Source organism: Homarus americanus, unplaced genomic scaffold (genome assembly GCF_018991925.1).
Source record: "Homarus americanus isolate GMGI-L3 unplaced genomic scaffold, GMGI_Hamer_2.0 scaffold367, whole genome shotgun sequence".
Taxonomy (NCBI): Eukaryota; Metazoa; Arthropoda; class Malacostraca; order Decapoda; family Nephropidae; genus Homarus; species Homarus americanus.
Window position 1 is genome coordinate 6,333,609 of NW_024743709.1, and position 71,985 is coordinate 6,405,593.

The 71,985-nt window shown below is 41.2% G+C and overlaps 3 protein-coding genes across 7 annotated transcripts in view; 1 reads left to right on the forward strand and 2 right to left on the reverse strand.

Moving 5' to 3' along the window:
• Positions 1 to 2,159, reverse strand: part of LOC121877454 — a 15,248-nt gene extending 13,089 nt beyond the window's left edge. Inside the window, exons 1-2 of the mRNA XM_042383220.1 lie at positions 2,035 to 2,159; positions 172 to 388 (exon numbers count right to left, since the gene is read on the reverse strand). Of these exons, the coding sequence (XP_042239154.1) occupies positions 172 to 388; positions 2,035 to 2,158 (341 nt within the window). The 5' untranslated portion in view covers position 2,159. The remainder of the gene's footprint in view (positions 1 to 171; positions 389 to 2,034) is intronic.
• A 3,189-nt stretch (positions 2,160 to 5,348) lies between these two features.
• LOC121877308 (DNA topoisomerase 3-beta-1-like) lies at positions 5,349 to 17,084 on the forward strand. Its single transcript, XM_042382989.1, has 16 exons — positions 5,349 to 5,531; positions 6,037 to 6,179; positions 6,636 to 6,833; positions 7,489 to 7,656; positions 8,049 to 8,177; positions 8,882 to 9,000; positions 10,859 to 11,059; positions 11,433 to 11,637; positions 12,291 to 12,395; positions 13,560 to 13,637; positions 13,939 to 14,148; positions 14,468 to 14,685; positions 15,433 to 15,657; positions 16,210 to 16,365; positions 16,512 to 16,617; positions 16,747 to 17,084. The coding sequence occupies exons 1-16, from the start codon at positions 5,441 to 5,443 to the stop codon at positions 16,957 to 16,959; spliced, it is 2,565 nt and encodes an 854-aa protein (XP_042238923.1). The 5' UTR covers positions 5,349 to 5,440; the 3' UTR covers positions 16,960 to 17,084.
• An 8,363-nt stretch (positions 17,085 to 25,447) lies between these two features.
• Positions 25,448 to 42,511, reverse strand: LOC121877321 (gigaxonin-like). Of its 5 annotated transcripts, none has more exons than XM_042383012.1 (9): positions 42,423 to 42,511; positions 40,585 to 40,817; positions 30,931 to 31,117; positions 29,590 to 29,726; positions 29,292 to 29,447; positions 28,316 to 28,632; positions 27,843 to 28,024; positions 27,157 to 27,372; positions 25,448 to 26,456 (listed from the first exon to the last, which is right to left on the reverse strand). In XM_042383012.1, exons 2-9 carry the CDS (start codon positions 40,749 to 40,751, stop codon positions 26,016 to 26,018), a joined length of 1,803 nt encoding a protein of 600 aa, XP_042238946.1. In that variant the 5' UTR covers positions 40,752 to 40,817; positions 42,423 to 42,511; the 3' UTR covers positions 25,448 to 26,015. The 5 variants fall into 5 exon arrangements, with proteins under 5 accessions (XP_042238946.1, XP_042238948.1, XP_042238947.1 ...); XM_042383014.1 differs by lacking the exon at positions 42,423 to 42,511 and adding an exon at positions 42,053 to 42,235; XM_042383013.1 differs by lacking the exon at positions 42,423 to 42,511 and adding an exon at positions 41,988 to 42,235.
• Between the last annotated feature and the right edge of the window lie 29,474 nt (positions 42,512 to 71,985).

Consider the following 71,985-nt stretch of genomic DNA (forward strand, 5'->3'; position numbering starts at 1 on the left):
AAAAGACTTTGGTTAAGATCGACAATTTTCTTTTTTCCTCCTCATAAAAGAAATAATTCCAGATAATAATTTTAACAAGAAACACTCACCTTGCTTGAATTTAGAAGAGAGAGATGTAGTGACCCCCATTATTAGTATTAGTAGTAGTAAGGACAGGCGGCGGAGACTTGCTATTTGTACGTTTTCCAGAGGATGACCCAAGAGTTTTTGTATCTAGAGCTTGGGAATTTTAGCCTGGGGACCACCAGAAGCCTTACTGCTAAGAGGGTGCTTCCGTGGAGTAAGTCGAGGAGCACTTGGGCTGAAGAACACAAGACCGATGATAGGGGAAGGCATGATGGCTGCTGCGTTTCTTGAACAGCTTCTGTTGCAGGATCTGTAATAGTCTCTGATAAGAAAGAAAAAGATGTTGTGCTATTGTTAACATTATCTTTACTTGAAGATTTGGGATGGAAGAGATGATGCAGAAAGTTAAACAGTAAAATTAAGGTGAGTTTAAATAAAACCTTGGCACTCCAATTATAAAGTTCACATCGAATACCATCATTGTCTATGCTATCATAAACCTAAATTTCAATGTGGATGCACATGTTAATGCTAAATGTACCATAAAAGCTACAACCTACGTCAAGAACGGTTCAATGTCTCCCTAATCGAGCACCTCTGAGTTGAAGCTCTCACTCTAAGCAACTTCTGAAAAAAAAATCAAACTGTACTCACACATATGATAAGTACCAAGGTGATGGAGGTGGCAAATGAGATTTGGACCCCACTAACACTCTTGTTCAGGAAATCCTTGGATAAAGGTAATGTGCCAACCCTCACCCTCACCAGAGGCCACAGCCTCAAGTTAAAGAAGCCACAAGTACAGGAAATTGTCAGACCTAACTCTTTTTGGTGCAAGAGGTGTGAACTTTGGGAATAACCTGCCAGAGAGAGTTGTGACAGCACCGAGTGTGAGCTCATTTAAGACCAGAATTAACTAACACTGGTACTGTTCTGGTGCATCTTAAGAGCCCGTGCATGCCTAGTACTTTCCAACATGTGCAAAACAGAGGAATGACCAACCGTCCGAATGGCTAGCAAACCATAAGGTGGTGAAGAGTTTAAGGTAAGATAGTTGTTTGTTTTCCCTCAGGATTTTTGCTAAAACATTTTTCTTCATTTATAGAACACAAATTTAGTTCCAGTGAAAGGAAAAATGCAACCCTGAAATTACTTAAGAAACAGCATGAAGAATATGGAGTGCAACTACTGTATATCGTGCAGTTTACAAGATATTTAAGTAAGGTTAGGTAAGGTTAGACTAAAGATATCTTTGTAGACCACACGCTGTAGTAGCAATGGATATGGTTTCTGCCACTCGAATTTAAAAAATAAATCAGAGAGCTACTGTATGATCATAGCAATGGACCACTAAGCGATGGACTCAAGTTGGGTCATACACTGCAGTTAATCCCTGCCAAAGTTGTTTTCTTACTTCACTGGAGAGGACATGTCCTACTTGCTTGCTTGCTGCTCCTCAGGAAACAAATATATTTCCTTGCCCTGGCACCATATTAGCATTCTAAAAATTCTAACTGAAAACCGAGGTAAACAAGCTATTACTAACGATATCAATACAACAGATATAATGTATCAAATTATGTTATTCAATACAAAGCTGAATCAAAACAATAACATCACTTTATTTTTCGACCTAATCTGTCATCCTTGACCGATCAGATGACTAAAATACATATATCAGCATTCTCTTGACGTTAAAATGACGATAAAAGTAACTATTGAAGCTTTCCATTTCACATCAGCTTTACAATTAATAAGTGGATCAAGTGGTGACACAATTACCACATTAACAGCAAGTCGCAGTATAAGCAGTGCGCACTAACAGGGGCGTAACCCAGTCTCTGAGTCACATATGTAAACAACTCCTGAGGTGGGATGGGGCTGGGAGGGGCCATGAAAACATTTACTGTCAACCACCTACTACCAACACTCAGTAATAAATTATCTGTAAACCACGGTACACTATACCTATATGTGTCTCCTCGATGTGTTGAATAAGCTCTAATAGGTTGGGAAATGACAATTCACAGCCATTAAACTTGCAGTGGTTCAGTAAGAAGACTGCCATAATCAGCTGTTGCCAAGTATCCATAGTTTTGTTTCACCTCCTATTATAAAAGATATTGAAAGTTTATTTCTGATTTTTATAATTAATATATTTGATATCAAAATCCTTTGTTTATCAGTACTATAAATATATTTTAATATTTTGGAAGATATCAAATAGCTAAAACAATCGACTCTAAGTTGACTCTTATAGTAGCGGCTCGGTCGACGACCGCGAAATGCAGACGACAGAGAAGTGCGACGCGGAGGAGGGAGCGATGTACTCCTGCTGCCAGTAAGATCTAGATGCTTTATTATGACACTGTGTACGTAAGAATATTAGAAGAAATCTCTTAATTATTTCCATGTCTATCGTGCTTGTAAATGACAATAAAAGACATACCTGTATGTTGGCTGATGACATAAATCAGACGCATCCATGAAGTTTCAGTACGTAACTTTTAATTCTTAACATATTCATCGAGATTATTTATTTAAAAGGAATATGATTTGTTTCTCAAATATAATTTTATTCGAGTAATTTACTCAGTTGTAGAATGTTCTCGGTTTGATCTTCCTGAGTATTATGTAACTCAGGTAAATGAGAATATCTCCATATCTTTGTCATAATACATAACTGTCCGGGCACTTAATAGCAAGATAAAATACAGTGATCGAGAAAAACTTAAAATGAAAACTTGCAGATGCAATTACAATGATATAGAAGACATGTGAATATAAAATGGTAATTGTATTATATTAATTTTGTAAATAATGTTAAAAGGAGAGAAAAAAAAGCAAGTGTGAGCCTCGAGCAGTGGTCATACAGCCACCACCGCGGAAGTGAACATTATTACCTGACTCAGGTGATAGTGTTGACTTTTCTCGGTAATACAACGATTCAAGTTCATAAACTGAGCCCCAAACTATACAGTATATGTACTTTGAATATAATATGACACAAATGAAGTTTTAGATACCTAACGGTTTCTACTCGAGATAAAATTAAACTGAAGTACTGTACTGTACTGTACTGGGTGGGTTAAACTTGGTTAAGACTGGATTGGGCAATAAATCAGATTATTACAAGGCAGCTTATACTGCATTAACACTATATGCGAGGGCAGCCACCCAATGTGGTTGTAACATTCTGCCACCCAAACTGACTTATAGGACACAGTTATTCACCCCAACATGTTAATTGTTTCACTAATTAGGTTAGCTAGGTACGTTCTGGACGAGAGTTCCTAGGATTGTATACCCAATTTTTCATCTAACAATTACAGCTACCAAACAGGGAGGTACTACCGCCTGGGAAGATATTGGAAGCATAATGTAGTGTCTAATGGTAGACCCTGCTGCCATATGGCATCACGAAAATTGTGACCAAGTCCCAGATTTCTTATCTGACTTTCTTCCTCATTTATACTCAATTGCAGAGTCTCAATTGTTTTTCTTACTTTGACAATACAACATACATATATTGTTTCTCTTTTGATCTTTTTTCATTTTTGTATTTCTTTTGTTTTTATTAATAATAATAATAATATTATTATTATTATTATTATAGTAGTAGTAGTAGTAGTACAGTGTTATTATTATTATTATCATTATTTTTATTTTTATCCTTTTTATCAAATTTATTTACTGTGAATTATTATTATTATTAGAATTACATTTCGCCCTCAGGCCCCGATGTGGGTCAGTGACCTGTGCCTGGTGGACTAATCCCCATAAAAATAATAATAATAAATAAATAAATTAACAGGGGCCATCCCCATGAGGTACAGTATAGTGCACTGATCTGTCTAGTGATAATACAGAAGGAAACTGTACCCAGTGGTCTGTAATCTGTAGGCTCATACTGAACAAAGCTCTTCTCACACCATCACATCCAACTTAACCAGGAAATGAATCCGGTTTGCAGTGGAAACCGGAGAGGAAAACGCGTTATCTATTATCACGCTGACCTTGCATGTACTTTCTGACAAAACTGCAACTACAGTAAATTAATTTTTGTAACAGGTTATAAACAGCAACATGAAATACAACACAACTTAAACAAACGATGCTATGAGTATTCTTCTATACTGACGAAATTCTTCAATAGAACTTTCATTTTCTTTCGAAATTAAAATCATTCAGATACAAAACATACGTAGTGGATTTCACCCCTACAAACGCTGTTTGTCGCTGAGTAGCCGATCCGCAAATTCCCCAGTGTATGCCTCGTGGTCTAGGTCAACCAGCGCCGCCTTACATGACGGAGGTCAACTACTAAGCCACGCCTACCTCCGCTATTTAAGACCTGACCTCGTGGTGACCTGCCTCTTTTCTACCTACACCAACCAGCAAGCAACACCTCCTCCTCTGCTCTTGCCTGGCGGCTCTCGCTCCAGCCGGCGAGCATGGCGACCCACAAGCTGTCCTCCTCTGAGCACCCTCCAGAACCTCTCTCTACATCACGCTTGTAACCAAGCTGCATTGTACATCCAATACAACATGTATACAGAGAGCACATCGTGATTTTTGAGTCTCGAACCAAACATCCCATACCCCACACATAAAAGGAGAGGCAATTCTTCTGCAATTTTCTTCTCAAATATATGGACGACCATATAATTAGGGTTGGGGTAGTAGTAACAAGAATATTAATGGGCAAAGTTGAACGTAGGAGGGCCAGGGGGAGGCAGAGACTGGGATGGATGAATGAAATTAAAAACTGGGTCCCCACAGCGTTTCGAGTGGAAGACTGTGGTCGCCAACCTTCAGATATGAGGACGGTACTCTGATTGATTGGCGTGGTGATAACGCAGCTCATTCTTATTGCCAATTAAAATCTGTCTCCCTGTCTGAGATCCGGGTGTGGGCGGGCTGCCCCAACCCTTCTCGGCCCAAATTGGTGGGCAGGGAACCCTGACCTACAAGAGAGTAGCTAAGACAGATTACAATGATGAATATGAATAATTTATGTAAATTGGATGTAAAAAATAAATCATAGATAAAATTAATGAGTTAAACAATACAGGGTTCTCAATTAACGAGCAGTAGGCCTTTTTATAAATATATTATTACCATGCCATTGCTTTTTTTTATTACTTTTATAGAAAAATAGAATATTCTCGTGCGTTTTCTTTATAAGTTATATTACCGGTAATATCAAGTAGGTATACAATTGTGGGAGATATAGCACATTGGCTGGTAGTGTTTGAGTGATGGATGCTGTGGAGATGTGCGCTGGCCCTGGTGGCTGGTGAGGTAGCTGAAGCTTCACTGTGCTGTTGTTTTGTTTTGACTAGTGTAGTCGTGTTGTGGACCGAGGTACAACATGAAGTCTGTGTTTATGGTGGCGGAAAAGCCGTCACTGGCACAGTCTTTAGCAGAAATACTCAGCAATAAAAAGTGTAGCTCGAGAAAAGGTAATAAGAATCGAAGTCATATCTGTAGGTATATCTAAAGTGACCATATTATGACGAGAATTGAGTGTTGGGTGGTTGTACCGCGCCCTCAGGGAACGTGGGTGGATTCCTACCTTTTCTTTGGACAATATTATTATGAAAGTACTGTATTTGAAGAAAGGTAATATTTGGGTTATTTGACTAAAGGTTTTGGAGAATGTGAAGGAAATGAGGGCCAATCCCGAGCACCTTAAATGAAAGGTTCTAGGACAGGAGGTTCCACTCAACAGACTCCAAATACTGTATTAACCCCCACATCTTCCTTTATCTTCAAATCTGTGCCCACATTACACTTCATGTACTGTTGTCATATGTGTCCAGTGATCTTTCCATAACGCTTCCAGATAATATGAACCCTTGATGATTTTTACAATAATTTTTTATATAAATTTCATGAAGTTGAAAATAGATGAATTACTGTAGAGTACAGTACTGGACTCTAGAAATAATTTTCTTTTATGAACAGGTTTTAATGGAGCTTGCAGTGTTCATGAATGGACTGGGTCCTTCAGCAATCAGTCCGTTCGTTTTAAAATGACATCTGTGTGTGGACATGTAATGTCATTAGACTTCCCAGGGAAGTTTAATAATTGGGACAGAGTTGATCCTGTAAGTATAAGTTTGGACCTTGTTATGATTGTCAGTGTATTATTGTTAGCCAGTGTCTTATGTTGAGCAGGTGTTGATGAGGGGAGCACTACTTGGTTTTAAATTGTATTTATAGTTCTCATGTTTTGGGATGTAATGCTAAAGGCAACAGTTGAAGATGCATGACTGTGATAAATAAAAGAAGAAAGAATGTTAGCCCAGTGAGCTTATGCGATTCAGACAGAAATTAAAAACCAGCACATACGATAGGAAGGAGAAAACAGGGATTGTAAAGTTACTGTACTGTATTGTACTTCCCAGTGAGCCAAATGCCTAATACACAATACTGTACAATACTTACATAATCATGCTTGCCCAAATCTTCTTTTCAGTTAAATAAAATTTCTTTCCTGTGCCACACTAGTCACTCTATTTACTGACTTAATGATTACAGTTGTTTTTATATTTTCCACTCAGGCTGAGTTGTTTAGGTGTCCAACTGAGAAGAAAGAAGCAACAGCCAAACTTCGTATGCCAGAGTTTTTAAGTAAAGAATCTCGAGGGTGTGACTACCTTGTATTGTGGCTCGATTGTGATAAAGAGGGAGAAAACATTTGCTTTGAAGTTATCACATGTGTGGAGAATTCAATGACCAGGCCATCTTTTAAGGAACAGGTGAGTTGCAAAGTAGTTTCATGAGAAATTGCAGAAGTTATTGGGCCATCCCTTGAGCATTATATCCCCAGATTAGGCTAGGATTATGGCAAGAGGATGAAAGAAAAAAAAAACATTGTACAGTATTATTTTTTCATCCCATGTTTGTTAAGTTTTTCCCATCTCTGATTCTTGAGTTCAGTCTTCACTTACCCAGTAATTTATTTTTGAATAGAGTGACTTTAAGTTGTTACTGGCATTGGGTAAATAGTACAATACATCTCCTTTAGAAGACTTGGCACTCAATATAATAACTAGGCCTGTAACTAATGTACTCTTGATATTTGATGAAAATTGTTTAGGAGGAATTGTTCAACAAAATCTTTAGTTGCTCCTGCCAACCAGTGCTATACATATCATCCTTTCATCATTGCCACCTTCATATCTATATATTAGGCAATTTTTGTACAGTACTGTACTTCATGATCCATTGTTAATATCACTGTCATGTGTTCCAAAATTTTCTCAGGTATGTTCATTGTGCCTGCCTTCTAATTTAAATAGAATTAATGACAAAAGGATAAAATTTCATCATCTTATATACTGTATTTCTCATAACTTTTTCATCCAATGCAAGATTGTAGTATGTCCTTCACTGTTTGACATTAAATTGCAGACAATCTTTCGTGCCAAGTTTTCTGCAATCACAGACCGAGACATAAAAGCTGCAATGAATACCCTGGTAGAACCTAATGAGAATGAATCAAGATCTGTGGATGCTAGACAGGAACTAGATCTTCGAATTGGATGTGCTTTCACTCGATTCCAGACGAAGTTCTTCCAGGTGGGAATATAAGTGAAATCAGTGCAAGCAAGGTTGTTTTGTGAGAAATTCTACTGTGTGGACATTGTAGAACATGTTTTTCTTTGCCTTGGTTATAAAATAAGATTATACTTATTTCTTTATTTATATCAAGACACAGTATTGTATTACACAGCATTTTTTCTGTGTATTATGGAAAATCAAAAAACAATTATCACTACCCTATACAGTATAGTCCTATAAAAATCCATAGGGATGTAACTTAAAATACAACTCGAGATATAATTTCATTTTAATTAACATTTATGGATTTCAGATACTATAGCATAAGTGTTAGTTATTGTACTCGTTTACTGTATTGTGTTGTACAGTGCTGATGCAGTACATAAAAAAAATAATAACTTAAATTTCAGGGAAAGTATGGTAACCTTGATTCATCTCTCATCTCCTTTGGACCATGTCAAACCCCAACTTTAGGATTCTGTGTGGAGCGGCATGATTTCATTCAGTCATTCAAACCCGAGACCTACTGGGTACTACAGGTAAGATAGAAAATGAAATATAGCAGTCATGGAAGTGATAGGAATAGAGAAGAGCAGTTTCTGTGGATATCTGTTTGTTATACTGTATTGGCCTCCTTTTTCTTCTGTAATTCTTCACATTTGCTTTACACCTATATCTTTATTATTGCTACCCCTCCTCCCTCTCTTCCACTTTGAGGATTTTGTATCCATTGATCTCTCCCACAAAAAAAAACAGGAGAGGAGTAAAGATAATATATAATAGCTGGATATTATGTAAGAATTTCCCCCTTGACATTTTCATCTTGTTTTTATCTCTAAATTTTTAGATACTAGGTATACATTTTACCTTAACACTTTAAATATTAGTTGAAGAGTGCTTGCTATATACTGGTTTAGACCTACTCTGTGTGTGTAGTGTAGTGTAGCACATGGCAGGATGGTGAGCTAGGACCTACCTCGTGTGTACAATTCCAAAAGGACGTTCAACTAGGACCTCAGCCTGAGACATTTACTTAATGTTTTTGTGTCATTTGGTATACAAGGGAGAAGTATCATGATAAAATGTTTTCTTAGTACAGTTCTTTTAAAGTAACATACCTGAATATTTTCTAACTTGTTCCTGCTTTCTCATATCCTCTGTATGAAATATATTGGACAGTATTTTGAATTACAGTATTCAGCTGTTGCAGTATCAAAATTTGATGTATTTTTTTTTACTTCAGGTAAAGGTGGCTGTAACTGAAGAAAGGCAGTTAACCTTAGAGTGGGAAAGAGTTCGAAGTTTTGACAAAGATGTAGCAAACATGTTCCTTAACATAGTGAAAGAACAGAAGCGTGCCAAGTAAGATACATATTTCCGCTTCTTAGTCTCTGCTTTCATGAATATTAATATATCCCCTTTCGCCACAATAATAGGTGCAGAGCTCTTCTGGGAATGAGAGATTTCTGGGTATTAAGACAAATTTCTCATCCCCCGGAAAAAATCGCACATCCTCAGAATTTTTCCAGGTACTGGGGAAAGTTTTCCAAGAGTTTAACCTATGCATTGCGCATGGACATTCACCTTCACACATCCCTTGAATGTTTCCAGGTGCTGGGGAAAGTTTTCAAAAATCTAAATTATGCATCTTGCATGGACAAACACTCTTCCATAATATTAGGCTGCGGTCACGCAAGTGAAAATATTTACGGCTAGCAAAAAAGTGTACAGGTATCCCTTACTATATAAATGTTTACGATACAAAAATTTGCTTATACGAATTTCCTAAATTACCACTACCGGGTATATTTTATGTTATGAAAGCTTCAACAGCTAATACGAATTTGGGTCGTGGCAAAAATTTGATTTGCATGCTCCTAGGCGTCAGTAGCATCTGTTGTATACGGTAATAGTGTTTGAGAGATGAACTTGGTACTTCAAAAAAAGATCCTTAAACAGAATGTTTTGACAATGTATAATGATGGGGACTCAATTCTTTTAAGAAAAAACGCCAGAAATTTTATACCGAGACTAAAATTTTTAAACTTAGAAACACTTTTTTTTTACCTAATTAACCCTAAACAGTTTATCTAGAAGTTTGGTAAAATAAATATATTAGAAAGAAATAAAAATAATAATGTACTCACCAGCACATACTGTCAGCTTGAGTCTACAGTCGACATACACTGTCCACTCTCCTGAATGTACAGTACAGTATATGTAACTGTAATAACTTTTTGTCTTAAACACTGTATTCTTGGCTGATTGTGTCCTGGTACAGTACTGCACAACACAAATTATACACAAAAATGGCAGCAAGTGAGTGAACAACCTTGTGCAATGGCAGCGGGATATCAACTAAGCATGCGAGCCTTTGGCCTAATTTACCCAACCAGCTAGCTCCACCCATGTGCCTGGAATGTGGGAAAATGTGCAGACGCATTGATGCATGATGCAATCTCTTGAAACTCCCATAAAATTTGTTCCCATGCTCAGAATGGAGAGAATTTTCCTGGAATTTCTATGGCTCAAAATCCATTCCAGCTGCTGGAGGGTTCTGGGGATTCTGGCAAACGGGGAGCTTACTGTATTTACTGTTATTAAACCCATCTTCGTAGCTTTGCTGGTCTTCAAGCCAGTTGTACTTAGGTAGATTTTTTATTAAACAGTTGACATGCTGCTGTGTTTTTGTGTCATCTCGATTCTTGCAGTATGCTTCAGCCATATCAGGGCTCTCTCTCAAGAAAGAATCAATATATTTCTCTCCATGGCATGCATAGCTTTAATTATGATGGAGGTGTTGTCTCATCATCATCTCTAATGCTGTTTTGTGTCAGTCCTTGAAAACTAGAGCTTTATATATTTTGAGAGATGGTGGAAGTGGATGGAATTCTATGGAAACATTTAGTAGTTCCCATTTTGTACCTTGTTTCCCTCCAGGTTTCTTCTTTTAGTGTGCAAGCAATAATATTGTTAAAGATAAGTCACACATAATGTGTTAAGATTTTGAAATAAGAAAAACTGTAACCTTGCCAAACTTATGTTCTCTGAAATAAAATTGACCCATTTTCTTAAGGCACAATAGCAGATAATTTTTTTTATCTTGGATTAGTTTTCATATTTTTACTTGTTTACATATTTGTATGTTACTAGCCTTCTAAAAATTTATTCCATAATATTAAATTAAATGTTTAATCACTTCTACTGGTATTGATGGCAGGGTTGTGAAGGTGGAAATGAAGGAGAAGTCAAAGCCACGCCCTCCTGCCCTGAACACTGTGGAACTGATGCGAGTGGCTAGTTCAGGTCTTGGAATGGGGCCCCATCATGCCATGACCCTTGCAGAGAGACTGTACACTCAAGGATTCATCTCCTATCCTCGCACTGAGACAACTCATTATCCTGAAAATTTTGATCTCAAGTAAGTATTACATTGAAGGATATTAATCCAAGACTTATGTGGCTTTGGGTGGAAGGAGTTTTGTGCGTGCCTGCTTCAAAGTGGTAACAATAGCACAGTACAGGAATTATCAGGCTCGACCAGAATGCAGTTTTAATAAAGGAAAATTGGGGTCTATAAGAACTTTTTCACTCTGGATTTTGAGAATTTCATCCAGGTTGGGCTCCCACAGAGCCTATTGACTAGATTTATGAGAACTATGATATGTAAACCTCTTTGATTAGTCTGTTTAGTGTAAACATGGTTGGTACCTGTATTACAAATGCCCCTTTATAATTGAATACTTTAGTATCACATCATATGTCATGAGTCTTAGACTGTATATTCTTTTCAGGGGAGCTTTGAAAATTCAAGAAGGTCACAGTGACTGGGGTAGTACTGTCAGAGAAATTTTGAAGGAAGGTATTCAAAGACCAAAGAAAGGTCATGATGCAGGTGACCATCCACCAATTACCCCAATGCGTTGTGCAGACAGAAATCAGTTGGACCATGACTCATGGCGCCTATATGAGTATATTACCAAGCATTTTATTGGTACAGTAAGTATATTATTTTATAGGCAATGTCTTTCACAAGCTATTTGTGAATTATATCCATTTTAACATGGGGATAGATTGTGAGAGATGACATTAGAATTAAGAGCCTGATGAAAGAAGCTGCAAGAGACCGTGCAGCATGGAAAGGTGCCATCGGGCAACTGCAGGTAGTTCATGCAAGCATTGAAAATAGCTGTAAAATGTTGATGGCGATATGGATTTTTGGTGGGTACAGTACTTCACTTTTGATCTTGTAATTCCTCACTCTGTCAATCCATCATCAGTGGACTGCGGTGGTAAAATCTGCACAGTAACTTTTGACATTTTCAAAACATTTGACAGATTGGCATCAATTGATTGCTATTGTAAAAATGCTCTCCTATGGCTGTTCCTTCTTATTCCCTTTAAATTATTTCTCTCTGATCACAGAAAACATGAAGTTTGGACAGTCTTTTTTTCTGATTCACCTCTTAGGCATGCATTAACACCTTGGTTTGCAGTGGTGAGGAGGAAGGGGCCACCCCATTCTGGTTTTCCCAACAGCCATCAAGTAATCTCCGCTAACCTAAGCAAGTGTGGAAAATGACCTTAAAACATTGGTGGTGATATTGAAGATGTTAATATTCATCTCTCAAATTTATTATTCTCTATTCCAGCTAATGCCTGACTGCATTTACCTTAGTACAACAATCAGTGTTACTATTGGATCTGAAAACTTCAGCATCTCTGGTAAACAGCTGGTAGACCCTGGTTTCACAAAGGTTTGTTTAAAGTCTTATTTAGTAGTTTAATGCCATATATATTTTTAAGTGGAATATTGCCTGTAACCCTTCCCACTGGTATAAAGAACCAGAACTATTGTGTTGTATACAAGTTACAACATGAAATACTGTAATTTACATATCTGAAATAAAAAAAATATAAAAATGAGTATTAAGTTATAGATGACTGGTAAAAATTATAAGATAATTTTTTTATAATCTGATAATGAACATGTGCATCTTATAGAAAAGATTGAAGTATCATGGCACTTGGAGTACTTTAGGACAATGTTCCTTGGTTGTTATTGGTAAATTTATAAGCTTTTGTGTGTGTCAACCCTCACTTTACGCAGTTAATTCAACCCACAGGGTACCGCGGAAAGTGAGAAACGCATAAAGTGAACAACATAACATATGGGATTAATTGAAATAGAGACCGGGCTGACCCCCAAACTCCACTTTTTGACAACACAACTATGTTGTAGTAAAAATATTATCTTAACTTTATGATGGTATGCACACACAATTAATAATTAAGAGAAATATCAATAATATTAGGTTTTTTAACACTTACATTAGTAGAAAAGATGGCTGGGCACACGGGGATGGGCGGTTGGTTCCGAGGCAGAGGGCAGATTATTGGCCCTCACCTGTATCACTTGTATCAATTGTATCACTATCCACCACAGAGGCTTGCAGGGCCTCTTTGTCAAACCCCTCAAAGTCCATACAAGTCCATATCCTCACTATAATTATCACTATCACTGACTTGGGCCGGCTGTGGTGGGTGAAGAACTCGGTAATGTTTTGATGTCTGGGCGACCTTGTGCGCACCATGCTCGCGCCGCTTACACCACATGGCGGATGGCGGGAGTTTTGGATCCAAAAATGGCGCGGCTCGCCAGCCACTCTCCGCGTAAAGGGGTACACACACACCGCGGAATGTGAGCATTCCTGTTTAGGCAGGGTACTGCGTAAACGTGGAATGTGGGACCGCATAAAGCGAGGGTTGATTGTATAGATAGATAGATAGATAGATAGATAGATAGATAGATAGATATATATATATATATATATATATATATATATATATATATATATATAGTAGTATTTTTTTGTATTCTGTCTGCTACCAATAATCTAAAAACCTTTATTTTACTCCAGATAATGGATTGGTTGGCCCTACAAGATGAAGAGAAACTACCTGACCTCAAATCTGGAGATGAATTGGCTATCATTGAGGTACGTAATCTTTGTCTCTTAATTAATGTTCAGGATTAAATGGTTTGTACCATATGGCAATAATATGTGGGCTACCACTTTCTGGATTTTTTTTTTTCTGAGAGCAGTGGGAGATTCAGATCACTTAGGTAGACTACAACAGTAAACAGAAAATTATTTTGTGTATTTTTGGAGGTGTCTGTCTGGTTATAAAATACAGTACTGTACTGTATTTTGATATTATTGTACTTTACTGGACAGCCAGTGTTTTTTACACTTTACTGCTGATAGATCAAAGATATTTCATATTCATACTTTCCAGGCAAAACTTGTTGAGCGGCAAACATCACCTCCAGACTACTTAACCGAGGCAGAGTTGATTACCCTCATGGAGAAACATGGCATTGGCACCGATGCTTCAATTCCTGTTCACATTAACAATATTTCTCAAAGAAATTATGTACAAGTGTCAACTGGGCGTAGACTTGTGCCCACCAATTTGGGCATTGTATTAGTGCATGGCTATCAAAAGGTAAGGCAACAAGTTTTTAGTGTTAAAAAAAAATTCTGGCCAAAGCCTTTTGTCAGGTGGCTGTCATAGTAAGGGGCTGCTTACTGCACTTCCTATGTTCTGGAAGTTTTGAGTGAGACATAATCAAAGCTGGCTGTGTTTACAGTATAGGGTAATTTGTATTGCGAATGAATATTTCAATACTATGTGCAAAAAGAATCTCAATACTGTGATCAAAAAGAGGAGAAAAGTAAAATAGATTGTTAGAGTACTAAATATTTTCCTGGGCTTTGTAATTGAGAATGCTGGTATCAAATATTTAGAAGTACCTCTGCTTCAGATTGACCCTGACTTGGTTTTGCCAACAATGAGAAGTGCAGTAGAAGAGCAGCTGAACCTAATTGCCCTTGGAAAGGCAGATTTTGATTCTGTCCTGACACACACGATAGAGATATTCCAGCTCAAGTTCCAGTACTTTGTCAAGAACATAGAAGGAATGGATGAGCTGTTTGAAGTGACTTTTTCACCTTTGTCTGCCAGTGGACGACCACTATCAAGGTATCTATCATAAACTTATTATTTTTTTTATGTGGTTTCTAACTTTGAAGGTTATTGGACTGGCTTAAAGTTTATATATTTTTAGCTTGACTTTTATTTTACATAAGTTACAGTAACTTACATGCATTGATTGAATCTAAGTTTGCCCCCCCCCCCCAAGATATAAAAGAGTAAAGCTGTGATACTGTCCATCTGTCTGACATTTATTTTTGTTTTTATCAAAAGCTTGCCATAGATTCAATACATAGATATTACTTTTGGTGTGAAATTGCATTACGACAGGTTCTTGCTTTGCTCTGGTGTGTGTGTGTTGCAAGTTCAAGGAATTTTAAGTTATAGCTGATGACAAATTTAGGTAGGCAATAAAAACTTGCAATCCACTTGGCATTTCCATAAACAACGAATATATTTTAATCTTGGTGTTTAAAGTTATAGCCCTTAACATAGATAAATTTAGATTTGTCATGACAAACATGATTGCCATAGATGCAGTGGATTAATTTAAAATTTAGTTTTAAACATCATATTGCTTAAAACTGCCTTGGGTATACAGTGTACACACAACTAATCTTACCCTCTAGTACAAGTATTTAATTAATTTACCTGGCAGGTTTTTCATCAGTCTTTATCACATGCCTTTTGTTTTAACTTATCACTTAGTTATTAACATATAGTAGCTTATATACTGTAGTTATGTACATGGTGTAGATATTCCAAAGTACAATTCATTGCTACTGCCAACTACAGATGTGGAAAATGTCGGCGCTACATCAAGTTGGTGGAGACTAAACCTGTACGACTCCACTGTGTGGCGTGTGATGAAACTTTTGCTGTGCCTCAGAATGGTGTTATACGAGAGTTTCAGGAGAACAGGTGTCCCCTAGATGACTTTCAACTATTGGTTTGGTCTGGTGGAGCTAAGGGGAAGAGCTTTACCTTCTGCCCTTACTGCTACAACAATCCCCCTTTCCCGTGAGTCATTCCCATCATTATATTCATTGTATCCCATTACAAAAGAACTTTTAGGCCATCTTGATGTGATAAGTAATACTTGTGTTTTGGATAAGCTTATAATTTTGATTATAAAAAACATTCCATTTCTCCTTACCGAAATTCTAAAACTCCAGTTTAACTTCTCGTTAAATGGCAGATGAAAATTGATTTATGATGCCACACTGTACGTACTACATCTTCAACATAGTATTATAACCCTATTCAGAATATGAATTTGTTTTCAGTCAAGTTTTATTGAGTTAGAAGTTCTAGGACATACAGTACATGTATGTGAGCCTAGCATTTATTTTATTTTTTTAATTATTTGAGATAATGGACACCAAACTGTAACTATAAGTTACTGTAAAGTGGACTGAGCGTGAAATATTTTTAATCTTCTTATAAGAATTATAAAGATTGCCTAAAATCTTCTGGTAATGATCACTTAATTTTTAGTAAAACTAACATATCCTGGAAAAAATACATTTTTCCAAATTCATATTTACAGGTAATGTGCTTTTGTGTTTACAGGGATATGTCCAAAGGAGGTGGATGTAACCTTTGTTCTCATCCAACCTGCCAATATGGCCGGGACAATGTAGGTGTATCGCAGTGTATGGAGTGTCCTACAGGGATTCTGGTTATGGACCCTTCGTCTGGACCTAAGTGGAAATTGGCATGTAACAGGTAAGCTTTATGCATAAATGTACATATAATCAAATGTTAGGCCTGTTAAGAGAGGAAAGACTATTGGAAGAAATATAATATTCTACTTGTACTTAGCTATTTTATTCTGGTAACTTATTGACTTCAAACCCCATCACCTTTTACAGATGTGATGTGATTATAAATCTCTTTGATAAAGCTAGCAAAGTTCAAGTTCTTGAAGACACCTGTGAAGATTGTGGTTCTCAGACAGTCACAGTTGAGTACAAGGAAGTAAGTATTATTGGGTACAGGTATTTAGTTTGGCTGATTATTGACATATTATTAAATTTGATATAATGAGGTACAAAACATGCTAAAATATTGAAATAATACTATATTTGATTAATAACTTAATTGCAGGGCAAAAGCAAGCTTAGAGATGGTCAGTTGACAGCCAGTGGATGCATATTTTGCAGTACTACATTGATTCCCTTGGTAGAGAAACATAGAGCTTCTCAAGATGCCGGCCGTGGTCGAGGACGGGGCAGAGGGAGGGGCAGGGCAGGAAGTAGGGGAGGGCGAGGGGGTGGTAGAGGTGGAAGGGGACGTGGTGGTGGGAGAGGACGTAGATAATGTTTTCTTACTAGTTTTTTATATACAGGTATATGTTTAAATATATTAAGAACTCTTTTATTAATAATTGTGTAAGAGATAGACATTGTGTGCATTTCAAAATTAAAGACTTCCTAGTTAACAAATAAGGTTATATTTTAAACCCCAAAATGTTGTCATTAATCCAATGATATAATTTGAACTATCATTATACCTTTTTACTTGGGAATTTAATGATGTTTTTTTTTTATTATCATGGCATTTTTTTCTGCAGTCAGTGTATGTATAAGAAACATCTAAAGGTTCACTGGAAAGAGATGAGAAGAGGCATTCACTTGGCAGTATTGAATTGCAGTACAGGGAATCCTCGCTTAACGTCGGGGTTACGTTCCTGAAAACTCAACGTTGTGCGAAACAACGTTAAGAGGATTAATTTTCCCCATAAGAAATATATAAAATATGGGAGTTACGTTCCTGAGCCTCCCTTTGTTCCATGAAAAAAGTTACATATACAGAAAATCATTGTCATTTCTATAGAAAATAGTATATAGAACTACAGTACTAAGTTTGTATGGGTGCTCACCGATGGGCGGAGGTGGTATAGCGAGTGTGTGGTGGGTAGTGGAGCGAAGGAGGGTGGTGAGTCACTGCGGCTGCCTCCTCCTCCTGCTCTGACTGGGGTTTCTCCGCCGTTGTTTGCTCCTTCTCCGTTGTTGGCGGGAATGTCTCGGCAGCAACCGTATCTGAACCCAGCCTCGGCTGGCCGTAAAGGTTCTCTTCCTTCGATCCTTCACACTCTGTTTCCTTCACGTCGTCAAACAAGGATCTGGCCTTATGCCGAATAACCATAAGGCTCACGGGTATTGCGTTGATTCTGGTCCTCCATCCACATTGCCAGCATCTATTCCACCTTCTCTATCACAAAGCTTCTCGTACTAGTCGTCTTAGTAGCACTCAGAGACGAACCACTTCCAGCACTAACCTTAATCTTGTCAGCGTTGGTCTGGATAGTACGCTCCGTTGTGGGGGTAGGACCAAGTACAGTGGCAATGTCCACAGCACGTTCCCCTTTTTCAAATCGGGTCAATACATCCATTTTCGTAGCAAGGGTAATGGTCTTACGTTGCCTCTTCACTACACTAGCATCAGTAGCACTTGATGGGCGCTTGGAAGCCATTTTGAATGGTTAGAGTACAGTTTTAGAGCAAAAGCACTTGAGAACACATTATGTGAAGTCGTAATAGACTGGCTTGGCGTCGTTTGGGGACGCTGTGACTTTCCGAAAGTGAGGGCAGCGCGCCGAGCCGAAAGAGCGTAGTGCGGCCAAACAAGAGCGGGTGATGCGCTATAGAAAGTAGTCTGTGACAACGCAAAATGACGTAGTATCGGATCACCGGGACGTTAAATGAATTTTTTGTCTCTCAAGTTCAGCGACGTAGTAATGAAACAGCGTTAAGCGGGGACTTACTGTATAAGCCTCTTTCTCTACATATGATTTTTGTTGTGGTAACAGAAATGTATAAATGTACAGTACTGTACTGTGTGCGCAAAAGGGTTAAGACTTGTTCAGAGCTTCTTGTAGAATATGAAAGGCACACTGGGGATGGGATTACCAATGGCAAGAAGACGAAATCAATTTGGCTAGTAGAATATATGATTGCATACATTTGTTTTTTGATGATGCATTGCATGTGGTAAAGAGAAAAAGCACGATGTGCACCCAAGTGAGTGTGTATCTACTTTAAAGAATTTTAGACAAAATGCAATCACAAGTCTTGGTCAGGTAAAGTGATATCACTATCTAAAAAGAAAGAGCAAAAATTTATAACAAAAGCCAATCAAATTCCTAATAAATAATGTATCTTTGGAGAGAGCGCTGATCTACTAAAAATTACAAAATATTATATTTCATCATCACCATTATTGTTTTATGGCCATTATCCATGCTTGCATGGGTTAGCCATTATCAACTGATGGCAAATTGTTCCAGTTGCTATAAGGCATATTAAAAAAAGGTTTTATGGCTGCATCACCTTCCCATTGCCAACCAAATTAAATTGATGCAATTATCAGTTACGTCACAAAAAATTAAAGAATAAATATTTTTACTTACAATTACTGTACTTGTGAAGAGCTGGTCTATTTTTCAAAAAGTCTGAACACACTGAAAGTTCCATCTGAAAAGTTTCAAAACCTGTGCGCACACAAAAATGGAATAAAATAATATCTTTGAGCTACAGTTCTTGTTATATTGTTATTACTGCATTTCAACAATGGAGGTTTTTAAGAACGTAACAAGGTTAGTAATTACTACACTACGTCTTCTAACAACATTAAAAAAATCATGATAAAACTCTATATAAGCTACAGTATTTTATGTAGATCATATTTATGTCCATTCATGTCTTCAAGCTTTTTCTACTATAATGTAGGATGGTTGTGAATAAAGAGCTAACTCACTCTTTCTTCACTCTCTCATTCAGTCAATCTTATTACTATAATGAGCATTAACTAACTCGTGGATGAAACAAAATTCAGAAATCAAAGACCTCAAGAGGCAGAATTTTTTACACTTGAAGACTGTACAATTTCTTAATCGGAACAAAGATAGGTTATTTCTCTGCATTGAGGACATAACACCATACAGCTACAGCATGTGAAAACCCCAAGAGGCAGATAAGTGAACCTTTATTTACACAATGCATCTTATATAGATCTCTTGAGTGAAAATACACAGGACTGTGTCCAAAATATGAATATGAATAAATGAGAAGCTCCAGCTGTATGAGTGACAGTTACAGGGATATTGATTGGGTTCAAGTTTAATTCTTTACATCGGGCATAGGCAACCTATCCTCAGTCGTGGGCCGTATTATGATTTAGGTATTTTTCTGCGGGCCAACCCACCAAAATTTATATCCTACCTAACCTAAAAGTAATGTTAATATTGTATTAGAACGGACAGTGAAGCAGTTTATCCTCACGTCGATCTTATGAAATTTTCAGTTTACATTGGTTTTTTTTCCCATTTATGAAAACAATCCACCATAGTAATTTTTGGGGTAATATGTTAAAGTTTCTTGTCATTTAACAGAAGATTGGCAAAACAGTCTGTGAATACGTGATTTTCCTACAATTACAGCATTTTTCTTATGAGAATAATGCCAATGTTAATCTTGGCAAATTAGGAACTACAATGAAACAACCTTCAGTATAGGTACATCTCTCTCTCTCTTTCTATATATATATATATATATATATATATATATATATATATATATATATATATATATATATATATATATATATATATATATATATATATATATATACACAGGTATATATACACACACACACAGTACTCGCCAACTATGGGTTTCTGTGGTGCGAAATTGGCATTTTTGTGTTATTGTGGAAGTAATTAATCAGTTAGACTCATTAAATTCAAATTCTGAGAGAAAAGTATATTTTGGTAAAAAAATTACCAAGACATGTACGGTAGCTAAATATTTTGGTAGTTTCGGCGAAAAATTAGATTTAGTTGAAAATCTCATTATAGGTACTCCTGACCATGCCGATTCTGAACCTATGGTCCACGATTCGATTGCGGGGTAATTAGTGGTCGTAATGACGCTCGGAATAATTTAATTACATTATTTCAATGCTAATTAAGCACCAACTATGGGTTTCCAAGGTGAGATTTTGGCGTTTTTGTGTTATTCCGGAAGTACTTTATTAACTAAGCCCTTTAAATTCCAATTCCACGAGAAAAGTATAGTTTGGCGGTTTTGGCCAAAAATTTGATTTAATTGAATATCGTCGTAACTGAGGTGTGATATAAGTTTTTTGTGTTATTCTGGAAGTAGTACTTAATTACGGTAGTTAAACCTTGTGTGACCACCGCCCGTGACCCCACTTGGACTTACCCAACCTTTGTTAATTTCCAAGTGACCCACTGCTATATAGCAGCTAATCCATCGTAGTTACTTACTCTTCGGCAATGAAATAGCAACGAATTGTGTGTGAAGATTACTCATTAAATAAATATTGCTTTACTCACCATAAATGGGATGCATCTACCTGAACTGCGGGCCACATTAAATAGAATTTCTCAATCACTCCACGGGCCACACAAACACATAGTCAGGGCCTGGGCTGCATGCCGTGGGTTGCCCATGCCAGCTTTAGATTATGAAGATCTCCACATGAAATGTAAAATCAATACATTGATTCTATTAACAACCATTACCCTGGGTGTGACCCCAAATACTTTGTTAAACCTGCAATGTTGCCATACAGTATTTTCCAAAGGAAAACAATGAGAAAAGGATTAATAGCCAAAGACAATAAGTCTATTATATATACCTGTACCGTATATAAAACTAAAACAGATTATGAATTTGTTAAACTTTAACCATACACAGAAAAGTCCTGTTATTCAACACACAGTTTTCCAAATACAGTACAGGTGCTCCTCTACCTACGAACAAGTTACGTCCCTGAGGTTTGTTCACAAGTCCAACTTTAATCCGGTAGATACCACAAATACATTATTGTAAAAAATAAAAAAAGTAAAGGATGTACGGTACTTTACAGCTATACCCTACAGTACAGCCTTTAAATTTAACATACTGTACTCTTCTCTTTGGCAATGTATACAGTATTCTATCAGGCATTTTCTTTCAATATAGAGTAATCCAGTTTCATCCGCATTAAACACCTGCTCTGGCAGGTAACCTTCCCCTTCAACCATGATGTTCGTAAGTCGAATGTCTCGGTCAGGTTACATTTCATGCACCTCACCTTGAAAGTCTGCGAGTAAGTACAAAAGACGCTTCAAACACACAGTACTGTGTAACCTATAATACAGTATAGTACAGTGGTCCCTCGGTTAACGAGCACAATCCGTTCCAGCAGGTTGCTCGTTAATCGAAAAACTCGTTAACCGAAACCATTGTTTCAATGGGTTTCTGGGTAATTGGTTCCAGCTCACCGAAAATTGCCTAAATTCAACAAAAAAGGTAGAAAAGTACACTTACTTTGAGGTGTGTATGTAGAAGGCTCCTGGATGATGATGATGATGATGATGAATTAGAATGGGGGTGGAGGAGAAGGAAGAAGAGAAGGCATTGGGGTGGAAGAGAAGTCACCCCATGGTGCCATTTCACTCATAAAAGTTTAGCTCTCTTGGTGTAATTCTAGATTATTTTCTTTAAATCAACACTGCACTGCATTATATATTGTCAATATGTAAAATATATTTCAAAATGACCAATAATTTGCTTGGAAACACAGAAAAAAGCGTTTAGTTGAAGAGAGTCTCAAGCACGATGTTACCTCCACTGAAAACAGAGAGAGACTAACGCCTGTCTGGTGTGTTAACAGGCTGGATGGCACGCCAGGAACTAGTTTCTTTACCTTCAATTATGTTCAATAATTGTTAAAATGACTAAAAAAGTTAATATTAAACTTTCAAAATTATTGAATAGTATAAACTTCTTGATATTTACTAAAATAGTAAGGAATTTAAGCCCTAAAACCGATTACTGTATTGGCGGACTAATACTACAGCTGGTGGACCACCAAATGCAAGCGAAAACATGTTGAAGTCGGCTCGTAAAAAACTCGTTAATCGAGGGATTGCTCGTTAACCGAAGTTAAGAATCTTATGGAAGGTAAATCGTTAACCGAAATCTCGTTAACCGAGGGACCACTGTATACTACCTACTCACCAACCAAAGACCCGCTGCTTATCTATGTATCCATAGAATAATTTACAATGAAATCTGGCCAAAAATGATCTTTTTTTTTTTACCTTATGTGTACTGATACACTTAAATTTGTTAGGAAAGTAATGACTGACAAATGATAAATCCCAATGAATGTGGCTAGTTTTGTAAATCCACTTCTTAAATCTCGCACAGTGATTAGTGAAATAAATGTCCATAAGGTATCAATCTTGTTTGTAATTTGATGTCATTAAATCTTTAATTCTGCTATTATGCTTGCACTTTGTGAAAAATATTTGCAATTTTATTCTGATTTATGAAAATGGCAACTGAGAAGTTGTATACAGTATACAGTATTAGATAATAACATTTCCCCAAATTTAGTACCTTACAAAAGGTTTATGGAGAAAGTCTCATATCTAATTTTTCAAGCTTACATGTCCCTAATAAAAACTGTGCTTGTTTTAATTTTTCACTGAAGGATGTGAAAACAAGGTCAATGCATTTCACAGTGTTTGTCTGTATCTGGCAAATTTACATTAAAGAGATTAATAAATAATTATTTATTGAATATTATAATATTCAATAAGTATATAATTTTGGTGTACAGGACTGTATGCACAGTGGTACCTCATTTTTTGTAGGGGTTAAGTTTCTGATATTTCCACTTAAGAGTAAAACTGCGAATACAGTACACTTTTCCGGATTTTTACTTTCCATGTAATATTCAATATTATAACCTTTAACCTATCACCGGTCATTTGTATGGCCCTAAAACTGTTTCTTATGATTTATAAACCTCTCTCTCCCTCTCACATATCATTAAATAACATGTAAAGACAACATAATAAAGACGCAAATAAAAATATAAATTATTTTATATACCTGTATTACATACTGTACCTAAAAAAATACAATGCACATGGAATACTGTACTGTACTCACCAGCCCAGTTATGTTGCTCTGTCCTTTTGATTTTCCCTCCCAACTCTCCCCCTGGTACATCACAGCAGATGTTGAAGAATAATGATGATGATTAATCTGTAGTGAACTGTTAATTCGTTCATCCTATATGACCAAGCTCATGTCGCTCTGAAGTTTCTTTATTATTTTAACTTTCTCAACTAAAGTCAACACTTTTCTATCTCTCTTAGGCTTCTTTTTTGTGTTACCGCCCTTGTCACAGCTTTTAGAAGGACATTTTTGAGCCATGGTGGGATTTTACGAGCACAAAACACACGAGTTCCAACGCTCTGCGGTAATGACGTCTGGCAGTTTCTTGCGGAAACTCATTCGTGCGTGCTATTCACCTGCATGTGAAAGCAGTAATACTCGTTACAATGAAAATATATTTCTGATAAAAATCCACAAGTAGTCGAAACCGCAAATAAAAAATCAGCAAAAAATTTGGGTGCACTGTACTGTATGTATACAGTATATACTGTAGGGTACTACAGGTTGTACCTCTCTAGTCCGGCATTCTGTGGTCCGGAAACTCCCTTGGTCCGGAACGATTTTAGTTTGTCCAATAGGTAGATAGGCAGCTTTTTTTTTGTTCTTTTTTTTTTATTTATCTGAATTATTATTATTATTATTATTATTATTATTATTAGAGGAGTATTAAATTTTTGCCCCTCAGGCCCCAATGTGGGTCAGCGACCTATGCCCGGGTGGGCTAATTCCCTTAAAAAAAAACAAAGCCGCGGGAAATTAAGGTTTGTTTACATCCGGCAGTTCGGCTGCTCTCTCTCTCTCTCTCTGCTTGTCTATACAGAGTACAACATTTAACCCTTCAATATATATATGAGCAGTAAATAAGTGTTGCTTTCATATACTTATGTAGAGTAATGACGATATGTTTTCACATGTGCGCACTTAAATACACGCAGTCTCACTTTTTTTTACCATTAATGGTTAGCTACTTATATTGTACCATTTATTAACATTAAATAACATTACAGGTACTTCAAACAACCATATTAATTTTTTTGCATTAATTTTACTACAGCTAAAATCAGGGTCTTATTTTCTTCAGTTTTATATGTAGAACCAATCAGTCACTGGTTTCGTAAGCTTTAACACACATACATTAATTCAATAAAACAAATTCAGAAACATTAATTAAAATATATAAGAACAATAAATAAGTGTTGCTTTCATATTCTTATGTAAAGTAATGACGATATGTTCTCATGTGTGCGTATGCGCACTTACATACACGATCTCTCTTTTTTCTTTACCATTATCGTTAGCTACTTCTATTGTTCCATTTATTAACATTAAATAACATTAGTTAAAACAACCATATTAATTTTACTACAGCTACAACCAAGGTCTTATTTTCTTCAGTTTTATATGTAGAACCAGTCAGTCACTGGTTTTGTAATCAACGAAAACAATGCTGTCTCATTTCTTCGTGTTTTAATATTCTACGTATTATTAATGAATTGTTTTGATCATTTTGCACACAAATATTAATTCAATAAAAAAGACATTCAGTCATAAACAATAATGAATCTTTTGTACATAAGAGAAATGACGCTGTTTACACGATTATGCACGTCGTCTGCACGTTGGCGGGCTGTTCAAACCTGTCGAAATTCAAGTTTCCGCCGTCAAAATTTTTATTTATTTTTTTTTGTGTTCCAATAAAATACGTTAAGAATTAAAAACTCGCGAAATTTGAGAAGCTACTATACGACATTTAACCCTTCAATATGTCTTCAAAGAGACCATGATGCAGAGAAAGTGGTGCTAGTGCTTCCAAGCATAAGCACAAGTCACTATCTATCCAGGAAAAGGGTGAATTTCCATGGTCCGGCAATTTCCATGGTCCGGCACCGGTCAGGTCCCGAGGTTGCCGGACTAGAGAGGTACAACCTGTACTGTAAATTATACATTACTGCTTCACTATGAATCTGAGTCCTGTTGCCCCCCCCTTTTTTGTATACACACACTTTGGCCAGCAGTGTACAGTACTTGACAAACTAGACTTCTCCATATGTAAAGTTAGGTACAACACTGCACTGAACTTATTAACAGCTGGGTTGATTGGGGGCATCCTAGACAAGAACCAGAGACTGTTCAGACAGGAGGTGAGCACTGTTCACTGAACCAAATATTATATAATAACACTCCTTCCAAGTAGCTTACTCTATCAATTAATCAATCTACCCCAGGTCCCATAAGGGTTGGATAAAAAGACCTTTACTGTGTATGATATGACATAATAAAAGAAGACATATTGCACCTTATTTACACAATTAATATTCAAACTGTTAATTCTTAACAAAAATAATGTTAAAAAAAGCTGATTACAGTATATTTCAATGTTGTCAACTGTGCATTTCATTCACTATCTGCTGAAAATAAATCCTGCATGGCAGCTATGGGTAAGACAAGAAGAGCATAGCTACTGAATGTGTGTGAACCTGAAGTCAATATACTCTCAGCTCCTGGAGCTAATGTCCAACCAGAGTTTTCCATTACAAAGCAATTGTTTCTCTTGTACACAGACCGATCACTTTTTCCTATAATTATTAAATGTCCATTTTTTGCCAATGCTGTTGTATTTATCTTGGCATCACCGGGGACACGAAGCTTAGACAATGGTGTCCAACCCATCTGAGAATCACAGAAGAAAGCTTCAGTCCCTGTCACCTTGACCGGACTCTGTACACTTGGACATTCAATTGGTCTGGCACCTCCAATGACAAAAATGTTTCCACCGTGAGTAACTGCTGTAGCATGGCTTCTACGTTCTTTGAGTGGGGGTCCAGCAACCCAAACCTGTTATATCCAAAAAATATAAGCATGTATTAATAAATATGGCATAAACATATGTGGGGACAAATGAGCAAACACAGACATATCGTACACAGTGCAGATAGTGTTCAAGGGAAGGAAACACAATATTTGTTACTGTAATAAAAAATACCAATAAACTGATGTACAGCTCCTCCCCCGACTTACGACCACCCGCACTTATGACCTGCCTCAGTCGTACCAAAATTTGGTCAAATTACGTATTTTCGAGTCCCAATGTCAGTACACAGACAAAATTTTCGTTTGTAATTCAATTTAAAGTGGTTGGCAAGCTTAAAAGTGAGTGTTCTGTGGTGCTGGGAAGAAAAAGAGACACCCATTTTAGATTTTCTATGTAATATTTTAGCATTTCCGACTGATGTCCATTTCGACTTACGACCTGGATGTCGGTCCCTAACCCATTATAATGAAGTACATATTAATTTATCTTTTGAGTTCTAAAGTACAGTCCAATAATATCTCCATTAGCTGGAATTCCTCTTAACCAGAGCTCTCATGAGAACCTTTGTTCCTCAAACAGTATTTCATCTTCTCTTCCCTTGCTTCTTTACTCTGTTTTTAATATCTTGGTGTACCTCTCCTCTTTCACTACTCCCAACATGCAACTGATGCTACCATATCCTTCTCTTCTCTTTGATTACAACCACCATACTACAGTACATACCTCTTCTTTAATACAGAAGGCTTCTACAGCATCTACTACCCTGTAAAATGGACTACCGTCTGGCAGCTCTTTCCATGGAGATCCTCCAATATAGTATATTTTCTCATCTGCCACAGCGACTGCTGCCCCTCGACGAACATTAGGTATGGGCGGCAGTGACCTCCATTTATTAGCATATATGTCAAATACATCTAAGTGTGGTATTTCAATTTCTTCCTGAAATTCAAAAGTGGTAGTAAAAGACAACAACAGTGATAGAAATTAATAAGTACATTGGCTATCTTATACATGAGGGTGTCACCAACTGTCTGTAATGATAAACAAAAATGTGTATAGAAAGGATAAAGTTGGCCTCAGCAAGATGGTAGAAAGTAAGAAGAAAGGCTAAAAGAACTTAAGACACATAGAAACCTGAAGAACAATCACTGAAAAAAAAGAAAGTTGCAGACTATATTATGGAGTACAGTACAGTGCTGTTTATGCATTCATCGAAAATAACCACAAATGGGGCACAGAACATCCCCAAAGATTTTCCTTCCACCAGTGATCCCTCAGACAAATGTGGCCATTCAGTCTTATATCCACATTTGCAACAAAAAATCACCCAACAAAATTGTAAATACAGAAAAAAAAGTAAAGGTATTTTAATACAATTTGCCATTCAAATAAAATAAAAAATAACTTACATCATTTTCATAACCCCCAATGAGGAAAATCTTTCCAGCATGAGCTACAACTCGTGGTGAGCAGTAAGGATCGGGCATCGGAGACATGAGAGTCCAGCTGTAAGACTCTGGATCATAGCGCTGAACATCACTCTGAAGCACTCTATCTCTGCTAATTCCACCCAGGGCAAAAAGATATCCACCTGAAGAGCAAATAAAATTTTCACTGTAAGCAATTATCCAGAACATTGAAGACTAATTTTCTAAATGATAGCTTAATGCAGGATATCAGTAAGTTAAATGTTATGAATGAAGCTTTGGACAATATTCAACATTTATGAATTATCCCATATATATTTGCAATACCTCCCAACATTACTTCTCCAATTATCCCCTGCATTACAATAATTCAGGTCACAGAAATTCGCCCTTATGAAATTTGTAAATTACAAACACAAAAGTTGGGAATGAAAAAGGTACCACAACCTTCTTACCTTCCACAACAAGTGATGGTTTCAGCCTAGGAAGACAAGGTGGTGGTAAACGCACATGGACACCTGCATGTTTTCCTGAACTGAGGATGTCTACCAGGAAAATATTGCCATCATCATCACTACAAGCCAACACTGTCTTCATGCCACGCTCTCTAATGGATCTAATTCTTCTCGTTTTCTTGAGTGCATCCAACACTCTCACTGCACCGGGTGAATCCCAAGGAGGATTAGCAGCCCGAAGATCTTGTAAAGCTCGCTGAAACTTTGGATCATAGTTCAGATCTGAAGACTCCCGCAAACAGCTGGTAACCAAAATTCTGTGAGATTAAAATAATTATGTGTAATAAATGTGTGTCATTGAAGAAACAACAGTAATTTAAGTTGTGATGGTATGTGTGTGTGTGTGAACGAGGTCTCAAAACCAGAAAAGGTTCAGCAAATACAGCTTTAATTTAAGTATGAGACAAGGAGTAAAGAAATTCAATGTGTGGTTGGGCCTAATAATATGGCTCAGCAAAATGGTCACTTTCAACAAAAACCAGACAAAATGAAGGCTAAAAAAGTACACACATACAATGAGAAGAAACTTGCTGTATCACCGCTGCCACACTACAGAACTTGCACTAAGAGCGAAGAGTGTCACCGAGCAAGTGTATATATTTGAAAACATATGTAAGTTAGCTTGGATTTATGATACCATTATAAAATGTACATATCAGTGGATGTGTACACAGTGGATGCTGACGATATATCGTAAACTTATCCATAATACCCTGAGCATTCTGTCGTCTTACAGGTCACTCACATAATTATTCTTGCATGATTAACAACTACACACGAGAAATTCAACGGCTGAAAAGTGTTGCCTTCAATCTTTGCTTCATTTAATCTAAAAATATGTATGTGTAACAAAACAGAAAAAAACCCTATTGGAGCACAATTTAGGATCAAGTACAAAGCTTATCTTATATCTTACTCAACATCTGGAGTTGACGTGAGGTTGGAATTGAGCCACACCACAAGTGCAGTAAGGATATCCACCTCTGACTTTACCATAAGGCCATCTTGACACAAAAGGTCCTTCAAACGCTTCTCACTCAGGTTACGGAACTCTTCAGTACGTACTATTTGTCTGCAATAAAAAGAACTACATGCAGAAATTGGAATAGGTAATTAGGTTTGATAAATAATATTCATAATTTACAGGTGAAAACACTTTATGTACAGTAATATATTCAGAGAGAGCAACTCACACATATAGTGTAGCAACAGACCTGTGCCTGAAATGTTCGTATATGAAGTCTTGAGCAAAGTGAACAAGTCGTGGGCAGGTGAATTGCTGAGCAAATTGAAGTATTCCCAAACAGTTGTCCACATCAATTCTGTTCATCAAGAACTCAATGCACAATTCCTTTAAACAAAAATAAATAAATACCGGTAAATAAAAGTGTATTTATACAAATACATCTTTGGGAAGACTTATTAGTAAATTATAGAATACAGTACTGCATATCCAGTATACCTGCAAATGAATCTTAGCTGTCACACGAAAGAGAGTCATTTCTCGACCAATCTCTGTCGCACACATAAATGAAAATATGCCGCCACGAGCATCATTCATTCATTCTCTCTCTTGCACCTCATATTTCACTCTCCAGCATCTTCACAGAGCATCTCTCTGCTCTCAACAGCCTGTGTGTAGGTCTCTCTTAACTATTCTGGTGCATCATTTCTGTCTCATATCTGCTACCTATGGAGAAGTCCTTTTAATGTCTTTTCTTTTATACTGTACTATATAAATGAAATCTTAATATTTCCCTTATACAGTAACCTCCCCATTAGCTGGAACAATTGGTGCAGAGCATTTCCAGGTTTTAAATCATATACCGACACACTTCTTCATAAGAATTTTTAATAGCAATTTCTAAAGCTCTCCATACAATCTATAAAAATTAAAGATTGATCCTGAAATCCCATTTTTTTACTGAGTCCAGACTAAAATACTTTAGTATTATTCCACCAAATCCAAAAGGTTTATTACCCAGGAAACCCTTAGCTAGTGTAGTGGTGATTGGGACTAATTCATTAATTATTCATGCCCTCCCCATGAAACTTAGGCACACAAAAAGAGGCCTTAGAAACTGTAGTCAGCACGTAAGGTCAATTGCAATGATTCGTGATGTCACATCTGCTTTGCAAATCTCACATATCACCTATCATCGGCCATAACTGATTGGGTAAAATATCTGGAGTGGCAACATGTGGCTACTTGATGCCAAAATTGAAAATCATAAGCTATGAGTATAAGATTGTTCCTGTTTCACATGGCTTCATAGCTACCCTTTGGGATGTAGGAGGAAGGGGGAGGAGAGTAATTAAGTCTAGTCTAGACTTAAGTCACCAATGCATATTGTACAGTAGTGTCACCATCATGACTCACCTCTTCATCCAGGTTCCTTTCACAAGTCCAGTCTTACATTTCTCTTTTTCACATGCTTTTATCCCTTATCATCTTATCTACTTTCAAAAATGATTGATTAACAGAGTTTAATAATAACTAAGTATTTATAACAATGTACCAAAGCACATTGCCAAGAACAAAAAGATGAACCCACCTTTAGATCTGACATCAGGAGGAGGTCACTTGCTTGTAAGATGTCTTGAATATTATCATTGTCTAGGACGACTTTACCCGTGTATATAAAATTCAGTATGAGCTCAAATGTTTTGCAACTAATCTCCAACTTTGGCTCAGTTGTGGAGGAGCCATGATGCACTTCCTCCTCAAACTCATAGAGAACCCTACAGGTAGAAATCCAACATTTAAATTAAAAATGTATTACAAATACAAAACACAGAGGCAGACATGTAAAAGATTTATACTAATGAAAGGTACTGTAATTGCCACACATTTATTTACTCAACAGTCTATCAGTTTAGCATTTGAGTCGATATCCTTTAAAAATACAGTACTACAGTACCAAGTTGTAATCTTTTATTGTCCTTTGGTCTGCAATTTCATGCCAGTTGTCAAGTAGCTTACCCTTGAGTGTCCTTACTGTTGGATGACGTATAACTTTTAAACTAAGGTAACAATAGACTGTTCCTTACAGAAATGTCATACTCGGCCCCGCCCAGGAATTTGACGTACAGTTATGTGATTGGATAATGTGGCAATGTCCTTTGTGGAAGTAAATTTTTGGTCAATCTACAACACTTTATTATTTGTCTTCTAACTGGCCAAGCACAGGCCAAGATGAGAGAAAGGGGGAGGGGTTATTTGACATTTCTAAAATGAACAGACTAACGATGGTTCGGGGCAAATAAATTTTTTTTTTAGAATTCACGCAACCAAAATACAAAAGCCAAGTCCAGCCGAATAACTTCATTTCACTGACCTATCATGCTGATGAATTTTCAAGTCAGACATGTAGTCACCCACAAAAGTCCTGTTGCATTATTCAGCTCATAAATGTTTAGGATTCAGGAGTCTGAATTTTGGGGTTTGTGGGTCAGGAGGAAAGGTGACAGGACTTTAGTGGGTGACTGTACTATCATTTCTAGTAAGAGTGGGATGTGCCTGTTTATTTTTCTTCTAACAGCCTTAACCTCAACCCCCCTAGCTCTTCCTAACTCTCTCTATTCTACTCTACTCTTTTGGTGAGGCTTCTTCCCACAACGAATTTAAATTTGCATCCAAGAACAACCATGGTCAGACACTGAGTAAAACAAACAACAATCCAGAAGGCTTAAAAGTGAGTGGAAATAAATTTAAATCAGAACTTTAAGTACAGTACAGTATAAGGATATTACAGTACTGTATTATGAAGACAAGAAATATGAAAATGTTTACAGGAACATAAAAAGGCCATAAAGGCATAAATAGCATTAATGGAGAAGATGTATATATTAGGTAGTTGTGTAAAGTGATACTGGGTGGTGTCAGAGTTCTGTTAGTCAAGTTTAATGCTAAACCTATATACTGTATTCAGCAATAATTTAGGGTTATGGTCCAATAAACAAGAGTGACAATGAGGTCAAGACTATTGTACTGTATAGGTGAGGAACATGGATACTTTCAGGAAACACTAAAAGAAAGTACAGGTACTGTACTATAAGAAAATGCTGAAGCTGTACTGATAGAAAAACAAATGAAGTACAGTACTAAAACTGATTAGAGCAACAAGAGATACTGTAAATATATAAAATATTAAGTTAAAATACAGTATTTTGGCCACATAATTAGGAGTGAAGGGATAATGGCAGGGGTAATAATGGATAAAACTCCGGGAAACAGGTCTAGGTAAAGGCAAAAACCGGGAAGGATGAGTGACCTCAACACGTCGGCCTCTCTAGAGTTATACAAAATCTGAAATTGGTAGACAGCCTCAAAATGTTTGCTGTGGAGAAACATGGTTGTCAGCACCTGGATTGATTGCTTAGCTGTATTTACATGAACATGCTTTTAACACATTTTTTTTTTCAATATGACTGAAATCTGGTTGTAGGGCAAAAATGAAAACTATGATAAATAAATAGTAACAACAATGATTAAGTGCTCAATAATTTTCTAAACAAATTTCAGCACTAGCTTACTCTAAACCTATTTTGTTTCAAAGTAAATCTTTATCTTGGCTGATTTGCTCACTTTCTACCAGATAACTTTTAACCAATGAACACATTATGCTTAAAAGTGTAGGTAGTTATATACTTTGTCCATACATCTAGCAGAATACATTGCTGGTATACAAATAAAATATTTGGTAAAAATCTTAACTAATTATTAGTTTAGTATAACAAGTCTATAAAAATGGAGGAATGCAGCACCTCAAGTGTGGAAAAATCTTTCCATGGAACTTCAGGGGAAACAAACACACATTCCAATAATTGAAAGGCAGAAAGGAGCACAATTGTGTGATAGAGAGCTGTAAGAATTAAGTGTCCTTTCAGTATCATAAAACCCCTTTCTCTGCAGAGTAGAGCTGCTAAACACAAAGATGCCCCAGCCCTGATTTTCCATATTGACAATGCAGCACCAGAGGTGACTTAACTTACTCTTACAGTATCCTTTCATGATGTAATTTTCTTATAACTCTTGGGGTTCCCCCTTTCTACTTACCTTTTTAGCCATTTTCAGGCTCCCTATATAATTTAAAAATAATTAATACACATAATACTTACTAACTGTGGCAGTATTCATTAACTTTATGGTTATTTATACTTAGTCTAGAGCATGTAATGCGAAATGCTTCCCGTACCCTACAAAAAACCGTCATGAACAATTCTTTAACAAAGGTTTAACGTTTCTAATGGCTCTACAAATCTTGAAAACTAGGGGATCTTTAGTACTGTACCAGCAACCTCTTGGAAAGATTATGCAAGTGTCAACTTGCTTTAACTTTGGAGTGTAGTATGGCTGTTATGGACAAGCATAAAGGTGTGGTAAGCATACTGGGTATATACTGTACAAGTATTAAATTATGTAGTTTGTGTGATTAAGTGAGAAGAGGCACAGTCATGTATAAATTAACCTTTGTAGTCTTATGATTTATATGGAGTGCTTTATGTAAAATTTAATTTAAACATTTCATGTACAATCTTTGAAATTTTCTGGGATCATTCCTGTAACATTAAATCTGCAGATGAATATGCCATTGAATTGTTTATCCTTTTTCTGAATCCCTCTGATATCAGCCATGGCTGGGATTTAATTTTTGGCCAGAATTTGCCTAATTACAATAATGATTCTGCATGCCCATAGAATCAAAGACACAAAAGGACATAGAAATCTCACTAAATTTAACCTTTTTTTAAGAATATGAGCCTGAAGAAATTTAAAAACACTCACTTTTCTTTGGTCACTTTCACCCTTTCCCCTGAGGTAATTACTACATTGATTATTTTGCCTATGTGATGCTGGGTAAGTGACCAAGCAGTGGGTAGCAACGGTTCTCCCAATACTCTCCACAAAGTTTTTGCCTTTACATGATCAGTTTGACAGACCTGACATGTAAAAAGAGTAAAAACACCGACAGTACACTTTATTTGGGTAATCAGTATTAGGAATGACCTTATTGATACTTGAGTACTAATAAAAATCAATCTGAAAACATAAAAACACCTTAATTATGTTTGTGGAACACTTACTGGAACAACATATCCACTAAGGTAATCCAATGGCAAATTTGGAAAAGCTGATGAGATTTCATTGCTCTACCCGGGATACTTTTTGCATGATTATTAAAAAAGACTTGGATGGGGCAGAGGAAAAGGGGGGGCTTATCTCCTGTACTAATAAATGTCCAAGTGTTCAACCTTGGTTTACAGCCCAGGAGTCATGGCAATAATTCATGCATCACCTAATTCAGGATATCAGCCATATATCTTGAAGTGTTAACAGTTAGAGCATCCCTGTAAATGGTACAGTATACAGTACAGTATATTTTTGGTAGTCTATTAATCTGTTTCTCCAGTTTTTGAAGCCCAGTCCAGGAATTCTCAAATAGGGAAGATATTTCAATGGGACTACACAAATGATTAACATAAAAAACGTGTTTACTAGATTCATTCTAATTCACCCAATATTACATATTTTTTGCTTTCAGGGTGCATCAATTAATTTTACATCAGTAGTGTTGCAGAACTAAGTTTGATATTATAATCCCAGATAATTAAACTGTTTCAGTAACATTAAATCAATATGTGTCCAAATGTAGAGTACATATGCCAAGACAATGCCCAAAAATGAATACAGTATAGACTTCAGCGCCTCACAAACTATGTGTATCTACTTCTGCTCATCTCCAAAATGAAGGGATGAAGCTTGGAATCCCAGAAAATAGTCAAAAGTATGAGACAAAAGCCTTGTGAGATTTCAACAGCTAAAACACCTCCTGCAGAGAAATTCCTCTCATATCAAACCTGTGTCAAATAAATGCTTGGAACTCCTAGTACCATAGTTGTCTTGAAAGCCAATGAGGTTTCAGGTTTGCAGGGATGAATTCTACTGGGAAGATTTATTTGAACTTTGATACCTTATACTGTACAGCCAAGTAAAAGGAATCAATGCTTCCAATCCATTTTTCCCTGTCAAACAAGAAAGGAGTAAAATTTGGTTATTTGTCTCATGTCCTTGTGTGTCATTCCACCATTTACAACCTGCGAGTCACACAGGATGCTTTATAAGACTTTATACACTAAAAGAATTTTGTGCTCTCTGTGGGGAAAATAAAGAAAGGATTACGAAGACAGACTCCTAGGACGTTAAAGCCTTGTTGCTATTTGATAATGCACCCAGATTACCAAGCCAATGAAGAACTGTGCAGCAGGATAGAAGAATAAGGACCATTTTCATACCACAAAACACAACTTCCATGACCTAACTGATAGAGCTGAGGGCCATCAAGTCTTGCAGAAGACCGTATAAAAGAAAAAGCAACTGAACCAGTGCTATGTTTTAGTTACTGCCACAGTTGAGGAGAAGGAATTTTGGGTAGCTCACACCCTGGTAAATCTATCTATATATAGAATCAAGGAAACACTTTCAAATGGGCTGACAGCTGGAACAGTGAGCCACTACTGACCCTGCAGCATGGCTGGAACAAACTCCTTCAGATACCTGAGGTACAATGTAACTGAAGGTTTTGAGGCAAAAGACTGTGCATATGTTGCTCTATGTTAGGAAAAATGTGGAAGCTGTTGAGGCAGAAGATTGCTTAAAAGATGCTGAGATCCATGAAGTCTCGTTCACTGATACAAAGGGAGCACAGAATACTCTCAAAAGAAAGGACCAAAAAACTCATTGATCACTTGTAACTGCTGGACTGAAATCTGCAGCAAATTATCCACACAAGTTAGGAATAATTTTGATGAAGTGAAACAAAAGATTTGAGCTAAGGGGGTGGCAGAGACAAAAGAGCAATTTCACTCCCAATCATCAAATATTAAGACTCATCTGATGTGTGTAACGTTCCTGAACCCATAGCTCCAAGGAATGCCAGTCCCTTATTCTGACATACCATAACACATCCACTAAGGTCATCATCCTCATCATCAATGTTTTACAGCCATTTTCCATGCTTGAGTGGGTCAGCTGCAATTACCTGATGGGAACTGTTGGGTAACACTAGAACAGGATATTCTCCCCCCAGCTAACCACGGCAGACCAGGGGCACCAGCCCAGTAAATGCAGCAGAGGCCAGAAGATGGGCACAATTCTGGTGACCTGGTTGCCACAAATCTTGAAGTAGTTTTACAGCTGGATGCCCTTTAAAATGACAACCCACTGGGTGGGAACGGCTGACGAGGCAGGGTTGCAGGGTCATATCCAAAGTAATATTACCATTGGAACAGAGAACAAAGCCAAGGGACTGATATATCACACCATTTTCTTTAAATTACATAGCATGAAAAGACTGAACACAAAAACCACCAAGAAAATACAATGGGTAAGTGTGAAAATAACTCTTATTCCTTCATGATGATCTACATTCTACAGTACTATAAAAGTGGCAGGGAGCTTCCTAAAATAGATGGATGATCTGGTGGTGGCACAATTAAATTTCCCTTAGACAAGTCAAAGCCTTCTGGATGCAGCATACTGTCATGGGGTGTTCTAGCTGGTGTAATCTCAAAGGTTACTTGTCAGTAACCCATTGGCTATAAAACCTTGTACAGTACACTCTATTAAAGCAGGATGGTACATGCAAAATCTTTACCAAGCACTGGTTATTGAATACAGTATCACAAAAGATCTAGCATCCAAAAGCTATCACCAATATTTGAAATACTTGCCAAAAACATCTGCAGCTGTGTTCTTAGTGCTGTAAGAAATTAAAATAAAGATGATACCCTCAGCAGATGGGGCACTCAACATACAGTACAGTACATGTGAAAAGATGAGTACAAACCAGAATGAAGAAAAAAAAATAGTGAAGGCTTAACTCTGCAATCCCATTTCATGGACAAGCCCATAACTGAGGAACTTGCACATACAGGGGTCCCCGTTATCCGAGTCATCGATATCTGCGGTTTTGCATTTACGAGGCCAAATTATTGCTGAACTATACATAATAAGTCCCCGCACTTATAAGGATTATGAGGAATAATATCTGTGGAGCACTGAAGTCTCGACAGAGAATGCTTCAAATTTCCCACTACAGTATACTGCCGCACACCCTCCAACCCCCATCACGCTCATCCCCCATGCAGTGCAATTCCTTTTATCTTAACTCCTCTGAACCAATGATGGTTCGGATACCTGGACGAGCCAACAAGAACATGCAATAATTAACGTTAGGTTCAAATTTAGTTTAGTGATAGCGTGACTCAATGGGAAAGGGAAAAAACTGGAGATGAGGTGGCTTGTGAGATGTCATGTTGTAATTGTTACAAGTAACAAAACTATAAATGTTATGGAATATTCATTACAATACTCTAATGTGGCTTAGAAAAAAAAAATGAAGAGCATGGTTGTGTATGTGCGTGAGGTGAATGTATATGTGGGGTCATGGAGGCAGTGGGCTGTAACTGTGCTCAACTCGCCACTCACCTAGCCAGTGCTCCCCCCCCCCGATGTGATGTCACAGCATACACACACGTCTCAGATTGGAGTCAGCTGGGTGACTGCCCATTGTAAACAGTGTCTAATCTCCTGTGGTTTTCTGTTGTTTTTCATGTGCATTCTTGGAATATCATTGTTTTTTCTTTTTAGCCAAGAGTTCAAAGCAAAGTGCTAGTGTTAAACTAAGTGCCGACCCTAAAAGGTAGCGCAGCAACCCTGGACTTGATATGACTTAGATGTTATTCGTCGGAAGAAAGGTGGTGAGCGTGTGATTCACTCTTAAGTGGAGATTTTCCGGTGCCTAATAGCACTATGTCCATGGGCTAGAAATCCAGGTGCACTCTGAGACACTGGTGAATGAGAGTAATGCAGGAGTAAGTTATGCCTACCCATCACAACTAAGTCATTGAAAGGGATCTTTAGAAGCAAGTCACATCACACCAATATGTGCACACACTGTATATTAACTGTTAGCCATATTAGAATTCCAAGATTTAATACAATACATTCAGCTCCAGCTGACTTCCACTGGAAGGAAGATGGATAAGTGAGTCCCTTAGTTACAGCCCTAGACATAAAATGGGGTTTTGGATTAATCTTTCATTTATGGCCTTTGTCCTCCACTAGGAGACTAGTGTGCCTGAAGCTTGCAAAAAGATGGGGAGGTGTAGGCTGCAATTGAAGGTTCTTTGTAAATTTTCATATACAGTGGGGTATGCTATAACGAATCTAATTGGTTCTAGAACCTTGTTCGTTATAGCATTCGTTCGTTATAGGATTAATCCGTTCCGGGCCCCCAAATACAACCACTTAACACTGAAAAATATAATATAAAATTGAAAAAATTGTAAAAAGGTGCATAAATATGCATCTAAACCCCTGAAATAAAGAATACCGGTATCATTAATACTTGTAATAAAAAAACAATAAATTAGTAAAAAAAAAAAAAAATATCGTTGTAGGAGTTTCGTTTGTTATAGCATTCTCAATTTTATAGGTAAAACCGTTCGCTATAGGAATATTCGTAGTAGAATCCATTCCTTATAGCATACCCCACTGTATGTAAATATTGACTCATTTTCATATTTTCTTTATATCTGAATTACTAATTTACATCTTTTGTTCACAACAAAACATGAGAGAGAGAAACTTACTCCTTATTTTGAGTAAGAGTAAAGGATACTTATGGCGTACTGTGTAATAATAATAATAATAATAATAATTAACGGTTTATTGTGTGTGTGTGTGTGTGTGTGTGTGTGTGTGTGTGTGTGTGTGTCGTATCTCCCCTACCCTCAAGGGGAGGGGTGGTGGCTGACTGTCCTTACATTATCTCCAATGCATGTTGTTTATTTATTTTTTTCTCTGGTTTTGTTCTATCATACTTGAATACTTATTCTGTGAAAATATTATGAAGTGAAAGTTTGATGTACACCTCTTACAGATGCTTTTCACATTACTGTAACATTCTTTCTTGTATTTTTCATTCACTGTAAAATGCAAATGCTGATAACCTTGTGATAGAATTACTGCACAATAAAAGAAATTTATTTTTATATAATCTACATGTACCAAAATTACCTAGAAAGATGTACCGGTAGTTTATAGTAAAAGGATATATAAAAGAAAATGTGAAACCTACATAGTAAAATTATGAGTCTAGTCGGAATCTATCTCATCATACGTCTGGCATACGTGGGGCATATAAATTGAATGTTTCATATGTTGTGTTATATACCATTTTATTCAGAAAATTGTGCTTGATTTTGGGGCAAATTTTAAACAAAAAATTTCTGAATTTCCTAAAACCCCAGTTGGGGGGGCAGCAAAAACTCCACCCCCCCCCCCCCGAGGCAAAAGGGTTAAATCCCATTTTAGTATTTTATACATTATTTTAATTGTTATATTGTATTCTATATACTAACACTATAATCATGAAAAAAATGCATTTTATATTCTTAATACCAAGTAGCTATGAATCTCAAACACAAATAACTACAGTATCATGAGGACTGCAGAAACCTAACCTCATGAACCAGGTCTCATTGTATTCAGAAACACAAGTACAGTTAAGTACTTAAATAGTACTGTATCAACAATAAAAATTAAGAATTTCAAAGAAACTTTCAATTTAAAATATTTATTTAGATATTAGCCATGAAAGCACAAGTATGCATACAGGTACAGTAGTTACTGTATATTGCTTTCAACTTAATAACAGTACCATAATACCTGTACTGTATATGTCTTTACTCTAGACACAGAATCAAAGTTTTGCTTGTGCAGGCTAAACCTCACTAATCCAGGAAGCTTGGGACCAGACCGGTTCCGGATTAATGAAAAATTCGAACCATTGAAGCCGAGGTTAAAAAAAGGCAAAATAATGCACAAAATGTACTATTACTGGTACCAATACAACTTACATTACCATAAATCTAGCCCAGGTTTACTAGACCTCTTTATGACAAAGTGTTAGTGCTATGTCACAAGTTTACTGGACTGTGGTGCCGCAATTGGTCAAGCAGCAGTCTTGGAAACTTAACGACAGTCATATTCAAATACCGCCCCAAACCACCGAAGCTGCTGGACTATCTGGTCCCGGATTAGCGAGGTCCAGTACAGTAAGGTAGCTATCAATGCACTCGGTAAATATGGCAAATTTCATCTTAGTACAATATAGGTTATAGGAATATAATAAAGATCTTACTTGAAATATGGACATCCAGCAGCTAGGAGAGCTTTGCTAATTTTCACAGTTCCATCAGTGAGCTTCACTGTGCCATCACACAGAGCAGTAAAATGGCGGAACAATGAAAGTTCTTTTAGTACTCTTGACGCATGTAATGATCCACTTGAAAATTCTTGACGGTCCATTTTGTCAGCTCTTAGTCATTCCTAAAATCACTTTGAAGGGATTTTGTGCAAAGCAGCTTTATAACTCTGTAAAGAAAATGCAGTTCATTACTATTTACCTGAAAAAATTATAATAGACGACACAATTCATAACTGTTTATGTAGCTACCCATCTTATTGTAATAACTACTGGTGTACAGTAAGAGTATAACCATTTTCTTTAGTGCCACATTTCATGTTTATGAATGAGCTATTAACCAAGGGTAATTTTCTTTTCCTACAGGTATACACCCTCAAATCCAGGACTGAATTTGTTAATGACAAGGAACGAAATTGAACAACGCCTTCTGGTGTTAGCCATCTCGGTTAATATTCGTCCATTAGCTGTCCACAGGCTTCCAATTTTCAATATTACAGACACAAAGACTATAAAAAGCCAAACATACAACTTCATATCATTTCTTGTGCAAATCAATATTAATGGAGTATCTCACAAATTTCTAGGCATAAATTTCTGTACTCGCCATGTTGCCAGTCACTTTTCTCGTCCTCTCCTCCTCCTCTTTGCGACATGACAACCAATGAACCTCAAGTATCGTGTCATGTGACTTGGCTGGCCAGTCATTTTGAAGCAGCCATTTTGAAGGCTCACGGCGTGCGAAAAGTGCTCTCTCCCTTATCGAGCTGTTATTCAGCGAGTTTATCGGAACAATAGTGAAGGAATCCAAATATTACAAGATCACGGAATCTCCCAACATCAAGACTGTGTCCTATGTGTGGAAATTGTTCACTTTCAAGAAAAGAAAAATTCTTTTGTCTGTAACCATAAGCGTACCAGATCGTCCAGCTATATTCTCCACCACAGTAGCAGGTAAGTTCCAAAAAATGGTTAGGTTAGGTTTTTATTTATTTGGGGTGTTTTATGGCATTTTACTCAAACCTGACAGCCATTTTGGTTCAAATTAGCTGTTTCTGCTACAAATGAAAACTTTTATTTTTTATTTTTTAAACTGCTAATTTACACCAGAAATAAAGGTCAGATTTGAATAAAACACACCTTAATATACACCCCCCTAACCAAAAAAAAAACTATTTTTTGTATCAAAACCTGAGGACAGCCACTGGACGAATTTTTGCTGCCATTTCCTCCAGGATTACCAATTACGATATTATTTCAATACCGATATGTAGGCTATGACAACTGCTAAATTACCAGACCTGGTGTATTATGGTATCTGGCAGAGCGTTTATAGATACCTTGTTAAATGGCAGGCGTCAGATGCAAGATATGTTGAACCTACTGCCTTATTATACGACTTTACCTAAAAATATGATGACAAAGAGACTGAATGAGCTCAGGCTACTATACCCCCAAGCTAACGAGCCAATCAGTGGTGAAGAGGATAGATGAAAGAAAAAGAAAGAAAAGGTGTGTGAAAACTCGGTCACCGCCTTTTAAAACAAAGCTTTTTATCTTCTCTATGTATACTGACACAAACAAACCAACAAGACAAAGTGACAACAATAAAAAAAAATAGATACAACACCTCCTTACTGACTGCCTCTCTACACCTGCGTTATAACTTTGTCTATTCGTTAATTTAGAGGAAGACTGGACACTAGGGGCCTTATATCTTCATCCAGATAATATATAATTAACTTAAAATAAATTATCATAACTTAGACACTTACCTCACTTTGTTTTGGTTCGTCTGTCTGTCAGTCTGTGAACACCTGGGGCTGTTCTTGTTATGATCCAGCAGAAGGTGTTTACTGTGGTCATCCTCCTGGGAAAACTATACATGATGCCACTTGTTTTTTCATTACTACTGCAATATTGTATAATTTTCATTGCCATTTCTCAACTTATTTTGTACTAACACGGTCAATTTTCTTGATAGTGTAGTTATTTTCCCTTGCTTTACGTAAAAAATTTCGGCTTTAAGTTGTTTCCTACTACAGGTATATATTCCTTTGGTTCAAACCGGGATGGATATTGTTTTTTGCCAAAGAATATAAATGAAAACTGATAACTAAATGTACTCAGTGTTTACCTTAAATGTAATAATGATCACTTAACAGGTATAACAATCATTACTTAGTTAATCTGTTATAATCAGTGATCTTATTTATTGGCCTTATTTGCAGTAAATAAGGTCAATAAATAATGGCAACCACTGGAGTTGACTATGCCGAGGGAAGGAGGCCGTAGGCAAACTGGTCTGTCTTTCATTTACAGGTTTTAAAGAGAATATTAAAATCATACAACAATGGATAGCATCTACTTAATAATACTGTTCATGTAATAGAAAACACTACACAGACGGATTATTCATCTGGTTGTAACACTTTTATCGCCTTTCGTGCAATGCCAATACAGCCTATATAATAGAAGAAGTCTCATGACCTCTTCTAGTTTATCTGATACACCGAACCGATATTACATGGTGGTCGCGGAGTCATGTATTCCATAACTAAAGGGTCATATTATTTACGGAAAAAAAAGAGGTATAATACAAAGAAAAAGTAAAAGAATAATTGTCTCTCCCTGTCTACCTAACACTCCAGATAATATCACAAGGTGGCCGCGGGGTTAAGCATTCCACGAGGCTGGAGTCATTTACGTTTACAAAAAGGTGGTGGACTGTCGGTTGCATCACTTGTTCTTACTCTACCAGATGTCAAGGCGGTTGTTCAGGTTAGGTCCTCATAGGCCCCAGAGTATCTTAACCTAGTCATTCAAGATTGGGGCCTATTAGAACTGGGGTGGTTAGGTTAGCAAAAAAAAAAAAACAATTATGAAAGGAAGAATGAATGAAACGAAGGAGGGTGAGGAGGAGGCAAGTTAGACAAGGAAGAATAAAATATACTGATAGAGAAGAGAGGAGCATCCAATTCTCTAGGTTTCTATTTTACATCTCTAACTATTTCTATATACTGCCAATCATTTAATTTACCCATCAATCCTTTTCTCTATCTGTCTTTTAACCTCCTAGAGTGTAATAGTAACCAGAGTATGATAATAACAAGAGTATGATAATAACAAGAGTATGATAATAACAAGAGTATGATAATAACAAGAGTATGATAATAACAAGAGTATGATAATAACAAGAGTATGATAATAACACGAGTATGATAATAACAAGAGTATGATAATAACAAGAGTATGATAATAACTAGAGTTTAATAACAACCAGGGTATAATAACAACCAGAAAATCAACACAAGAGTCCTGAATGACTTACACTCTTACAGTGCCTCAGTTCATCTCCCTCGCACAATATTTTCTTCTCTTGTTTTTATATCTGATGTAAAAGTTTTTGTCTCGTGACCAATCAGAGCGGGGCGCCCTCTGTGTCTCTGGGACCGCCCGCCACACATCGCCTGGGGATGCTCCAAATACCTTAACGAAACACCAAGTCCAGATTATTGATTAAATCTGATCGAATCTCTTGAACAAATAACAATCACCAGAATATTTTTTTTTTGTCTGAAATCTATCCAAATGTTATGAGATTTATATTCCGATTAGAAGCCGAATTGTGGTTCCAGCAACGGTTGATGATTGTGACTTAGATCATACGGATTGGCTGATCGCTGTATATGGGAGCTATATTATACAAACAGCAATAATATGAATCTGTCAATATTCACCACAGCGTCTCGTATCATGGAACCCTTCAAGGTGCTGTAACAGATCCTGAAGACTCAAGAATCATGAAAATTAGAGATGATATGATGGACATGTTAGTATTTCTCCACTCGTGTGACCCGCCTCGCCTCGGCTTCATGTCCAGTCATCCAAGACACTGAACCCAGGGATAGACTTAACAAAAAAACCAATCAATGTGGAAAAGACAGACAGACAGACAAGTGGAAAGACAGATGGATGAGCAGACAGAAAAGGCAGACAGAGAGAAAGAAGAGACAGGCAAATTAGAAAATAGACAAATGAACAGGCAGACAGACAGACACACAGGAAGCAGTCTTCATATGGACACGCCAAGAAATTGGAAGAGAAAAAATACGTCACACTTCAGAATTTCTCCCCAAGACTACTGAAAAAAAATAATTTAATAACAATCTTCAACACTTAATATTATCCCATGATCCTACGGATAAAAAAAAAGTCTGAGAGAGAGAGAGAGAATCACAGTCGTCAGGATCCCGCTCGAGGTCTTCACGTATCTGTAATTCATGACAAGGTTCCGGTGTGTTGGGAGTGAGAGGCCGAGGGGCGACGGTCATGCTTACAGGTTGTAGGGAATTTCCTGGTAGTGTGGAGGAGTTGTGATAGATGATGGTCCCTCCACCTGACCCTCGACAGGAGGCGTGACGCTGGCTGCTGTGCTACTGTTGGTACTATTGCTGTTGTCATCACTGTTGTTAGTTTCTGTTGCTGTTGCTACTTGTAATTACTTCTACTATTGTTGTTCCTGATATGTTTCTGCTGTTCCTGGTGTTGCTGCAACTGCTGTCCTCTTAGACTGAGACACACTCTTGCCCCCCCACCCCGAACACCTGCTCACACCTGGTGTGGCCGCCCAGGAGAGCAGGACACATGTTTACATACTCAGTTAAGATATTCGAAGCCCAGGGCGACATACAGGTTATATAAACTCCAACAAACACACTGTACACCCACCTTCACCCACTGACTAGTTTTGTTCTGGGCTCCGCTGTTATTGGCTTATGTATGTACAGTAAATCTTTAATTCCAGACAGGAAGACTTTGCACATATAGCTAACTGGGGTACATCCAACCTGATTCCCCTCAATACTACTAAGACAAAATAGATATCATTCAGCAACAAGCGAGATACTACACAAGTCAACATAAATATTGACACTACTATCATCACAGAGTATTGATATTTTAGGCATCATTCTTATTTTAAGTCTTACCATGAAAGACTTTATCAGAGATTGAAAAGCAAACTGCGAGTGAACAGTTAGCAATCATTTATGTAAGTCACGTGTGCTTCTAGATGGAATATTGCTGTTATTTGTGGTCTGGGTGTGGTGTTAAAGCACTTCGCCTCCTCAATTGGTGCAGAACAAAAAAAGCCCTAGAGACAATCAACAATAATAACCTTCCCTTCCAACACGGCACAAATCATCCCTAATGTTGCTGCTTCATATATTTCAGTCTTTGGAAATGGAAGGCCACGGTTTATATTCAACAACAACAACAACATATATATCTGATCTCTTCCTGAACCAATTACGTGTTAAAAATATATAACGTCAGGTTACATATGTCCGGTTTCTTTAATTCAGTTCCACGATTTCATATTGGCGGGTTAAGGAAAACGGACTCAAGTGTTGTTTTGAATAGAGGTGTTTATGACCGTAGACTTAAGTAAATATGGTGAAGGAAACTGAAACTGTCTCTTTAAACAGGAAAAAATACAAATAAAAACTGTACAATAAAAATTATATACATGAGTGAGTTTCATGATAACTACAAAATATATAAGAAGTATTAGCTCTCTCTCTCTCTCTCCCCCCCTCTCTCTCTCTCTGTCTTTTTCGCTCTCCTCTGATGCATTCTTCCTCCCTGTCCCTTATTCCCATTTTATCTCATACTATTTCGCCTCTCATTCTTGTTCCGGTCACTGCACTTCTCCTCGCCCTCTTTCTTTCCTCAGCAACATCCGTCCCTCTTTCCCCCGCCTCTCTCACCCTTGTTCCCTTACATCCGCCCCCCTCATCCTCCCTCTCCCTCTCTCTCTACATCTTCTCTCTCCCCTTTTATCTATCTATCTCCCATCTTCTGTGCTACAGTCTTCACCCCCCTATGTCTCTCTCTCTCTCTCTCTCTCTGTACTACATCCTCTCCTCTCATCTCTCCCATCCTTGTTCCGCTCACTAAACTTCTCCAGCAGGTTTTTGTGTGTGGACTTAGGTGCACCTTCCTTCGCGGGCAACAATTACCGCCCACGTCGCGCAACACACAGGAAATGAACTTCCAAATCTCTGCCACTTGTTGCTGCTGCTGCCAGACCCTGTACTCCTACTTACAAGGTGGACAATGTAGGAAAATTACCACGAACAGGGCAGGCAGGGGCTAAGGCGCTAAAATAACTTCATCAAATAGGATATGAATTAACCTACTCTAATCTAATTTAATTTAACCTAACTTGAATTATTCTAAGCTGATCTGAATGAAACCAATCTAAAGTAATCTGACCTAAACAAAACTAAACTAAATTAACCTAAATGAATTAAAATTTATACTAGGTTTGTTAGGCTTAGTCTGATGTGGTTTGAAGTTGTTTACAAAAAAAAAAAAAATTACAGTACTAAGACGACGCCCAGGTGACCATTAGATTATTGTTGTTATTGTTCAGAGATGCCATGATTCAACTAACATAACCAACAATTACCTAAAGATTGTTAACTGAGATTAGATTTGGTTGGTTTCTGTCGCTTGAAAAATAAATGGTTTTGTTAGCCCTCTTACTGTACATATACCTGCACATTTAACCCCTTCACTACTGGGACGCCATTGTGAATATTTTATTTTCCTAACGCTAGACGATCTTATTCAGCACAGAGGGGATCCCGTATACAAGAGGTCAAGATAATTAATTCAGGGAAAGTACCATGAACAAGATGACAGTTACGGTCATAGATGGGGTCCCAATAGGCATGACTGGCCATTAGGGACTGTGTGGATATAGCCCTCGGTACACCATGGCCGGTACAGCACTCGACCACCTTCACTTCCCCAGGTCGTAAAGCTCGGTACCCGTTTACAGCTGGGTGGACTGGGGGTGCTCTAGGACCGAACCAATAACGATCATTTGGACAAGAGCTGGGTACTGTATCTACTGGGTCGTCGCAAACCATCATCTACACTACAGAAGTGACCGACACTACTAACCTAACCTAACCTAACCTAACCTAACCTAACCAAGTTGCGGAAGTTTAGGTTCATTTCAAAGTTAGCATACAATGAATTTTTTTGACCCACAGACATGTGAACAAAGACACACACATATACAGACACACAGACACACACACACACACACACACAGACACACACACACACACACACACACACACACACACACACACACACACACACACACACACACACACACACACACACACCTCAAATGATTCCCACAAGATGTGTTCGTTGGTGTGTTCCTTCCCAGCTGACACACACAAATTAGTCTCAGTGTTGACGCTGAAGTGACACACATACAAGTACATAGCTTCAGTGTTAACTCTCCAGTGAAACAATAACAAGAGACTGATACGTAGTGTTTCCATAAGTTGGTGAGACAGCCGTTGGTACAGTCAAATAAAAGATGGATGATATATAAACAAAAGTATTAATCAATAACAATAAAATATTAGTTGATAAATAAACAACCAATATATTGAGGGGTATTATGGAGCTCGACATGGACAAGCTTGGCCTCCTACCTTCCCTCTCCCTCCCTCCATCCCTACCTTCCCTCCCTCCCTCCATCCCTACCTTCCCTCCTCCCTCCAACCCTTCCCTCCCTCCCTCCCATCCCCTTCCCTACCTCCCTCCATCCCTACCTCCTCCCTCCCTCCATCCCTACCTTCCCTCCCTCCCTCCATCCCTACCTTCCCTCCCTTTCCCCCCTCCCTCCCTCTACCTCCCTTTCGCCGCCTCGGTGAGAAGAGGAGACTCCGGTCGGTCACAGCGTAAATGGTACCACAGAAAATGGGGAGTCGGTGACCCTCGACGAACCCTCCCCCGTTTTCCTCAGGTTCCCACTGGAGGCGTAACTCAAGTATTTATCATCCTGGCTCGGTGTTCGTCAGTGTAGCCATAACCAACCTATCTACACGCTTGTATTTCGTATTTTCAGGCTTTATTTTATATATTTTGGGTTTTTTAGATATACAAGAAGTATACTTTGGTCTTGGGTGTACGGTATACTTGGATACAGAGGTGTGGGGAAGGGCTGAGGGGGGTATTTAAGGGTGGAGGTGTGTGGGTCTAGGTAGCCCTGCCGTCATGAACTTCTCTGGGGAGGAGGAAGACGACAAGTAAGGTCCACAGGAGGCCACCGCTTCCTGCTGCTGCATCTGTTACACACACACACACACACACACACACACACACACACACACACACACACATACCCTGGTCTTTATTATTAGAAAACCTCAAGAGACAACAGGGTTTCTATTTCCAGATAAAACAAATAAAAAATAAATAAAAGAATCCACCTTAGGTTATTTCCAGCGAGAAACCAACATGTCCAGACAGGGGAGAGGGAGAGGGAGGGAGAGGAGGAGAGAGGAGAAGGAGAGGAGGAGGTTCCATTCCGCGTGTGGTGGTGGTGGTGGTGGTGGTGGTGTGTGCATTAAAGTCCTTCAGGTCATCTTCCCAGGGCATGTGTGGTCTGAGCCGCCCCTAGAGGCCTTACCCGCCCCTAGAGGACTCACCCACCCCTAGACTCCTAGAGGCCTCACCCGCCTCTAGAAGCCTCACCCGCCCCTAGACTCCTAGACGCCTCACCCGCCCCTAGAAGCCTCACCCGCCCCGAGATACATTATCGTGATATGCTGGAATAGAAAGGCATCTATCCATCGACCGTGATATGATGGGACAGAAAGGAATCTATCCATCTAAACTTCCCCACACTGTCTATTTCTCACCTCGTCGTATTTAAGGATAGCCCCAGCAGTTTATTTCTCCTACGTTCGGGTTCTGGCACAGTGTCTTCCTCCCGCCCTCCCGCCCACCCTGCTGTCGCCCACTCCAGACGGCACAGGCGGCCGAACTGGGTTAACGGATGTATATAACCATAATTAAATGAAAAATTTCTGGGTCATGTCCATACAGTGTTGCCATCAGAGGTTCTACTATTATTTGATGCGGTCTCCAACTTCTAATGGACCCGAAACTTAATGGGTTCCAACTTTAATGGTTTAGTTTGGGTTAGGATGGGGCCTAATAGGATTGGAGCCCATGTATGCTGTGATCGCCAGGGTCCTAACAGCAGAGTCAAAGGGGCAGCTTACTAACGGAGACAGTCAGGTTCTTACTGCTTATAATGGAGGCCACACAACTCACAAACAACAGAAATGTTTTTAAAAGAGGTTTGTTCCCCGCGTTCCTGAAGGGGGAAGAGGGGGGGATGGGGGATGGTAGAGCTTGGGATAAATAAGAAATTGAAGAGGGAGAGGGAGGGATGGGAACAGAGTGAGGGTCTTGGGGCAAATAAGGGGGTGAGGTGAAAGGGAGTAGGGAAGGGGGTAGGGGAAGGGTCTTAGGATAAATAAAGAGTTGAAGAGGGAAGGGGGGTAGAGAGTGGGATAGGGCTTGGGATAAATAAAATTGAAAGGAAGGGGGGGTAGGGGAGGGCTTAGGATAAATAAGGGGTGAAGAGGAAGAGGGGGTAGGGAGGGCTTGGGATAATAAGGGGAATTGAAGAAGGAAGGGGGGGTAGGGGAGGGCTTGGGATAAATAAGGGTTGAAGAGGAAGGGGGTAGGGGGTAGGATAGGGCTTGGGATAAATAAGGGTTGAAGAGGAAGGGGGTAGGGGAGGGCTTGGGATATATAAAGGGTGGAGGGGAGGTAGAGAAGGAGGGGGAAGTTCCATAGTTCAAGGGTTCCATTGTTGTTCCACTGAAAGGACAGAAATACACAAGGACATTAAGGGGTTGTTCCACTGTTCATCGGGGAAGGGGGGGTGGGTGTACCAAGGTCACGTAGCAGGAAGAAGGAGAGGGGAGAAGGAGGAAGAAAAATAAAAGAAAGGAAGGGAGGGAAGGAAGAAAGGAGAGGGGAAGGGGAAGGAAGGAGGGGAGGGAGGGGGGGGGTGGGAAGGGGTAGGGGGGAGGAAGGGAGGAAGGAGAGGAAAGGAAGGAAGGGGGAATGGGGAGGAAGGAGGGGAGGAAGGGAAAGGAGAAAGAAGGAGGGAAGGAAAGGGAGGAGAAGAAGAATGGGAGGAAGGAAAAAAAAGGACGAGAAGGAGAAGGAAGGAGGGGGGAAGAAGGGAAAGGGGGAAGGAGAAAGGGAGAGGAAGCAGTGGGAAGAAAGGAGAAAGGAGGAAGGAGGAGGAAAGGAAGGGGGAAAGAAGAGGAGGAAGGAGAAGGGAAGGGAAGGGGGGAGAAGGAGGCAGGGGAGAGGGAGGAGGGGAGGAAGGGGAAGACAGGGGGGTTGAGGAGGGACAATGAGGTGGCCAGGAGACAAGGTCGAGGATTGTGTTGTGATATAATTACTTCCAATTCACCGAGGAAGTAAAGAAATGGTTCTCAGGCCCTGATTGTGTGTGTGTGTGTGTGTGTGTGTGTGTGTGTGTGTGTGTGTGTGTGTTTTAAAGATGTACATGTAAGTAACTGTGTATGTGTATGCATGTATGTTTGTGGATAACGATAATGCATATTAGCGTTGTGTTATCTTACATGATGAGCTACACACACACACACACACACACACACACACACACACACACACACACACACACACACACACACACACATACACACACACACACACACAGAGGAAGGGTGGCCAAGTCGCTCCAGCCTCTCATAGCAAAAAAAAAAATCCCTAAACTATCTTTTGTTCAAGACATCAGAGCCAGCTAGCCAGATGTCCCTCTATCTATCAATCCAGCCAATCAACCAATTAGCCATTCAGTCACTCAGGTAGCCAGGTAGATATTAATCCACCTGTTCATTTAGTCATCCAGCCAGCCAGTCATCCACCTATCTAGCCGGATTAGCCAGCCAGTCAGTCATTCAGCCAGCCAGCCATCTGTCTGGCTATGTTAAAGAGAGGTGGAGAGCGGCGCACAGCCCTGGGCCTTACCTGTTAATTGGCTCCTACCTCACCTGAAGACAAGCGGTGCCTCCATGTGGGGGGGAAACCTTTACTTAACAGGCGACAGGGAAAGCTGAGCAGATAATGGGGAGTGTGTGGGTGGGTGTGGATGGGAGTGTGGGTGGTGGTGTGGGTGGAAGGGTATTGTGGGTGGTGGTGTGGGTGGGAGGGTAGTGTGGGTGGTGGTATGTGTAGGAGACAGTGTGGAACGACGTGGATGATGGTGTGTGTGAGAGAGAGAGAGAGAGAGAGAGAGAGAGAGAGAGAGAGATGTAACACTTGTGAAAATTATTAAACAGAAAAAAGAAAGAAAGAAAGAAATACACAAGAGCAACGATAATAAATAATGACATATAACAATAGTAAATAAAAAAGGGTTAAAACAGAAATCTTGAAAACAAAGTAATGAAACAGCACCAGAAGAGTGACAAAGACAGTTAACAGCAGTAATGGTATATGACAATGACAGATAATGGCATGTGACAGTGATGACAGTAATGGCATGAGACAGTGACGACAGTAATGGCATGTGACAGTGACGACAGTGATGGCATGTGACAGTGACGACAGTGATGGCATGTGACAGTGACGACAGTGATGGCATGTGACAGTGACGACAGTAATGGCATGTGGCAGTAACGACAGTAATGGCATGTGGCAGTGACGACAGTAATGGCATGTGGCAGTAGAAAAAGGAAATAAATGCCGACCTAAAACTAACTTAATCTGAGGAGACATTTGGCTCTTTAAACAGCACAACACAGGAGAGGGAGAGAGGGAGAGGGGATTGGAGTGGGATTGAGAGAGGTTCGTGTTGAAGAGAGGGATGGAGGGGGAGTGGTGGAGGGTGAGGGATGGAATGAGCTTAAGAGGAGGGAGGTAGGGAGGGGGTGTGGCTACCTGGCGACTCGTGCCCTCTCACCGGATGTGGTCGAGAGTTCGAACCCCATGTGCGCGATGGCCGGAGGTGTAGTGATGGTAAACACCCAGGAATGTGTTGCTGTCTCTCTCTCTCTCTCTCTCTCTCTCTCTATGGAATAAAGAAAAAATGAAAGGAAAAATGTGGTCAATTAACAAGGGATAATTTACCGGGAAAGTGGAATCAGAGTGGAGAGAAAGTAGAGAAAGTAAAATCAGAGTGGAGGGAAAGGAGAGAGAAAACCCTCCACTCTAGGCTATAAGATGTGACGTAGATACACAACGAACCGTCACCATAATTTTCTCCATATTACAGCCGCGAGTAAAAAAAAAATAAATAAAAATAAACTTGCGTCTTAAAGTGATTTCCCTAGACATTATTGTGATGTCTTCTGGTCACCAATTGGCTTCCAGACCATCAGCTGACAGTAGGTAGGACATCCATAAAGTCTTTCAGGCCTCCTCCACCTCGTCCACCTCCTGCACCCAATGATTCTGAAGCCTCCTGTATTCTCCGTCACCTCTCTTAGGTCCCCAGAGGTACTGCGGCGTCTTTAAGGATCTCTAACGTCTTCTTCAGCTTTTGGAGACTTTCGGGGTTTCCATAGCTACATCATCATCTAGATCTTCATTTTTTCCTACAGCTCCTGCAGTTTTTCCATGGGTTCCCAGAGTCTTCCACGAGTGTTTAGCGCCTTCCAGTATTTGCGTGGTCTTCTCGTGGTCTCCAAAAGTAATCAAAAGAAACTTCCAGAACCTCCAGAATCTTCTAAGACTCTAACGATTTCCAGTGATTCAATGTTGTGTAAGTTTCCGTTGTCTTCCAGGACCATCCGGCTTCTTACAGACCCTCAAATGTTTCTTCGGGTTGGATTCTTTTTCATGGACCCCAGCGTCTTCCAGGGCTTTATCGTCTTCCAGGCCCTCCAGCGTCTTCCAGGCCCTCCAGCGTCTTCCAGGCCCTCCAGCGTTTTCCAGGCCCTCTAGCGTCTTCCAGGGCTTTATCGTCTTCCAGGGTCCCGGGTGAACGGATGTGCTGGGGGTTGTTCCGCTGGTGATGACGAGGGAGGCAGTAATAGCGGGAAGTAGAGGGTAAAGATGAAGTGTAAATATGAGGTGGTAGGAGGGTTGAGTGTGGTAGTTACGACGAGTAGATTAAAGTGTTACTCCCACGCAACAGTATATGTGTAAGTACAATCCCCCCCTCTCCCTCCTCCACCTCTCCTTCCCCCATCAGTACAATACCCCTCCTCTCCTCCTTCTCCTCTTTCCCCCATCAATACAATCCCCCTTCCTCCTCCTCCCCCCCATCAATACAATCCCCCTTCCTCCCCAACAGTACATGCCCCCCCCTCTATCCTCTCCCCCCATATACTATTGTTCCCACGAGGTATACATAACGCTACTGTGAACACATCCAACGATACACACAGCTTCATCCACATGCTGATACACACAAAGATGTGCACATTAAACAATCATTCTTCCATCACATGTACACGCGTATTAAAAAACCCGACATCAACATATTGTACATCCACATATTTACACCCATCCACCAAGCCCATTTACCCACGCTCAGCCATCCACGTTCAACCACCACCGCCCATCCCACCACGTTCAGCCACTCAAGCACGCCCAACCACCCACACCCAGCCACCAACGCCCTCATACCGCCCAGGGCATCACTTCCCTGCGCCTGAGGGTAACAAGCCACACTCACAGGAACACACAGGTGGGTCTCCCTCCCTCACTGGCCGGGACCTGTTAACCCTCTATAAGGTGATGATCAGTGATGAGAGAGACAGGTAACAGATTTAAGCACACGTTATATATACTGGTACATATATAGTAACAGTTTGCCCTCTCTGACACGGGGTTACGTGGTCAATAATAATAGCAAGATGCACTACCTCAGGACCCGTGTAACATATTCACTATAGGGCACTGTGCACCATATAACTTCCTTCGTTTGTGTCTCATTCCCCACATTGCTAAGACCTGTCCTGTTGTGACAATAGCCTGGAGAGATGCCCCGGGCTCCTCTTCCTCCCCATCCTTCCTGCCTCCGTGGTAAGCGTCTTCCCGTGTTCTGCGTCCTAATGTTCTCTCCTGTGTGTTCTATCTGTTCACTACCGCCGCTGCTACTCGACTTCCGTATCGCTAACCATTTTGCTTCATCGTGTTCTGTTCGGCGTTCAGCTCGCCAGTGTTCTGTTCCATGTGTGTTCCGTTCCCCAATGTTCTTTTCACCCTTGTTTCATTCCGCTCATAACCAGTTGCACTTGTTTCGTGTGACTTGTGTGTGTGTGTGTGTGTGTGTGTGTGTGTGTGTGTGTGTGTGTGTGTGTGTGTGTGTGTGTGTGTCGTTTTCTTTATCTCTTGTTCGTACTTTTGTCAATTTTTTACTTTACCTCCAACACTCCACAGACCCTCCACTTAACCTCAACACTCCACAGACCCTCCACTACCTCCAACCTCAGACCCTCCACTTTACCTCCACCTCCACAGACCCTCTACCCCAACTCCACAGACCCTCCACTTACCTCCAACACTCCCACAGACCCTCCACTTTACCTCCAACACTCCACAGACCTTCCATCTTTACCTCCAACCTCCCACAGACCCTCCACTTTACCTCCAACACTCCGAAGACCCTCCACTTTACCTCAACACTCCACAGACCCTTCACTTTACCTCCAACACTCCACAGACCCTTACTTTACCTCCAACCTCCACAGACCCTTCACTTCCTCCAACACTCTACAGACCCTCCACACCTCCAACCTCCACAGACCCTCCACTTTACCTCAACACTCACAGACCCTTCACTTCCTCCAACACTCCAGCAGACCCTCCACTTACCTCCAACACTCCACAGACCCTTCACTTTACCTCCAACACTCCACAGACCCTTCACTTTACCTCCAACACTCCACAGACCTCCTTTACCTCCAACACTCCCACAGACCCTCCACTTTACCTCCAACACTCCACAGACCCTTCACTTTACCTCCAACACTCCAGCAGACCTCCACTTCCTCCAACACTCCACAGACCCTTCACTTTACCTCCAACACTCCACAGACCCTCCTTTACCTCCAACACTCCACAGACCCTTCCACTTCCTCCAACACTCCACAGACCCTTCACTTCCTCCAACACTCAACCCTCCACTTACCTCCATCCACCCTCACTTCCACCCCCTCCAGACCCTTCCTTTACCTCCAACACTCCACAGACCCTTCACTTTACCTCCCACCTCACAGACCCTCCCCTTACCTCAACCTCCAGAGCCTCCCTTCCTCCAACCTCCACAGACCTCCACTTACCTCCAACCTCCACAGACCCTCCACCTACCTCCAACACTCCACAGACCTCCACTTACCTCCAACCTCCAGAACCCTTCACTTCACCTCCTCCACAGACCCCTTCCCTTCACCTCCAACACTCCCACAGACCTCCACTTTACCTCCAACAATCCACAGACCCTCCCTTTACCTCCAACACTCACGACCCTCCACTTTACCTCCAACACTCCACAGACCTCCACTTACCTCCAACACTCCGACCCTCCTTTACCTCCACACTCCACAGACCCTTCACTTTACCTCCAACACTCACAGACCATACCTCACACTCCACAGAACCCTTCACTTTACCTCAACACTCCAGAACCCTTCACTTTACACTCCAACACTCCACAGACCCTCCCTTTACCTCCAACACTCCACAGACCCTTCACTTTACCTCCAACACTCCACAGACCCTCCACTTTACCTCCAACCTCCACAACCCTTCCTCCAACACTCCACAGACCTTCACTTTACCTCCAACCTCCAGAACCCTTCACTTCCTCCAACACTCCACAGACCCTCCACTTCCTCCACTCCACAGACCCTCCTTTACCTCCAACACTCCAGAGCCCTCCACTTACCTCCAACACTCCACAGACCCTTCACTTTACCTCCAACACTCCACAGACCCTTCACTTTACCTCCAACACTCCACAGACCCTTCCTTTACCTCCAACACTCCACAGACCTCCACTTTACCTCCAACACTCCACAGACCCTCCACTTTACCTCAACCTCCACAGACCCTTCACTTTACCCCCAACACTCCACAGACCCTCCATACCTCCAACACTCCACAGACCCTCCACTTTACCTCCAACACTCCACAGACCCTTCCACTTTACCTCCGACACTCCACAGACCCTCCTTCACCTCCAACACTCAACAGACCCTCCACTTTACCTCCAACACTCCACAGACCCTTCACTTCCCCTCCAACACTCCACAGACCCTTCCTTTACCTCCAACACTCCACAGACCCTTCACTTACCTCCAACCTCCACAGACCCTCCACTTTACCTCCAACACTCACAGACCCTTCACTTCCTCCAACACTCCACAGACCCTTCACTTCCTCCACTCAGACCCTTCACTTTACCTCCAACACTCCACAGACCCTTCACTTCCTCAACCTCCACAGACCTTATCTACCTCCAACACTCCCACAGACCCTCCATACCTCAACCTCCACAGACCTCCACTTTACCTCCAACCTCCCCAGAACCTTCACTTTACCTCCAACACTCCACAGACCCTTCACTTTACCTCCAACACTCACAGACCCTTCACTTTACCTCCAACACTACAGACCCTCCACTTCTCAACTCTCCCAGACCCTCCACTTCCTCCACCTCCACAGACCCTCCACTTTACCTCCAACACCCACAGACCCTCCACTTTACCTCCAACACTCCACAGACCCTCCACTTTACCTCCAACACTCCACAGACCCTTCACTTTACCTCCAACACTCCACAGACCCCTTCACTTTACCTCCAACACTCCAAGACCCTCCACTTTACCTCCAACACTCCACAGACCCTCCACTTTACCTCCAACACCCATAGACCCTTCCCTTTACCTCCAACACTCCACAGACCTCCACTTTACCTCCAACACTCCACAGACCCTTCACTTACCCAACACTCCACAGACCCTTCACTTTACCTCCAACACTCCACAGACCCTTCACTTACCTCCAACACCCACAGACCCTCCACTTTACCCAACACTCCACAGACCCTCCACTTTACCTCCAACACTCCACAGACCCTTCACTTACCTCCAACACTCCACAGACCTTCACTTTACCTCCAACACTCCACAGACCCTTCACTTTACCTCCAACACTCCACAGACCCTTCACTTTACCTCCAACACTCCACAGACCCTCCACTTACCCGACACTCCACAGACCCTCCACTTTACCTCCAACACTCCACAGACCCTTCACTTTACCTCCAACACTCCACAGACCCTCCACTTTACCTCCAACACTCCACAGACCCTTCACTTTACCTCCAACACTCCACAGACCCTTCACTTTACCTCCAACACTCCACAGACCCTTCACTTTACCTCCGACACTCCACTTTACCTCCAACACTCCACAGACCCTCCACTTTACCTCCAACACTCCACAGACCCTCTCACTTTACCTCCAATACTCCACAGACCTCCACTTTACCTCCAACACTCCACAGACCCTCCACTCTTTACCTCCAACACTCCCACAGACCCTTCACTTTACCTCCAACACTCCACAGACCCTCTTCACTTTACCTCCAACACTCCACAGACCCTCCACTTTACCTCCATCGTCTCACAAGTGGAGGTTGAACTTTCCGGTCAGTGGGTAAACTCTGACCCCTCCAGGCCCCACATCCGGACCCGCGAACCTGCCGCCCCACCTCAGGCAGACTGCACAGCATACTGCACAGGACTCAGCATACTCCCGGCATACTGAACAGGACTCAGCATACTCGAGGCATACTGCACAGGACTCAGCATACTCCAGGCATACTGCACAGGACTCCAGCATTCTGACAGACTGAACAGGACTCAGCATACCCAGGCATACTGCACAGGACTCAGCATACTCCCCTGACAGACTGAACAGGACTCAGCATACTCCAGGCAGACTGAACAGGACTTAGCATACCCAGGCAGACTGAACAGGACTCAGCATACTCCAGGCAGACTGAACAGGACTCCAGCATACTCCCGACAGACTGAACAGGACTCAGCATACTCCGGCAGACTGAACAGGATCTAGCATACTCCAGGCAGACTGAACAGGACTCAGCATACTCCCGGCAGACTGAACAGGACTCAGCATACCCTGACAGACTGAACAGACCAGCATACTTCCGGCAGACTGAACAGGACTTAGCATACCCAGGCAGACTGAACAGGACTCAGCATACTCCCGGCAGACTGAACAGGACCCAGCATACTCCAGGCAGACTGAACAGGACTTAGCATACTCCAGGCAGACTGAACAGGACTCAGCATACTCCAGGCAGACTGAACAGGACTCAGCATACTCCAGGCAGACTGCACAGGACTTAACATACTCCCAGCATATTGGACAGCAAACCATACAGCATACCTCTGCCAGACTGCACAGGACTCAACAAATGTATATCATTCAGTATAGCTATCGTTCAATTAGCACTGAGACATTACCTTAGCTATCGTTCAATTAGCACTAGTTAGGAGATAAGAATTGGATCTTTGCTTTATTTACTTTTGTTACCCTTCCTTCCTGTCTCCTCCACCTCTACCGTCACTCCTCTCAATGTCTTCCTCCCTCTTCCTTCCTCCTCCCCTCATAAGATCTTCCTCCCCACAGTTCCGCCACCTCTTCCTTCATACCCTCAAGCTCCTCCCTCTTCCTTCCTCCTCCCCTCTTAATGTCTTCCTCCCTCTTCCTCCTCCCCTCATAATGCCCTCCCTCTTCCTCCTCCTTTATAATGTCTTCCTCCCTCTTCCACCTCCCCTACTCGTCCTCCTGTGGCCTCCCTGGTTCACCTGCTGCCCCTGTTGACCCCTGTATCCTGGCTTGGGCTTCCGGCCTGCCCAGTACGGGCCTCTCTGCCAAACTACCAAGTTCCGGCTCTTAGCGGAGTATAGCAGGCTGGGTTAAATGGCCGGATAGGATATCGAAGGGTAGGTGGAAGGATAGGTGGTGGTGTAGTGATAGTGGTGGTGGTGGTGGTGGTGTGGTGGTGGTGGTGGTGGTGGTGGTGGTGGTGGTGGTGGTGGTGGTGGTGATAGTGGTGGTGGTGGTGACAGGTAAGTAGTGAACATTTGCTACTACCTGAGATTCGAAGAGAGAGAGAGAGAGAGAGAGAGATGCAGCCGATCATTAGTAAAACACCTGTTGCTGTTACTATTATTACTGTGTGATGGCTGTTGACTGTGGCTTAACCCTTGACAGTAACTCTCTCTCTTTCTCTCACTCTCTTTCTATCTATTAATCTTTTTACTCTCTCTCTCTCTCTCAATCTATTTATCTGGTTAGCATTGGGGGGAGGGGGGGGAGGCTCCACCCTGGTGAGTCAGTGAGTCACTAGATGAGACAGAGAGTCGTGTTATGAATCAGTGAGTCAATTTGGTAAGTCACTGAATCTCTTGATGAATCGGTGACTCTTGTGATGCGTCAGTGAGTCGTGTTATGAATCAGCGAGTCAATTGAATCCCTTGCTGAGTCAGTGGTAGAGGATGAGAAGCTTCCACACTCACACGCCGACTCATGAATGACTGTGTACGTGCTGCCTACCTGTGAATGACTCAACAGTGAATGAATGAATGACGATCTTACTCCACCCTATCTCCTCTCACTACTCTCTACCACTCACTACTCCCTCCCTCTCACTACTCCCTCTCACTACTCCCTCCCACTCACTACTCCCTCCCTCTCACTCTCTCCTCTCACTATCCTCCCACTCACTACTCCTCCTCACTACTACCTCCATCTCCTCGCTGACTCAAGCCATGAATGATCTGCCAGGTGACTCAAGAATTAATGACTCACCAATAACATCTCAAGTGACTCAAACTACGTGATTAACGTGCGTGTGTGTGTGTGTGTGTGTGTGTGTGTGTGTGTGTGTGTGTGTAATAATAATAATAATAAACGGTTTATTATTAGAGTTGCAACCGGTGGCTGAAAATATTACAGACTTACATTTGATTTAGACATAATGATATAATATGCATTGAATACATTTACAGGGCTGTACAGTACATAAATCAGAGTTGTTTATTATTTTAACAATAGATGGGATGGTGCTGTTCTTATATCTATCATTGCGCTCTTATGGGCTGAATTTTGTTGTAGTGGCGGACTGCGCGAGGTGGGTGGGGACTGCAGGTGGCAGGAGGTGGCGATGGTGAGGGTGGTGCAGTAGTCCACGGCCAAACCTTTCCAGTGCTTGGTGTGGAGGTCACTGAGGGATGGCATTTCCAGGGTGGAGAGAGCGTTGGTGTAGCCGGAGTATTCTTGCCAAGCATGATTCTGCAGGCCCTTCTGTACCTTCTCTAGCTGACGTTGTTGGGTGGAGTTGGAGAAGACGACCAGGCTGGTGACGCATACGTTAGTTTGGGAGAATATAGGCGTTGTAGATGGTCCTCAGCTCTGGCGTGGGTGTCCCAAGTGACCTAAGTCTTCGTAGCATGTAGAGACTGCATGAGGCTGCCTGACTGTGTTATTTACATGGGCCTTCCAGTCAAGTTTGTTGTCTATAGTTCCACCCAGGAGTGTGTGTGTGTGTTGTGTGGTGTGTGTGTGTGTGTGTGTGTGGAGGAGGTCAGGCGGTGGTTTATCTTAAAAAGAGAGTAAATGGCCCGAAATTGCCGTCGTGAAAATTACTCCCAACCACTCCCTCCATTCCCTCTACTCCTTCCCTCCACTCCACTCCACTCCAGAAATCACGGGACGTTCACCCTAGTAACCCTGAGAAGAATGATGGTGAACGATGGTGAACAATGTATGTGGAAAGTGGTGGTTGTAGAGCACTGGGGCCTGTGTGCGGGTGGTAATGGAAGGGGGAAGAGAGGGGAGGGGTAGAGGGTGAAGTAGGGGGAAGGGGTAAGAGGAAGGGGGAGAGTTGAGATTACAGCAGCGTTGTCATGTGTTCCCGTGAGCTTTGGTCGTGATAAAAAAGAGAGAGAGAGAGAGAGAGAGAGAGAGAGTGTGTGTGTGTGTGTGTATTTGTGTTTGTAGACCGTTCATTCACCTACATGTACACACCCCTTACCCACACCCACATCTCCTCACCTACACCCACACCCCCTACCTATATCTCCCCACACTCACACACAGGATAGGATGGTTATGTTTACATATGTATGTATATGTATGTTCACACGCTTATTGAACACACACACACACACACACACACACACACACACACATTTGGTCTTAAGAAAAAGCTTTACAATATTTTCATCTAAGTAAACATTTGACCTGTGTGTGTGTGTGTGTGTGTGTGTGTGTGTGTGTGTGTGTGTGTGTGTGTGTGTGTGTGTGTGTGTCTCCTCACATCCACGGGGTCACACAGGGAAGCAGCACCGTCATAATGACCTCTCACACAGTCTTGACTTAGCGGGGCTGAGGGGGGGTAGGGGGCGAAGGGGGAGGCCAGGAGGGGGAGGGGAAGGGAGGAGTAGGAGGTGAAAGGTATAAACACATTGGTAGTGAGTGCCTGAACCACAAGTATACACCTGAATCCTAAATGTTTATACCTGAATCACAACCCTGAATCACAACCCCAGAATCACAACCCCAGAATCACAACCCCAGAATCACAACCCTGAATCACAACCCCAGAATCACAACCTGAATCACAACCCCAGAATCACAACCCTGAATCACAAACCCCTGAATCACAACCCCTGAATCACAACCCTGAATCACAACCCCAATCAACCCTGAATCACAACCCCAGAATCACAACCCGAATCACAACCCCAGAATCACAACCTCAACCACAACCTGAATCACAACCCTGAATCACAACCCTGAATCACAACCCCAGAATCACAACCCTGAATCACAAACCCCAGAATCACAACCTGAATCACAACCCTGAATCACAACCCTGAATCACACCCCAGAATCACAACCCTGAATCACAACCCCAGAATCACAACCCTGAATCACAACCTCATAATCACAACCCCAGAATCACAACTCTTCACACCATAATCATAACAGTACAACAGGCGCTGTTTCAGACCATCATGTGAGCAATGGACTTGAAACCTCGAGAACGATGTGGCTGGACCTGAAACCGTTCCCGTGTATAGTATGAGTAATTAGAAACCTCAAACAAGAGAGACGGAAAGAGACACAGTACAGTTGAAACCACGCAAATAACCACTTAGAAACCATGTAAACAATGTAGATGAAACCAAGCAAACATGTACTTAGAAACCATGCAAACAGCCACTTAGAAACCAAGTAAACAATATAGATGAAACCAGGCAAAAAAACGCAGAAACTACACAAATAATAGACCTTAACCGGATACACAAACAGTATCCGGTTGACAGATTCAACCGGATACTTTGTCATCATTTAAGGAGACTTTGATTTATCCGGTTAACAGTGGGTCTTAGCCGGTCTATTTGTGATCGTATAAAGAACTGATCCGCTATATATATCCGGTTAGAATATCTTAACCGGACAGTGAACGCATCAACTTTGAGCACCACCTGTGTGTGTGTGTGTGTGTGTGTGGCCGACCAGGAACTACGAAGGGATGATCATGAAGAACGAGAGAGAGAGAGAGAGAGAGAGAGAGAGAGAGAGAGAGTAGTGATTGATGGGGAGTTGAGGGAGGCAGACAAAAGTGGTGAAAGCTGTTGATGGATCACAGTCGTGGGTGTGGTAGGTGGTGGTGGTGGTAGTGGTAGGTGGTGGTGGTGAGGGTGGTGATGGTCGGTGATGGTAGTGGTACAGGTGTTGATGGTGGTAGCTAATAGTACTAGTTAGGTTAGGTTAGGTTAATAAGATACTAAAAACACAGGTAAATGGAGCATACACCTTGTTGATACACAGATACCAAGTTTAAGACATATTCCTCCTCCCTCTAACCTCCTGCCTCCATAGTCCTCTCCGGATTGTCAGCGTTCGTGCCAGTCACATTTTCCTCAGACAGGGGAAAAAAATTCAGATAAAAAAAAATAATGTTGGAAATGGTGTTAAAATTATGCTAAATACCTTGGGTAGGTGGGTTAAGTTACGGTAGATAGAAGAAGAGACTGAAGTAGATTAGGGAATATTTGTAAACACAGATATAGAACTTGATCCTACTGTATATATCTCCTATAACAACTCCTATGTCAATGAGGTAGTTAATGCGGTTCACACGAGACTCAGACAACACACACAAATAAATCCGGGAAAAAAGTAAAAAATAAAAGCAAAACCAAACTAAAATAAAAGAAACAATTTGACCGATCGTCAGTCAACCACCAAGAAGGTTGTTTAACAGATAAACTACAGTAGACCCGCTTCGTCCTAAGACCGGCGCGCCTCGTCCTAACGGGGAAATGCACATCAAACTTGGAGTTGAATGGGAGTAATCTCATACACAGTTTAAGGCAGTTTTCTTTGTTATGAGATCGGCTGGTGTGGGGTGTCGGTGTGTGTGGGGTGTGGTGTGGGGTGGTGTGGGGTGGGTGTGTGGGGTAGGGGGGACGGTCATCACCACACCACAAGATGAGGTGTTTCCCTGAGGGTATACCTTCCTTCACTGACCACCTGTAGCCTTTACTGTGTTTCTCTTTCCTTCATCCTCCATCTTCCTTGTCTCTCATTTATTTTCCTCCTTCCTCTTCTTTCCTTATTCTTTATTTTCCTCCTTATTTTTATTTTATTTTGCTCCTCTTCCTCTTTCCTCTTCATTAAACCCTCATCTCCCTCCTTCCTTCTCACCATAAGTTCCAATATTATTTCATCTCGGTGAAATATGAATGACAAAATATCGTAAATATACATCCTGAAATTAAACAAATAAATAAATAAATGAATAATATAAAAAAACTAAATAAATAAACAAATGAATAAAACTAAAACACCAAAGACAAAACCAGTGAGACATAAAAAGGAAATACAATATTTTCAGAAGTCTGCCAATGACAACAAATGCAACACGGGAAAGCTTGACGTATAAACAATAATGGTCAGAGATGATTTAGTCGCCCTGACGTTTCCACAAATTTCAACTCCTTCCCGTTTCTTTCTACATCAATTCTTCTTTGTTTGTTTTTGTTTTACCTTTCCTCCTACGTAACTAACCTTTTCGAAGATAGCAAACAACAACAATAAAAACCAAGATATAATGACAAGATAATAACAATGAGACGAAAGACGAAAATGTGGTGGAGAAGTTGAGGAAATAAAACCTTTGAAAATATGAGAAATAGGAGGTTTAAGAGAAAGAGAGAGAGAGAGAGTGGACGCAGTAAACGGGGTCATAAGGGTGAGACAAATAATGGTAGATCGTAGCGGCAGCTGAGAGGTAATGGCTGGAGAGTATGTTATTCCCTGCGAGTTTATTATCTGTCACGGGCGGCGGCGGTGCGAAAATGCAGTGAATTTCAAGCTTATTTTTTTTCTTTATTTTTATTTTTTGCCTTTCCTCCTCGATGCTATCATGTACAATATGACAACACCACCATCACCACCTTCGTCATTCACCACCATTAGCCCCATATGTCACTTCACCACCACTACCACCATCACCACCTTCGTCATTCACCACCATTAGCCCCATATGTCACTTCACCACCACTACCACCATCCCACCTTCGTCATTCACCACCATGCCCCATACGTCACTTCACCACCACTACCACCATCACCACCTTCGTCATTCACCACCATCAGCCCCATATGTCACTTCACCACCACTACCACCATCACCACCTTCGTCATTCACCACCATCAGCCCCATACGTCACTTCACCACCACTACCTCACCCCCACACCTCACCCCACCATCGTCAGCACCCCACACCCACCGTCAGCACCCCACCATCAACACCCCCTTCCCGCGGCTGACACTCTCAACATAATGTACAGTAAAATAATCGACATAAAAACGAAAAAGAAGAAAAATAAAAAATTCGTCATAAATTTACACCTCTTAAGCATAAAACACACACACACACACACATACACACATACACACACACACACACACACACAACACACACACACACACACACACATACACACACACACACACACACACAACACACACACACACACACACACACACACACACACACACACACACACACACACACACACACACACACACACACACACCATAACCTTCACAAATACAAAGTAAAAAAAAAAACATATAATTTATCACACTTGAGGTTATAACAACAATCCTAAATAATAAACTATAAAAATATTGTACAGGACTGAATAATATCTCCTCCAAGGTAATGTTCTTTGATATAGAAAATGGAGGAATGATTACTGGTCTAACTATTATAAAGATGAATACTTGGACGGTCAGGAAGGCTCTAAAGATGTAGAGAGAGAGAAGAGAGAGAGAGAGAGAGAGAGAGAGAGAGAGAGAGAGAGAGAAAGATGAAATGAGACAGAAATGACTAGTTAATTTTGAGAGAGAATGAGAGAGAGAGAGATCTTTACACTACCTAGTTATTACCCTCAGCTGAACCTTCTGGGTGTGGCGGGGAAGGGCGGGGTGTGGCGGGGAAGGGCGGGGTGTGGCGGGGATGGGCAGAGTGTGACGGGGACAGGAGGGGGTGTGGTGGGGACAGGAGGAGGGTGGCGGGGATGTGTTGTGTATGGCGTGATGGAACGAGGTGTGGCAGGGATGGGTGGGGTGAGCAGGGATAGGCAGGGATGGGCGGGGTGAGGCTGATTCTAAAAGCAAATCATATATAACCCAAAGAGGAGGTCGTTTCTTCACGCAAATCTACCATTTTAGACGCAAATTATCACCTCACTGCAGGAATTTCCTCTATCAACACCAAGAAGCAAGATTCGTTTGGTGCAATAAAGAAGGATTTTACAGCCGGGAGGGAGAGCTTTATTATGGAGTGCTCAGGAAGAAGAAGAAGAAGAAAACAGTTTAGTGGTTGGCGTCTTCCTCCTCCTCCTCTTCTTCCTCTTCTTCCTCCTCCTGCCTCTCCTCTTCCTCCTGCTTCTCAACCTCTTCCTCTTCAAAGGGTCGGTCAGTCAAGTACAATCCATAACGTCTTTGACTCTTGAGTGTTTAATGAGTGACCTCTTACTTGATGTGAGAGAGAGAAGTCAACACAGGGGTAGGTATAAGGGCTCCGCGACGTAATGTCAAATGCGGGTGTCTTGATCCCTAGAGTGAAGGAGGTATAGGGAGGGAGGGAGAAGTGAGGGGAGAGAAGTGGGGGAGGAGGGGGAGAGAAGTGAGGAGAGAAAGTGATGGAGGAGAGAGAAAAAAAAAGGGAGGAGAGAACTAAATGTGTGTGTGTGTGTAAGGGGAGAGAAGAGAGAGAGGAGTAAGGGACGGAGAAATAAGGAAGTGGAAAAAAGGGAAAGACAGGGTTAAGGAGGAAGGTGAGGGGTGAGAGAAGGAGAGTGAGGGAGGAGGGAAGAGGGAAGAAGGGGCGGAAGAGGTGAAGGAAGGAGACAGATATAAGGGAAGAGGGAGGGAAAGGTGAGAGTGAGGGAGGTGAAGGAGCAGAGGAGGAAAGGTGAGGGAGGATAAAGGGAGGTGAGAGGGAGAGGTGAGGGAAGGAGGTATAGCTACCATAAGCTGGTCCTGTCGTCTCCCTGCAAGTCGTCGTGACGTCACTTCCGGGGGTCAGGTAGTACCGCACGGTTGCCCTCTTACCGCAAGATGGCTGCCTCCTGCTGCCGCTGCCGTTTCTGCCACCTTCTCCTCCGCCGCCGAAGTATCACCAGACGTTCCTATACCATCCTCGACTCCGACTACCAGGTTATGTGTTATTTCTGTTTCCTTCGCCTCCACCGCCGCTGCCGTCTTCGCCACCGCCGCTGCTGTCTTTGCTCCTGCCGTCACTGCCGTCTTCGCCTCCACCGCCGCTGCCGTCTTCGCTCCTACCGCCACTGTTTCGCCAGCCATTCCAGCCACCATCACCTCCAGCCGCCGTTTTGATAATACCGGCAATTCCTGGCATCGCTGCTGCCAACTCCGTCGTCTTCACTTGATGAGCGTCAGCGTAGGGGAAGTGTCTTCAAATGTCTTCTTCAAAATTTTCTTAAAAACGGTGAATAATGTTCTTGAATAAATGTTCATAAAATGTTCTTGAATAAATTTTCTTTAAATTGTTCTTCTAACCTAACCTAACAAAGTACCTGGGTTCATTGGGTTGATACAAAGGCGTGTTAGTTACAAGCTTAGCGAGGTTATGCAGTTCAGTTCTAGTCACCGTACTACAGAATGGATATAGAATCCCTAGAAAGCATTCAGAGGAGAATGACAAGACTAATCCCGGGCATTAGGAACCTTGAGTACAGAGACAGATTGAAGCATCTAAATTTGCTAAACAAAGGGGACATTACAAAGGTACTCAAACTATCCAACCAGGAGCGAACTCGTAGCAATGGTTTTAAAATAGACAAATTTAGATTTAGGCGCGAGGTAGGTAAACATTGGTTCGGAAATAGAGTAGTGGATGAATGGAACAAGTTACCAAACATCATCATTAACTCGAGCAAGCTGGGTAGCTTCAAACACAGGTTGGATGGATATATGAGCGATAGGGGTTGGGTGTAAACGGGGCTGCCCAGTATGGTACAATAGGCCCGCTGCAGTTTCATCCATTCTTATGTTCTAAAGTCACCTCATTAACGCCAGACTGAAGGAAGAAAAACGCCAAACTGGAAAGACGAACGCCACGCTGAAGAGAAAGAAGAACGTCAGTCTGAAGAGAGAAGAACGCCAGACTGGAGAAAGAAGAACGCCAGGCTGGAGAAGGTTAGTAATGATCTGTGGAGAACGGCGTGTCCCGAGTAATGACGGTGGCTCGCTGGCTCTACTTCCTCCTGTGGGTCTTTGTTGCGCGGGGGAAATCGACGGATGTTTGGCCGACCTCTTGGCATCGTCCGTTTTTCCCCGGGGTAATGTTCCCAGCCAGGCTGTCGACTCCCTTCTGACCGTCACTCACCGCCGCCCCTCTCTCTCTCTCTCTTTCTTTTTATCTGTCTCGCTTTCTCCTTTTCTCTCTTCCTCCTTCCGTCCGTCCCTCTTCTCTCTCTCTTTCTTCCTCCTTCCGTCCCTCTCTCTCTCTCTCTTTCTTCCTCCTTCTGTCTCCCCCATCTCTCTCTCTCCATTCCTCCTTCCCTTCCACCTCTCTCTCTCTTCCTTTCTCCCTTCCTCCTTCTCTTCCTCTCTCCCTTCCTTCCTTCCACTCTCTCTCTCTTCCTTTCTCCCTTCCTCCTTCTCTTCCTCTCTCTCCCTTTCTCCTTCCCTTCCCCTCTCTCTCTCTCTCTCTCTCTCTTCCTCCTTCTGTCTCTCTGTCTCTTCCTCATTCTGTTTCCCCTTTCTCCCTTCCTCCTTCCCTCTCTCTCTCTCCCTTCCCCTTTCCGTCTCTCTCTCTCTCTCTCTCTCTCTCTCTCTCCCTCTCTCTCTCTCTCTCTCTCTCTCTCCTTCCCCTCCTCCCCCTCTCTCTCTCTCTCCTTTCCTTCTCACCTCCCTGACTGACGTTATAAACGTCTTAACGTTGTTACTCCCTGCTTGCCGGTGTCACTCCTTTTGGCGTCACTCATTCTTAGCGCCAATCCCTCTGACGTCACTCATTCTTGGTGCCACTCCCTTTGGCGTCCTCATTCTTGGCGTCAATCCCTCTGACGTCACTCATTCTTGGCGTCAATCCCACTGGCGTTCACGCATTCTTGGCGTCGTCACTCCTCCACTCTCCACCCCTTTTCGCATTCCACCGTGGCTGGAGTTACTCCTTGGCTGTGTCACTCATCACCGCCATCATTTTCCATCGCCGGCACTCACCACCACCGTCACTCACTACCACAGTCACTCACTACCACCGGTACTCATCACCACCGTCATTCACTACCACCGTCACTCACCACTGCCGTCACTCACTACCACCGTCACCACCGTCCCACTTCTACCGTCATTCACTACCACCGTCACTCACCACTGCCGTCACTCCTCCCATTGAAATATTAACATAAACAAACCTGAGCGTTATGGAGACACTTGGAGACCATTAAAGAGGAGACCTAGGAGACCACGTGAGACCAACACTTATAACAAGGGGCGATGAAAAGACTGGGATAGAGAGTGACCACAATGTACCTGAAGTGACCGCAGGCAACAACAGGAGAATAAACAGGTGTAAGCAACCGCAGAGACAGCAGGAGGAGGATAGACAGGCAGCTTGTGTCCATAAGCAACAGTAAGTAACAACAGACAGCTTTAAGGACATGCAGGTAACAGTACATGACCGCAAGTGACGGTAAGAAGCAGCAGCAAGTAACAATAGATAGCTTTAGTTATTTTCATGCAACATCAGATGACCGTAGGCAATAAAATATGACCGCAGAATACTGTACGGAGACAAGAAACAGCTTTAAGTGACCGCGAACAGCATCAGATAACCGCAGGTGACCTCAAGCAACAAGAATTGACAGTAGATATCTTTAGTTGTTAGCAAGTACCAACAACTGACCGAGGGTGACCGCAGGCGACAGCAAGTGACAAGACAGCTGTCGGTTTTTGTAGGTAGAAGCAGATGATTGCAGGTGACCGCATGCGGCAGTGGGGAAGCGATGGGTCAACACATCCGCTGCAGACCTCCACCTCTCACTCGTTATTTCCGGGTTCTTACCGTCACCTGTTTCTGTACACACACACAGCACTCGTACACACACACACCAGGACGTACACACAACCATATTAACACAATCTACCTTCCACATGTTAAAATTAAACATATGTTAATAAGAGTATTTATGTTGATCAATGAAAGACTTACAATAATAATAATAATAATAATAATAATAATAATAATAATAATAATAATAACAAAATACTACTATTATTAATAAAATAATAACAATAATAATATAACAATAACACAATAAAAACCAAACTATCATGACTACTGTTACTATAATAATTATCATTACTTCGTTTCATCATTATCATTATCATTATTGCCATCATAAATATCATTCAAATTCCCAGGAGTGAAAAATATATATCCTGTTTCTTCCTTCACACACAATTACCAATTACCTGGCGACTTCTACCTTGGTTCAATAAGACCAAGAATATTTTTTTAGTGGGGGGTGGGGGGTGGGGGGAGAGTGGGGGGTAGGGAGGGGGCTGGAGGCAGAGGAGGGGGATGGAGGCAGGTGGAGGAGGCTATTTCAGGACTATTATAATGTATTGTTTGGTCATATATAGAATTAATTTAAGTTAGAATGAATATATGTTACTGTACTTCTCTGATGATGACGAAAAGATTTAAGAATTTTTTATTAATTGTATAGGAGGTTAAAGTTCACAAAGACACTTGATATGAGGATACCTTATTTCAATTGTTCTTATCAATGTTTAAGAAATTAGTACATAAATAGACCACTAATAGTTATAAATAGTGATATAAATAGCGTTGGAATGAGTTTGGATTATTTTTACAGGGGTGGTTGATGGGAGTGGATGGGGGGTGGATGGGGGTGGATGGGGTGGATGGGGTGGATGGGGTGGATGGGGTGGATGGGGGTGGATGGGGGTGGATGGGGTGGATGGGGGTGAATGGGGTGGATGGGGTGGATGGGGTGGATGGGGTGGATGGGGTGGATGGGGGTGGATGGGGTGGATGGGGTGGATGGGGGTGGATGGGGGTGGATGGGGTGGATGGGGTGGATGGGGTGGATGGGGTGAATGGGGTGGATGGGGGTGGATGGGGGTGGATGGGGTGGATGGGGTGGATAGGGTGGATGGGGGTGGATGGGGTGGATGGGGTGGATGGGTGGATGGGGTGGATGGGGGTGGATGGGGTGGATGGGGTGGATGGGGTGGATGGTGGATGGGGTGGATGGGGGTGGATGGGGGTGGATGGGGGTGGATGGGGTGGATGGGGTGGATGGGGTGGATGGGGTGGATGGGGTGGATAAGGGTGGATGGGGGTGGATGGGGTGGAGGGGTGGATGGGGGTGGATGGGGTGGATGGGGGTGGATGGGGTGGATGGGGGTGGATGGGGGTGGATGGGGGTGGATGGGGTGGATAAGGGGTGGATGGGGTGGATGGGGTGGATGGGGTGGATGGGGGTGGATGGGGTGGATGGGGTGGATGGGGGTGGATGGGGTGGATGGGGTGGATGGGGTGGATGGGGTGGATGGGGTGGATGGGGTGGATAAGGGTGGGGGTGGATGGGGTGGATGGGGGTGGATGGGGTGGATGGTGGTGGATGGGGTGGATGGGGGTGGATGGGGTGGATAAGGGTGGATGGGGGTGGATGGGCTGGATGGGGTGGATGGGGTGGATGGGTGGATGGATTGGATGGGGTGGATAGGGTGGATGGGGGTGGATGGATTGGATGGGGTGGATGGGGTGGATAGGGTGGATGGGGGTGGATGGGGTGGATGGGTGGATGGTTGGATGGGGTGGATAGGGTGGATGG

Coding starts and splice junctions, on each gene's coding strand:
- LOC121877308 (XM_042382989.1), top strand. CDS start 5,441: ATGAAGTCTGTGTTTATGGTGGCGGAAAAGCCGTCACTGGCACAGTCT. Junction 13,638..13,938: donor ATGAATTGGCTATCATTGAG/GTACGTAATCTT, acceptor CATACTTTCCAG/GCAAAACTTGTTGAGCGGCA. Junction 16,366..16,511: donor TGGAAATTGGCATGTAACAG/GTAAGCTTTATG, acceptor CACCTTTTACAG/ATGTGATGTGATTATAAATC.
- LOC121877321 (XM_042383012.1), bottom strand. CDS start 40,751: ATGGACCGTCAAGAATTTTCAAGTGGATCATTACATGCGTCAAGAGTA. Junction 29,727..30,930: donor TCCTGATGTCAGATCTAAAG/GTGGGTTCATCT, acceptor TTTTGTTTAAAG/GAATTGTGCATTGAGTTCTT. Junction 28,025..28,315: donor ACCATCACTTGTTGTGGAAG/GTAAGAAGGTTG, acceptor TTTGCTCTTCAG/GTGGATATCTTTTTGCCCTG.